Source organism: Apus apus, chromosome 13 (assembly GCF_020740795.1).
Source record: "Apus apus isolate bApuApu2 chromosome 13, bApuApu2.pri.cur, whole genome shotgun sequence".
NCBI classification, from domain to species: domain Eukaryota; kingdom Metazoa; phylum Chordata; class Aves; order Apodiformes; family Apodidae; genus Apus; species Apus apus.
This window is the reverse complement of record NC_067294.1, coordinates 3,057,470-3,129,558: the sequence shown is the minus strand read 5'-3', so window position 1 is coordinate 3,129,558 and position 72,089 is coordinate 3,057,470.

Here is a 72,089-nt window from a genome sequence, read left to right as displayed (position 1 = left end):
AATGCTTCTGAGAAGGACATTTTTTCATCTTAAAAAAAAAAAAATCTAAATTAAAAATGTAGATGAGTTGCAGATGCAAGAAAGTAACCAGATGGGAGATGACAGCAGCCAAAGCCAGAACGACTCCTTTCCCTGCTCCAGCCTGGTCCTCTAGAGGCCTCAGACTGAAGCGGTCAGCTGCCCTCACAAAACTGCCATCATTCTCACTTTTACTACCCAGAAAACATGGATATTGCTGCTAAGGCTTGGTGGGACACCAAGGCTGGGCTGCAGGGCTGGACCTAATCCAGACAGGCACCCCCAAACCTCTTTTGTGGGTGCTTGCAGAAGATGGTCAGGCTTTCCCCTGCACACAGGTCTGGTTAGCTTTCCCTCTGCTTTTTAAAGGATCATGTATAATAATGAATACAATGCTTAGCAACCCACAAGACCTCCTGCTAAGCAGGAGTCTACAGGCTGGGCTATTAAAATAAATGAGAAATCACTGTTGGTCTCCACATGAGCAGGATTTGCCCAGATCTGAATGACAGGAAGAAAAAAAGAAGAGAAAATACAGACATGTATATTAAAGTGAGGCTGCTTAAACAGTGATTTTCCTGGTGATGCTTATTCAGTCTTCTGCCTTCCAACACACTTTTTTCTTTTCTCAGAGGATGAGTAGAGACCAAGGCAATTTACATCAAACTCCTTCCCCAAACCTGACACTAGTAATTATTCCAAATTACAAGATTTGACAGGAGCCTGAAGAAGTGGCACTTAACTACACTATAACATTATGTCTTTTTTTCTTTCTTAATCCCCTTCCTAAAAGCAGAAAAATGATATGGCACTCTAGGTTGAAATGAGTGACTGAAAATATAATGCTAAATATATATATATAGCTGCAAATATCATTTTATTCTGTTTGAAAATTTTCTAGTGGTCCCTTCAGTCCTCAGCACTCAGGTCCCTGGCTTCTCTGCTTCATCCCTGCCTGTGGACCATAGAGAGGATGAAGATGCTGAGACCTGCAGGCAGCCTAAACTGCCTGGGAAATTTGAAGATGGAACCAAGTCGTTCATCTTTACACCTACAGTCCCAGGTTGCCTGCTCAGGAATGGTTTTTTGCCACTTGTTCTTTGTTATGGTCCTTGAGGGCAACTGAAAGATGGTGCAAGTGTAAGTGAACTTAATTCCTTCCCGTAACGCCGCAGGCTTGGGCTGTTCTGGCCAGCTCAGCCACTTGCTCCTTAAATATTCTTTAATGTTATATGTAGATATTCCTTAAGAATTCCTCCAGCCTGTGGGCTGTTTAGCTCAGCTGGTACCTTGCAGAGCTTGACAAGAGATTTCATACCTGGGCAGTGTCCATTTATCAGCTCTCTCCATCTCTGGTCTGAATGAGAACAGACAAATGTTCAAAACATCCTTGTACAGCCCTGGGGGGGAGACACCAGGAGAGGCTCCAGGTTGGTCCTGCAGGCACAGCTTCTGGTGTCCCCTCCTTTCTTGATGGGACTTTCTATGGCAGCTCTGGGGACAGGCTGCTGTCCCCAGGTGGATGCCCTTCAGCTTGAACCCAGCTAGGATGCCCCAGCTGGCAGCAAGGCCCCCTCCACCCCTTGGTGGGGTCTCCTGGGGTGGGTGGGATTGCTCAGCCACTTCCAGGCCCTTCAAGGCTCATTCCAGCACCCCGGGCTTTTCTCCTGGAGCACCACAATACTGGGGTACTATTACAGCAGCAAATTGGCCCTTTAAGCCTTAGGAATAATGATTGCTCTTGGTAATTACCCCTAATCCACTAATGAGTTATTGTTTGCTTCGAGCATTAAGTGTAAGCTTAATGATGTGAAAACAAAAAAGCAAAATAGACTTGCCCCCAAACTGCTAAACCAGCTTAATTGAACAGATGCTTGCTTAGCACCTGCATTGTCATGCTGATTCATAGAGAATTGTTTTAATTGCAAGATGATCCTCAGAGGATCGTCTTTCCTCCACCTTAGGGTAGGTTCACAAGTCAGAGGGTAGGAATGGATTCATTTGGTGGCATTAGTATGAAGGTTTAGCCCATGAAATGTGGCTTTTCATCAACACACTGATGATCTGGACAACTAGCAGTGAAAAAAAAAAACGCTGTAGCAATAACAGGAGAGCATTAAAACCCCCTAATAGGAGCTGCCAAATTGAAACCAAGTGTTGTACCATTTAATTTCTGTCCTGCACGAATGACACACTTACTGAGTAAAAGAGATTTTAAATGAAATGTATCAATTATTATAAAGGCACTCGTGTAAAACAAAGTTTTGCTTTGTAAACTTCTGAATGCCAAGATTGATGGTTTCCAAGGCTTTCCCAGGATCCTGCAGGTTTGGCTGGGGTTGCTATTTTTTGCAGAATTTTGTCAGGGAATTTATTACTTACACAGCAAAATCAATGCAGTTCATTACCAACGTAAGAACTGCAAACATGTTATGAATTAGGTGAAAACAGTTTTTCCTAGAAAGATGAGGCATTTACACTGCTTAACTTGACCTTTTCTTGTGGAAAACCACAACAAGTTCAAGGTCAAACTTCAGTATTCCTTGTTGTAAAAATTACTTTATTAACACAGGAAAGAGGATACTTTGCTCTCCCTCTCCTACCTCATACACATCAAAAGTGAACACAACTTTACTTAAAATACTCTGTTATTGAAGATATTTAATAAAATGTCATTATTTTATCTGCAGTAAATCCTTAACTTCTGGCTTTAGAATGACAGCAGCTGTGAAAGACAGTGAAATGCAAAGAGGAACAGAAATTCTGGAGAAGAAAACAGGATTACCTCTAAGGAGTACCAAAGAAAATCCAGACAGAGCCAAGGTGTCCCCTGAAGTCACCTTTGCACCCTCTCTCTCCTCTGTACCTGCAGCAGCCTTTGGATATCCAGTCCCACACTGGCACAATATTATTAATATTATTAATATTATTAATATTATTATTGTTATTATTATTGTTGTTGTTGTTGTTGTTATTCAGTGTTTTTCTCTTAACATTAAAAAACAAGCAAATTCTCTGTGTGAGATCACCCAAATGACTGCTGGGGTTGAGCTTATATTTTGGGGGACACTGTGTGCCCATGTCCCCAGTCCCAAGACAGCTTCTTAAGAAGCATTCATTAAATAATTTATGTGCAGGCTTTCCTCTTCACCATGGGTTTGGAAGCACCAAATGACTGTTACAATCTTTCTGAACATCCTAGAGAGAATACTAAAGTTAAATGCCCAAGTAAGATTAATTCATAGCAGCTTTGGCTGCTAAACACCTGCGATTTCCAGCTTTCCTTTTCCTCATGCCTGGAAGAGTGGGAATGTTTCTTCAGGAATATTTTTCCTTGAATAAAAAGTCAGGTCCTGAGCAGGTGCTCAGGGCATCCCACCAGCAGAGTCAGATGATCACCAGGATAGAGATCCCAGGACAGAATTTGGGAGCTGAAGGGTAATGACTCCTCTGGGATCTTCAGGCAGAATGGGCAATCCCTGTGGAAATCATCATGCTGCTTCTGCCACAGCTGTCCCTCAAACTTCCCAGAGGTGGAAAAAGTGATTCAGAGCCTGAAGATGTGCTTTCTGGTCTGAAATACCCAGCCCTTGGTCCCAGCCAGAGAGTCCCCAGTGCCAGCACTCAGCATCCCCTTCTGTGGTTGTGCCTGGTGGGAAAACCAACTCTAGCCCATAAATCCACAGTTCATTTACATTTATTCAAATAAGTTATACAAAATACCCATTCTCACCAGTGTTAAAATCTGAGGAGTTAAACCCCGAATTCAGATCCCTAGCTATTCTATTATATTTATGATTCCCCAGTGAATGGCCAATCAGAATGCCATCACACCATAATTCTTTCTTTTTTTTCCCCCATTATTTCCTATCCATGTGGATTTCACCACATCAAACCAGGAGGAAGAGTTTTGGGGGTTGCTGTTGTCATCTTTGAAGCACAAGTTAACAAGAAAACCAGAAGTTGTTCCTGGCAGAAGTGCAGGCAAGAACTAAGATGTTCTCAGCTGAGAACCCAGCTCATGACTTTGGCCTGTTCTTACAGGGGATGGTAAAGCTCACTGCCTGTAGACATAGCAAATAGGAAAAATCTGACTCTTAGCCTTTTGGGAATCACTTTTTGATGATGCTCTCCAAACCACCATATATCCAGGGGCTGAGTTATCAGCTTTGACTTGTATCTCCTTTTCCAGATGTGGTTCGGGAGCCTGGAATCAATTCCCACACGACGAACAACCACCGTGCCAGCAAACACACCCTCAGGAGCAAGGGACACAGGGGGCTTTGGGGCAGCAGGGGCTGAAAGAGAAACAATCTTTCTGAACCTGATCCCCAGAACCAGGGGTAGAAAGGGCTTTGCGTGAAGGAGGGTGAGAGGGAGAGCTGCCCTACACAAACACCCCCTCTGTCAACCTTGCAGACCTGAGCTCTCCCCACCCCGGCCCCCCGGCGGGAATCCCGGCGCGGCTCCCGTGCGTAAACCTGACGTCAGACCCCGGAGCTCTCAGAATTTCACTGAAAAACCAACTTACACATCCCTCGTCCTTAAATTCCTTCCGAATCCCCAGTTAAGTGCTAAATATTGTGGGGTTAGAAGTTTTGCCCAAATGATTTTTATATGTCAAATATTTGGATGCAAAACGCATCCCGTGATTGTGGAACCTCCTCTTCCTGTGCTGCAATAAATCTGTCTCCTAGGGGCTAAATTATATATAAGCAAATTATTTTCCCTATTTTATTAGAATCTGAATGTTTAGTTTGCAACATTCTCTCCTCTCTGGAGATTCTATATCTACATTCAGGAGAGCAGAGATCTCACTCACACATTTTCAGGTATACTGCTCTCACTGTACCCTGCTCTCCAGGCCAGTGAGCTCCTCAGTCCTTGGTGAACACCTTCTGGATCATGCCTATATCCTATGCCAGACTGACATCAGAAACAAAGGTTACATTTAGGGAGTTTGCAAAGGAAAGGAACAAGTTTTGCTCAGCTGCCTGGAATTGTGGCCTTTCATGGAAATGGGGAGAAGGAAAGAAAGAAAGAAGGGGGGGGGCAGGGTTTTAGAGGAAAAAAACATATTTTCTGCAAAAAAGCTCCTGCAGTCTCTTGATGCTGAAGGCTGTGACTTCGGGCCATAGCAAAGCACACTAGATTGAGTTTAGATGTGGACTAATATGGCAACACTGGATCCCAAGACAGAGCTGATATTCTTTGTGGGTTGATGTAAAATCTCTCAATATGACTGTTGATGTACCAAGAGGCAGTTTTCTCATGCATATTCACTGCCACAGTCACTCTTGTTCAGTTCCATGTCTCCCAACCAATAGGTCTCTTCTGGACCCCATCATATGCAGTTACTGCTACTTTCCCTACAAGGAGACAGCAGCTGCTTTTCCATGCATCCAACCACCCATCCCAGCACACGACTCTTCTGATACTAACAAAGAGGTTATTTTCTCAGACAACAGATCACAGCCTCATTTTCCCTTCCTAAGGAGGTTGCCCAACTAATAACACTTCACTACGAACAGAAAATGGTGGGGGATTATCAAGGGTTTTTCATTCATTAATTTGGATACATTTTATGTGCAGAATCACCATGTGTTCAAGCCAAGGCTGAGCTAGAACCACACAAATATTACACACTGCCTTGTTAATGCCAGCAAAGCCCTTTTTATTGCATAATTCTGCAGCCTGTCTGTAGTTTTTATTTCATTAATTTTCATCCTGATAATTGGAAGCAGCTTCTCTCCTTGCTTTTTCAAGATTTAATGAGCTACATAACTTTATGCCTCCCACTGAGGGGCTGTAGGTCACTTTGCACTCTGGAGAACTACACCACCTTTCCCTACTTCTCCTTTACTATCCAGCAACAGCACACAATCCTTGTTGTCTTCCAGCAGAGGTGCATGTGCATTCATGTATGTGTCAGACACCTGGATGTATAATCACAGGATGGTTTGTGTTGGAAGTGACCTTAAGATCATCTAGTTCCAACCCCCCTGCATGGGCAGGGACACCTCCCACCAGCCCAGGTTGCTCCAAGCCCCATCCAACCTGTCCCTGAAAACCTCCAGGGATGGGGCTGCCACAGCTTCTCTGGACAACCTGTGCCAGAATCTCACCACCCGCAGAGGAAATAATTTCTTCCTCATATCTCATTTCAATCTCCCCTCTTCCTGTTTGAAATCATTCTTTCTCGTCCTATCACTCCACGCTCTTGTACAAAGTCCCTTCCCAGCTTTGCTGGAGCCCCTTCAGACACTTGGAAGGTGCTCTAAGTTCTCCCCAGAACCTTTTCTTCTCCAGGCTGAACAGCCCCAACCTTTCTCCACGATATTTTTTCCTAACAACCCCAAAACTCATGAGATGAATGGAGATACTAACAAAATAAACTACACTAGCCCTCATATTCAGGTATGTAAAAAGGCATCCTAAGTTGTCCTGGTTTGTTCAGCTCCTCTTTAATGTGTTTACAATGCAAATTAAAAAGCAATCATAGCTTTTTTAGCTTTTAGGGGTGAGTTACTCTGTACAAGGGAAGACCATTCACACCAGGAGTCTCCCTCCGAAAAAGCACGTTTATGAAGCAAAGTGCTAAGTGACCTAGAAAAGCACACAACAAACAAGAGTCTTGTCTATACAGGAGCTTTGCATTGTCCTGTGGCCCACAGCTACATATGGACCCCGTTGAATAGGAAGCTATTTACTTATTTCAGTACATAATTCCACCTAAGATGAGTCAACAGCCAGTGTAAATAGGAGCTTTCTTCCCATTTGTCACCTGAAAGAACTGCCTCAAAAGCTGTCAGTTGAATTTGGAAGGCAAAAGGTGCCCTCGCAGGGGAAAATGAAAGCCCCTGTGTTTTCTGCCTGCTCGGCTCGTATGTAGTTGTCATCTTTTTCCACCAGGCTTAAAACTGATCTGCCCTCGGGGCGGTCTCTGCTCCACGGTGTGGGGGGTCTCCTTGCACAAGCCTGTGGGAGCAGCCAGTGCTGCCCCAGGTGGTGAGGAGACACTTGCCTCCGACCTGCTGGGCTTGGGAATGCTTTCAAAGTACATCCTCCCCATCCACACACCTCCCTCCCACTTCCCTCCTCACTACAAGAGGGACACTGAGGGGCTGGAGTGTGTCCAGAGAAGAGCAACAGAGCTGGGGAAGGTCTGGAGCACAATTCTGATGGGGATGGCTGAAGGTGTTTGGAAGGGGTGTTTATCCTGGAGAAAAGGAGGCTGAGGGGAGAGCTTCTCGCTCTCTGCAGCTGCCTGAAAGGAGGCTGAAGTGAGCAGGGTCAGTCTCTTCTCCCAGGTAACAAGCAATAGAACAAGAAGAAATGGCCTCAAGTTGTGCCAGGGGAAGTTTTGGTTGGGTATTGGGAACAGTTTCCTCCCCAAAAGGGTTGTCAGGCCCTGGCTCAGGCTGCCTAGGGCAGTGGTGGAGTCCTCACCCCTGGAGGGATTTAGAAGCTGTGTAGATGTGGTGCTGAGGGACATGGGGCAGTGGTGGCAGTGCTGAGTTAACAGTTGGACTTGATGATCTTAAAGGTTTTTTCCAACCAGAACAACTCTATGATTCTATGAGCTGTTTGTGGAGATAGGATGGGGATGGTCCTGGCTGTGGACAGTGCTGCGGGGACCTCTGCAGTGAGTTAGGGGGCTGCTCCCTGCTCCAGGCAGCAAAACATCCCTGGCTCTACTCTGGAGTCCTGAGCACAACCCCAAAAGCCATGGAGGCTGTGAGGAAGCGTCCTGTCAAAAATAGATCAAGCAGACCCCTTAGGGGATGTGTGACATCCCTGGTGGGTCACATGGGTGTTGAATTCAGGGGTTCTTAGCTGGTGAGGAGCAGCTGCCACCCTGTTGTCACCATGTGGTCCCAGGGAGCCACGTGACGCAGCAAGACGTGTGGAAGGAAGTGCTGCCACAGGTTTATCCCCCTTGCTTTGCTTTAAAATTCCAGTCTTCAGTGAACATGATCATTGGAAGAGGACAGTCAGTGAAGCTTTTGTCATTTCTGTGGGAAGATAGAAGTGACAGAGCAACAAAATTACTTAAATAAGTCCCTTAAATTGGAGGAGCTGCTTATTTACAACTGCATCACGGAAGGAACAGTAGCTACATTTGAGGAATCTCCACACCCTTGTTTAATTTAGTTTTTATATTTCTTAAAACCAATAAAATCCCAACCCACAAGCTCGGTGCTTTTGGATTAATAACAAATACTTGTCAGCAAACAGTACATTAGCTGGCTCTTGGCAGTTCATCAGAACACATCATGGAATCGAGCTGCTGGTGTTTACAAAGAAAGGGAAGGGCAGGACATGCTGTATAACGGGTAGCAACTCATTCTCCAGCCCGTACAATTGGGCTAAAAGGCTGAGAGAAAATACTGCATGAATAAGAAAGAGGAAATATTTTTTCAGTTGGTCAAAACGGGTTGGTGTATGGGCTGTGATTAATGAAACATCCACCCGCTTGTTTGCAGTAGCAACAGCAGGACCTGTCAAGCAATGGGCAGGTTTCTAGTCCAGGCTACTGGGGCAGGCACTGCTGGAAAGCCACCTCCTCCCCTCAAAACAAAGGAATGTCACAAGGGAGGGACCCAGCCTGTGTTTGCAAATGAGAAAGTAGGTTAAAAGCATTCTCACAGACACAAGCACAGGCTGTTCCCAAGGGCAGCTGGTCCATAGGACTTCTGTGGGGAAGTTCCTGCGAGGGTTACCACCTGCCTGCAGGGCAGGAGTGTGGCTGTGCCTGAGGCAGGTCTGGGCAAGCAGGGTCTGCCCACAGCATTGTCCCACCCAGCCCCATCTGGGGAATGACACTGTCCCAAGCAATGTCACCAGGGCAGGGGCACCTTGGCAGGCTCACAGCATCCACCACAGTCAGGAGCTCCCAGGGGTCAGAGGAGACCAGTTTTGTGGGGTGGTGGCATTCAGTCCCAGCACCTACATTTCGCTTCCATCTGCTTGGGATATAGACCTCACACAGCTTTTAAAGTTAATGGCTGCCCAGAGGTTTGGGCATATGAGAGAGAGTCAGGACCCCAGCCCTGACACCAGCTCCAGCCTTGGGCAAGCTCTGCAACCCCTCCTTGTCCATTTTCCATCTTAATTGCATTTGTTCACTCATCTCATAAGTACGGAGAGAGTTCATCTACATTGTAGAGCCCTTTGAAGTTGTAAATCTTTGTGAAAATGTCAAGTGTCACTATTATTTTATACTTGGTTGGTATTTCAGCTTGAATGAGAGCCTTAGTGCATGTAAATTGAATGCATATTAGGAGATTTCCATTTAAAACATCGGCCAGTTATTGTAGCCTGAAACATCTTGCTCAACTTAAGATAACTATATACTTAAAGCAGAAAAGATGGCCAAAAGCCAAAGATGAAAGAGGTTAGAATAACATCATCCAATGCAAAGGTGAGGAGGCAAAGGCTGGTAACCCTGAAGATCAGGCGTGTGGTGAGATGGGAAAGCTTCCTGACAGGGAGTCAAATGTTTTATTAGCTTTATCCAGCAATAACATCCCGGCTCACGGGGCTGTGTCATTCCCCTGCACACATGCCAACCAGGGAGCAGCAGGAGGAGAGGTGCTGGGGGTGTTGCCCTGAGGCAGGGAGGGCAGTTTTGCAGGAAACCAGCATTCCTGGAAAGGCAGGCTGGGCTGGGACATGCCCGTGCCGTTGCTGTCATTGCTTCCTTGGACCCCAAACATTTGTTAAACATCTTTTCTTTGGTAAGTGCTGAGGGGATCTTTGCTTTTTAAATATTTGGTCGTACTGTGCACATGTAGTGGTGATGGGAAATGGAAATACTGCAGGAAAACTGGATGTGGCCGTAATTCCACTGCCAAAACAAGGAGAAGCTGTGGAAGGGCTTGCAGCTTTTCAACTTGCTTTTGAAATCTTAATTGGTTGTGGATAATGCTCCTCCAAAGCGGTCTCTGGATATTATTGTAACTTGTCCTTCCCTGAAGTAGCATCTCAAAGAGCCTTCTTGGTTTTAAATTTATGCTATGATTGAGAATGGGGTATCTGTGCTGCCCTGGAAGGTTCAGTGGCCTTTGGAGGACGGGAGACCTGCATCTGCTGTTGCACCTAATCTAGGGCAAACCTTCTCTCAGGAAGTTTGGTGGCGTCAATAAAGATGCTGTTGTCACCTGGATGACCCAATAAATTACCTGGTGCTAGTATTTCCCTTTAAAGAGCCTGAAAACCAGACTGACCTTAGGTAACAGCTGCTGCCTCCCTCCTCCCTGTTGTTGCACTGAACTATTCATTGCAGCTTATTTCTGCTCCTCCCCAAAACCACGTCTAGCACCCCTCCTGCACAAAAAGGCTTCAAATCACAGGACCTGGGTGGCCTGAAGAGCCATACCTATCCCCTGACCAGCCTTTTTGGGTACGGGCCAGTTTCTCTGCTAGGCAGCACTGTCCTGTTTGCAAGCAGTGGAGCTGTTGCAGGAGCAAGCCAAGGCTGGAGCATCCCTGCAGCGAGGTCTCCCCAGCCCTTGGCTCATCATCCCAGCCACATGCTCTCCCACCCTGTGCTCTGCATGGGAGGCAACACCCCTCGCCACACATCCAGTCTGTTTGGCAGCTGCAGGATGTCAAATCCCATCCTCTGGAATGGATTTGCAAGCAGTAGCTTTTATTCCATTCCCTCCCTGCTCCTACTTGTGTCTCAAAGTGTTTTCTCTCCAATCAGCTGGGGAGCAGGGCTGTGGTGCTGCCTGCAGCTCTCGGGTGCACAGCCTCTGGTTTGAGGTAAAATTCAAGGCCAGACACTTTTCTGGGGGGCATTTTTGCTGTGAAGAGCAAAGGCAAATAGCTGAACCCTCTTTATTTTGAACCAGATGGTCTGGAATGCAAGTATCGTCCCTGTCATTTGATGCACCTCTCCAGGCTGAGTTGGCTGCAAAGAAATCATAGAATCATTGAATGCCAGGTGGGAAGGGACCTCCAGGATCATCTGGTCCAACCTTTCTAGTTAATAATGTCGTTTAACTGAGTTGGCCCAGCACTCTGTCAACCTGAGTCTTAAAACTGTCCAATGTGGGGGAGTTGTGGGTTTTGGTGGAAATTGGGGCTTGACTTTTGGTCCCAGTCCAGAGCAAGGCCAAGCCTGGTTGGCACTTTTCAAGGAAAAATAGAGGGAGAAGGAGATTCTGAAACCTAAGTCCCCTTATCTCTGGAAAATGACATTGCTGGGTAGGTTGGATGGGTTGTTGTTTAGGATGAGTGACAGTTCTTGCTTTTTTCTAGTTTTGGCAGGAAACTACATCCTGGATTTGGAAAACCTTCCTAGCAAAGTTGTTTGGGGTTTTTTTTTAAATGAACATGTTCATGCAAAAACAATTGCCATTTGATGAAACAGAATTTTCCACCCAAACCCCCCCCCCCAAGCCCTATTTTATTGGACAGTTTCCACCTGTGCTTTGTGTTTGGGATTAAGCAGGGTTTCTCCACTCTGCCTCTGTTTTTGTAATCCAGGGAATCTGTCAACAGCTGAAGACAAATTAACAGAACAATTCCCAGCTGACCCACCAGAATTTTTTTGTTTCAAATTCCCCCACCCCCTTGCAAGGTTCCTCTGCCCAGCCAGAAAAACCAGGACATTTTGGAGCAGCAGTTCAGCAGGTAGGCAGCAGCAAGGCTGCAAAGGAACTATTCCCTGTTTTCTTTAGTGGAAGATTTGGGCTTGACTCTTCTGAATTGAGGTAGGAGGAGGCACCCTCACAGCTCTTTGGGAACACTGGCATTTAGAGGGAAAGGAATCAACAGCTGTCATCAACAAAACAAGAATCACCAAAAGGAGACACAGAGTTTTTATCTAACAGCTACAAAAATTAATGGTTACAAACCATGTCTTTTAGTAGCTTTTTGTTCTGTTGTGGCATTTAGCACTTGACTCTGCTATCAAGACTGTGCCAAGTGTTTCCAAATTATCTCCCAAGTGAAACTTCTCTAAAATATACAGAAAAAAGGGAGGAGGGGGCAAAAAGAAAGAGGTTTTATTCTCATTCTGGTCATTGAAAAAAAGTTATCTTGTTGGACTAGAATTAGGAATTTTAATCCTTTGAAGTAAGTAACATTCAACAGGAAGTTAGATGCAAATGAAAATGTCTAATTAAGGTGGAAATTATATCACCTTCTGTTTGCAGAAGGGCTGTCATGAATTTCTAATTGGGTATATTTTTGCTGAGATCAGAAAGATGGAGAAACAAAAGTTTTCCTGTGTTTTTAAATAATAAATAATAATCTGTTGCAAAGCCAGGCAGGGAGATAATTTTTAGCCAGGCCACTTAAAATAATATTCACTAAAACCCTGTTTCTCACTGATGCAACCTGGTGTGGCCTCTCTGAAGTGCTAATAACAATTCTGACCCCAGCACTTGTCCTGATGATAAATTGTTGCTTTAATTGTATTGAAATTGGGGCTCCATCCCTGGGGGTGTTCAAGGGCAGGTTGGATGGGTCTCTGAGCACCCTGTTCTAGTGGGAGGTGTCCCAGCCCATGCAGGGGGGTTGGAACTCAATGATTGTTAAGGTCCCTTCCAACTCCAAAAATCCTGTGATTCTGTGAAATTTCTGCATATACTTTTCATCCAGACATTCCAGCTTTTTTTCTTTAAGTGATGTGACATCTCACATCTCCTCCAAAGACAGGAATGAGACAGGATGCCCACACTCCAGCCATACAGAATCTAAACAGTTCTGCTCATTTTCATAAAAATATGAATTGACCCTTTCCTGCTCATTTAGTGTTCTATATTTAAAGAAGTATTCTCAATTACAGGATTTGGCTGTCAGCCCTTTTCTGTAAAAAGAGACAAATATGCTTTTATCACTGTTGAAGTGTTAAGTTGTTAAGTTCTGTAATATTTCCTCTGAGAAGCAAGACTTGCTTGATGAGATTTCATCTGATATGTCACAGTATTTGCAACTCATAAGTACTTTCCAAACGCAGGCCTGTAGTAGGATGGCCAGGAAGCTAAGAAGGGTCCAGCTCAATGGTTGGGGCAGAGGAGCAGCATTCACAGCCTCTCCTGAGCTGTGAGTCTGGATTTGGCCTGATTTCCTTTAACCAAAAAAATCACTTCAACTCTGCTTCCTTTTTGTAGCCTGTAACACCCAGAATATACTTGCACCAACCTCACAACACAAGAGGTGGAAAGAAGAAATAAAGTGACAGGAGGGATATAAACACCTCAAATATTTTGAGGGAAACTGGTCCACAATGAGGAGGACACCATCAAATTTGTTGGAGAAGCCAGACCAAAGCTGTACATAACCTTATGGTTTGGGACACAATTCTAATTGAAATCAGGATGCCATCCAAGATAGCAGGATTGTGAAATGCATGATGGCAGTGGCTTGGCCAAGGCTCACCAGGGACAGATCAGGAACACCCATCTGAGTGAGCAGATTCAAAATATCCCACTCTCTAATCACTTAATGAGATTAGATACATTTGAGAATTAATTTTGCCCAGCCCCTGTGCAGCCATGTAAACCAAATGCTTCAAGACTCATAGAGCAAAGTATAAACTCTCCTGAAAATGCTTTTGTGTGAAATTCCACATGAAAGTTGGGAGGTGTCCTCTCAAATAAGTGTCCCAGGCTATGATGCAATGTGAGGAAGATATAAGGTTCCTGATTGTGGTTACAAAATGACTTTATTTTCATATCCAGGCTGATAATTGTTTTGCTTTTTGCACTCCATGTGGCCATCACCTCCACCAACTTTTTTCCCCTCTTCCCTGAAGTCGTGCCCCTGACTTTGCCTCTTAGGGACTTTTGTTCAGCCCCATAATAAAATGGCATCTTTTTATGTCACATAGCTGGGATATTTTGAGGGAGAGGAAGATTTGGGACCAGCAGTTCGTTATCATTTTAGCAGAACATGGCACTAACAACAAAGCAGGACAGCTGATACAAATCATCCATTTTATAAGTTCTAATGCAGATAATGCAGGGAAAAGCAACATAACAGAAACCAGATACTGCAGTGGGGCTGCTCCACGCCATCCTCAGCTGGGCCATTTCAGCTCCTTCAGACGTTTCCTATATTCCTAGTTAGGTCTTTAGGGAGGGTCTGGGCAGAAGTAGAGCTTCATATCCGGTGTTTGAAGGGCAGTTGGTTTCAAATGCTTGAGATTTTGCTAGCAGGCCAGTTTGGGGGAGAGAATTAGGTATGTGCTGGTTGGGAGCCAGGGAGAGACTTGGTGTTTTGTGGGGAATTCAGTCCCAGGCAGCAGAAGAGGCAGTTCAAGGAGTTGAAAATCAGCCACTGCTCCTGAGCTGTGTTGTGCAACAGCCTCTTGTGGTCACTGTGTTCCCATGAGACAACAAGCTGACCTCCAAGTGGACTGCAAACGTGGGACTTAACTTGCCTGGGGTTTCAACTGCATCTGAAGATTGACCTGTGTTATGTACCTGCAACTGCTGCTTTCATGTGAGCAGAGAATAATCAGAGGAGACTGACAGCCACCTCTTGGTTAGCAATGCCCCTGCATTGTCCCAGGAAAAAGGTGGAGCAGCTTTGCTGGACTGGAGGCATCAGGAGCTGATGGGTCCCCTTGTATAGGCAGGTGGGACATCTGTGGTCAGCCTAGGCCCCCAAGTGTGTCCTGTCACCACAAAGCTCCAGGCAGACAAAGAGTTCCCACACTCAGAGGAAAAATGTCCTTACACACCCTCAGTTCAACAGAGCTGTTTAAAACACCACTGAGAAATATTTGTTTTCTTTTAAACTTGTTTTTCTTCCTTCCAAAGGTCACCTGAAGTGGGTCCCAGGTTCATTTCCCCAGGTTGTTTTTAAGCTAGTATTGACTGATTGCCAAATCTCAGCCCTGCTGATCGCTGCTTTATAACACGCTGATAAAACCAGCTTAAGCTGCTTGTGCTCTCCCACCCCAAAAATGTTCCCTGTCATTCCTGACCCTGTCCCTCTGCCCCCTCCCATGTCCCATCCCAGCTCACTGCCCTCATCCCTCCATTCCCAGCTCCCTGAGCAGCCACGTCCCCAGCTCCAAGGATGAAGGTGGCTCTTGTCCCCAGTGTAGGTGCTGTCACCTCTGCAGCCACTCAGCTGACACCAGGGCCAGCCTGGAGGTGGCCAGGCACCTCCTGCTGCCCCAGAGCAAAGTCTTCCTACAGCTTTCACAGCAAATATGTTACCAAACAAAAATTTCCAAAGGGGGGAAATATTAATTAATGAGGCTGAGGAATACCTACAGTCTCTATTTCTGCATTTTTTTAGATGAAATTTATTCCTCTTTCATTTTTTAATTAATTTTACAAGCTGGATTTTTTTTTTATAACTGTTACAGAAAGTTTTAAGAAGTCTGAGATGAACCGAAAAATTTTGTTTAATGTCAGTTTGGGCAAGTGATTCTGAGTCAGTGAAAACTGAATCTTGGAGGGAAGGAGCTTGTTTCCCTAGAAAATTAAAAGCTTTCCATTTCTGGACACTCTCAGTTATACAGGGTTTGCCACTGAAGAAAATAAAAGCAATCTGTTTCTTTTCCAAATTAAACATATTATTTTCCTCGTTCTAGAGTAAAAATATTTTTAATTTGCACTTTTTTTTTCCCCTTTTTTAGAAAAACAGGGCTCTGGGTGGCTAAATTGAATGTCCTGGGGAAGAAACATTACTGCCTCAAACCGTCTGGGATATTATGAAGACGTCGACTTTCAAGTGAGACATAAAATCACAGTGCAAGCTGAGCAGAGGCAGAGGGGTTTTGTGGGAGGATTTTTGCAGCAGTTGGGGTGTCAGTTAGAGGGTTGTAGCCACATTTCAGGCTCCAGGCTGTGTACCTAGAGCCATTATTAATTTTCTGCAGTGTTGCTTCAGGCTGCCCCGTGTTGTCGCCGGCACTGGCTGCAGCAGCTGCTGGCTGTGGTTCTTGTCCACGCTCTATATTTTTGTTGAGTTTATGAAAATATATAGTGCAAAATCCTGACCCAAGTCAAATGGCTGCGAACGTTTCCAGGGACTTCACTAAAGGTAGGATTTCTCTCAGAGGATTAAAGCAGAAGGATGTAAAACTGTTACTAGTGGGAGAAAACCCAGAACGATGAATTTCCTCTCCGGCTGCGACTGAATCGCTCTGCTCTGAAATGTGCCCTGAGCACGTTGCAGTTTTCTTGCTATTTATTCATGATTTGAAGCTGCTTCATAGCTCAGTTTGGGTACTACTTCTTGCAGGGATTAGAGAGTAAAAGCCATTTTGGTTCATTTCATTAAGCACCTCAATTCGGGGATTTACTTCTAATCCTCGAACGAAAATATCTCGCGGAACTGAGCTGAATGTTTGTGTTCATAAGTTAGGAAAAAAAAAAAACACACCAAAAACAACCCTTCCCTGCAACATCCAACATCCATTATTATTTACTTAATTTTTTCTGTTTCCACAGGCTTTTTACCAGTAGCCTGCCTGTGACTGGCCACAGGAGGGATTCAAACTGCACATTTGCTAACAAGTCAGAAAGCAGTTGCTCAAAACCTAAATAAAAGAAAGAATTTGTCCCCAGATTAGGGGGGGAATGTTATTTTCTTGTTAAGATTATTATAGAAATTGAGTTTTATTGAACAGCTTTTACTCACAATTAAAAAGCAGTATTATGCTTAAATATCAGCTATGGGTAATAAACAGACGTTTGATTGGTGCTGGGGTGGTTTGGGGTTTACCCCAGGGTAGGTGATGTGGCAGGACCGCATTTCTCATCCCACCAAATTGAAATCGGGTGATGCTCGGCCAGGTTCCCCGCCGAAAATGAGCTTTCCCAGGAGCTCCTTCCTCTGCTGTAAAGTAAAAAAGGGGAAATGTCCCCTTTGTCCACCAGGTGGCGCAAAGGGAATCGCTGCTGGGAGCTCTCAAATGTTAATGCCGCTAATAATTGTCGCAGTGGATGAGAAGGGTCAGAGGGTCCCACCAGCGGCCACACAACTCCCTGCCTGAAAACTGCCTGTCCTGGGAGAGGTGATATAAAACCCCAAGAGCCATTGTTTTCTGTACAGATCAATTAAATGTTAGTACACAAAGGGAACACTTTCTGCTCTCCACTGTAGATGTAACCAGTCCCCTCAGAGACCAGAAACAAGCATGGAAGTAGAAACCCTTTGGTTCTGGGCAGCTGACAGTGGCCTCAACAGACCTCTCTGCCTCTCTGATACATCTTTGCTACCTGCCTGCTCTTTCCTTTAGCCTCAGAGCAGTTTTTGGGCACTGGGACCAGGGGTGCCCACAGCCATCCCTTCCCACCCCACCCACCACGGCCTGGCACTGCCCGGGGCAGCCAGATTGTCATCCACAATCAGTGCTCCAGCAAGTGCCCTGGCAGGTGTTCATGGGCAAGAGCTTGAGAACAGTATTTTGAGAGCCTGTAGGGTCTTCTGGAGACATACCATGAAGCAGAGAAGGCATCTGGGGCAAGAGGAGAGCTTAGAGAGCAAAGGAGCAGTGTGAGAGCAGCAGCAGCCCTGGCACAGGCAGCAGGAGCATGGGAGAGAAAATACATTTCAGGGTGAAAGTGAATCTAGAGTGCTCAGAAGCAAATGACCTGTCACATCATTCCAGGAAACATCTGCCCTGCATTTATTGTCACCTTTTTGGGTGCAACTGAGTTCCAGGTTGGTGTCCCTCCCCGCTGCACACAGGATGCAGAAGGGAAACGTCGGGGAGGTGGATGGAGTGAACCAGTAGGAACCCGGTGATTTCAAAGCCTCTTCTGCCATTGTATTCAAATATGTTTATATCTCAACTCTTTACTGAATATAAGCAGTTTTCTTCTTGTGTACATTTGCACATCTTCGGGGCAATCTGCTTCCCATCAGGCACTGATATATGGGCAGAGCCCCTGAAATGTTAGCGCTGGGGTAAAATAAATAGCAGACTGATATTAAAGCTGCCTTCAAAAATAGTTACACTGCAATAAATTTGAAGGGTTTGAAGGTTTTTAATCACCTCTACTTAGTTATTGAGGGATAGGCCAAAAAAGCAATCATTTCACTGAAAGAAGCAAAAGAGGCACAACAGAAAATTCTTACTCACAATAATTGCTTTCTCTACAAATATTTACACTACAGCTAAGAAAATATTTTGGGATTTTACAAATATCTTTCTCTCTTCATTTTTCCAGCACTTTAAATATTGATCCAAAGAAATATTATCGAGTCTTTCTGCTTTCTTTTATTTTTATCCATTTCAAGGAATCCTAAAGGATAGAGCTGTGGGGGAGATCACTGCCGGGGATGAGGGAGCTGCAGCTCATAGTGCTGTGCTGGACCCCAGCCACCGGCAGCAGCTCCCTCTGTTGCTTTTGCCAGTATTGCAATTTTATAACAGCTATTTTGGCTGTGGAGGGGCAGTGGAAGCAGCTCCTTCTTTGCTTCTTTTTGTTTGTTTGTTTTACTCCCAGTAAAGCATTGAAAAATTGAATTCAAGCGAACACAGATGGGCTGGAGAGATGTGAAGGGCTGTGGGGGGGGAGGCAAGGGAGGGAGTGACAGGAGGAGGCAGGATGCTCTCCAGAGGGGCCATGTCTGCAAGAGGAACGAGGCAAAATTCTGTACAAGCCACAAAATTAGGAGTGGGAAAGCAGCAGGCTCTGACAAGGATGGTTTTGTGGCGGCAGCAAAAGGCGAGGGCAGACTTCTTAAATAACCCCCTCCAAGTTGCCTTAGGCCCCGCAAAGATTTAATATATTATTGAACTTAACTCCCTTAATAGCCACGTTGGACTCAATGGAGCTATTCATGTGAGTAAAGCGTCAGTCTTAGCAGATCTGCTTCCTAATCTCCAAGGCAGGGAGAGCCCTGCCCAGGAGAGGGCTGAGGCCCTAATTACTGCTGAGCCCCAGTGCTGCTAACGCACCTCTCCCCAGGCACAGTGCCACTGGTACCACAGCCATCCTCACCCCCCTCAGCCAGGACCTCCATCTTATCATTTTAACCATTAAATTATGTCTTTTGGCTGGTCTGAAATAAGAAAATATGCCTTAAAAATGCAGCATGTTTCAGCAACAGAAACCTAAAATTGGGCAGTGTCATAAATTCTGTCGCTGTCCTTTTTCAACTGCCTAAATTTAAAAGAATGCAACAGCAGATGGAAAAGGTTGCAGAACAGGCAAGAAGCTCACTCCAAAGTACACTCAAAGTGCTATTTTTTCTTTTTTGAAGTATAAACCCTAACAAAATACAAGTGAGGCAGATAAAAATCATCTGCAAACACAGATCCCAGGTTCCCATTTATGGTAATTGGTTATATTTTGAGTCAATTAATAAAAAGCTTTGGTTTTAATTAAATTACGTACAAGTCCATCTATATTTCCCAAGATGATTAAAGCCTTGAAAAATACCAAACATAGCTGCACACAAATTGCCTTTTCCCAAAGAGAGCTTCAGCATCTTAAAACGTGTCCTGGATGAGAGCAGTTGTATCCAGACTGGGCACAGTTAATTGGTACCCTGGAGGGTTTTTACTCTCAGCATTTGAGAAATAATGAGAATCAAAACCATTAGTAGGCAGGGAAAAAGGGTGATAGAAATGCTAGCCTGCTCCTTTCTGTCATCTTCATATTATGTTATCTCTGAGCAAGAATTGCCAGTAATTTTCTTCCTGAAGTCCAGTAACTTTATCTTAAATCACACATGCTTGACAAATACAGTACTTCATTGAATAAGGTTTGTAAAAATTACTCAGGCAAATAATTAATGTATGTGATGATAAAAGAAAGAATTTGAGCTGCTCTGGTTTTGATAGATCCCATCCTATTTACTAGAATACAGGCACGCAGACATTACCCTACATGGAGGAAAAAGAAATGTGGGGTTTTTTCCTTTTTTTTAATTTTTTGTTTTTGTGACAAGCATTTTACATGTTTTTGCATTTTCATAAGAAGCAAAAAATCAAACACACGTGTGAATTTCTTCAGCCTTGGAGGTGGGTGGCTGCTTCCTGTCACGCCGGAAGACAATCTGGAAGTCAGAATTGTACTACTGTGGTTATCATCAAAACTAATCAAACGCCACTACCCCGAAGTGTGAAACCCTTTCAGCAGGCAAATCAAGAAATGGCAGCATTTCCCCCAGCTGAGGCAGACCCAACATGGAATTGCAAACACATGTCTGGAAACGACTCCGGCTCCAACTCTGCGCATCTTGGAGAGAAAACAACGGTGTCCCCAGAACATGGGGCACCATTGTCCCCACCCTGCCTGCACAGCCATCCCTCAGGCTTAAACAGCCTTTCCTCCAAGACCACAAAAGTGGGTCGTACTGATCCTAACAGAAAAAAAAAAGCAACACTCAGCAAAGGTCTTGGAGAGAAACATCAGGGCAAGCACCCCTGCTGACCGAAGCAGCCATCCCCTTTGCTCTCTCTTTAGAGACTGAAATTTTCAGAAGGGTTTTGGGGTTTGGTATTTTTCTAGGAATGTGTCTTTTAACAAAGAAAGAAAAAAACAATGGCCCTGGACCTAGGAAATTGTAAGGCTGAGAGTAGGTAAGAAAATATCGTTTCATGATTTTTCTTAGGGAGAAATGCACTGTTGAGTTACTCGAGTAGGTTTTACTGATGTGAAGCTTTACAGCCCATTCTGGGACCAGGCAACAGAGCCATGTGTGCACAAAGCAAGGGATGAAAAATTTCCAGGATCTATTCTCAGAAATTCAGTCATTCTCAGCAGTGCTGCTGGCCTTGTCTTTCTCACCATCACCACGAAGGAGAACAACCTTATGTATGTTTTCTGCCTAGGTAATAAATCACCTCAGCAAGACAAACAAGAGAAATACTTCACATTACTGCAGCTTCACCGAACACCATGGGATCCTGTATGGAAACCAGCAAGTTTCAACTCTTTACCTGTCCTCTACAGAATGGCTTCGTCAGTTTTTCAAACCTAAGAATGAAAAGCACTGGGTGACCCAGACCTGAGGAGAAGGATGTTCTGAGTGAGGGGAATCCTCTGTCAAACCCATCTTGCCCCATGTAAGCAGGTTGTTCTTTATTTCTATATCTAGAGGCAAGCTCAGGAGGAGATTCTGGATTATTTGTTCTATGACAATCCATGGATAACTATCAAACACAGGGGTAAGTAAGAGGTGGATGGAGGAGACACTGGCCCAGGTTGCCTAGTGAAATTGTGGAAGCTCCATCCCTGGAAGTCTTTAAGGCCAGGTTGGATGGGAATCTGAGCTACCTAACGTAATGGAAGGTGTCCCTGCCCATGCAGAGCGGCTGGAACTAGATGATCTTTAAGGTCCCTTCCAACCTAAACCATTCTATGAGAGGGCTCTGGATGCTTAGCTGTAAACCATATGCCTCATCTCATGGGAATTAGTGTTTTATTTCATGAGTAGGAAAAGACTAATGGTCGCAAGCAATAACAGCAATGAGCAGCACCACTGCCTCCACAAAAAAACTGTCCTTGGCTCCAGCAGAAGCCTGGGCCTGGGCAAATAAGTTTTACTTCAGGTAGGAGAGTCCATTCTGCTCATCACCAAGTGATTATTATTTGCAAACCCTATGAGAGATGCAGAGGGCAAATTCATAGATTAGTGATTAATAGAAAGTGATGGAGCTGAGGGAAACTGCATCATTGGCAATTTGGGGTGTCCCTGGGTAAGCCAGACTGTGATGCAAGGAAATGTTATGAAGGAAAACACCATCACAAACCATTGGTCACCTGCCTACACCCCTTCCTCAGGCCAAGCAAACAGCAGCTGTGGGCACCTTGCACGGTGCTGGCATTGGAATTTGAAGTAATTTCCCTGTTTGCACTCCTGGGAAGAGCAGAGGCAGCCTGGCACCCTCTTGGAAATCCAAACTGGAGGACAAGGCAGAGCCGTGAGGGAGAGGTCATGGTCTGGGGTGCCAGGCAGCCCCCACGAACCCCAGCACAGTGTCACATGAAGCAGCCACATCTGCTTGCATTTCATCACCAAAAAGGTGAAGTTTGACTTTGGTTTGACCTTGTAATTCACCAGCTCCAGCAAATAAGGGAAGAAAAAGAAATGTAACAGAAAGCAGCTAATAAGCAAAAGGGAACTAAAACAGGCTGTCACCTCCTGGTACGGGATGAATTCAACCCAAATGAGGTACTTTTCAGTATAAGCTACGTATGGTGGGATTTTGCTGAGGATGCTGCAATATTTGAGCAATTTCTCTCCATAACACAAAATCGCCCCATCAATCTGATGACACCAATGCTGTCTGAACATTTCACAACTCATACCTGGAAGAAAAAGTGTTAAAAATCCCCTCTGTTGACAAGATGTGGCTTTTCAAAAGCAAGATGGAGACATACTTGTTTTTCAAACTTCCCCCAGGAAACAGTTGTCTAATGCTAACTAGCAGTTATTCCCCAGGACTCGTGACTCAGCTCCTCACTGAAACACACTGGGTTTGTTCCAGAGGACCTGGCCCACTGGGTGTCTCAGACGACTTAGACCAGCAGCTTTTGGGACAAGATCTGATCAACATTTAATTGCTGCTGCCAGTCCCTGTTCTCCTCCTTCACCAGGGACTTATCTCATTGCCCCACATTTTTGGAACATGCTCTGCTGAAGCCAGGCTGCACCAAGAGGGCTGGATTTACCAAATAATTCCAGAACTATTAACACATTCACCTCCCTGCCACCCCCCAGGGGATTCAAGTCTGTTTTCCAGAGCATCGCTATTTAGACAAGAGATCATTAAGTGTCATCACGTGTGGTTGTGGCAAAGAGAAGAAGCTTCTGGCTCTGCTCCAGTCCCAGTGACATATACATTTCTCACTATGTGTGAGCTACAGTTTGGCCCCAGAAAATGCCTTGCAGATTCAAAACATGTAGGAAAATGAGGCAATGTTTTCACTTCTGTCAGAAAATGCTCCTCAGCTGGTGAACATGTACTGGGAATGTGTATTCACAAAACCAGAAGGGAAAAGCTGTGTCTGACAGCCCCTCTGCCCTGTTCTCTGCAATATTCCAAGGGAGCAGGAAGATATTTTTTTTTGCCATCTCCACTTTGTTAGACTTTGGTGGTAACGTTTCATTTCTGGCTCAGAGAGTGTCTGCTGTAGAAAGCCTATCAGTGCTACAAATGTGCTTTTAGGATCTTCTCTCCATCCCTGGATATACTCTACAATCACACAGTGCCATCTCTGACTGCTTTCCTTCAGATGGCAGTGAAATGTTCCCTAAAGCCACTGGCAGGGACACCAGACCCCCTCTTCCACAAGTCCAATATTTAAACACCGGTGAACTGCTGGTGCTGGAAAAGGGCACAAGAAAGTTCCCCAGGATTTCAACAGGACCAGGATGCCACCTACTGCTCTTTATCTTCACTTGAGTGTTCCCACATTAAAAACCAGGCTTAGGAATCACTATTTCACACCTTTGAGAAGAGGAGCCTACATCTGGATGTAAGGACACATGTCTAGGTTGTTAATTAGGGACAGGGCAGAAGTTCAGATCAAGAGGAAACACCAAACCATTGCTGGGCACCCTTTCACGTGCAGATCCCAGTGCTCCTTTTCTTCTCTACCCAAATATTTATGTGACCCTTTAAAGACATTTTCTTAGGGTGATCTGATTTTTATTAGAGATGCAGAAGCCCGTGGCCACTTCTCCTGGCAGGTCATTGCTTAGAGGCACAGGGCAGGCACGATGCTCCAGCACAGCGACCCGACCAGCCCGAGCTGTGACCTCCGGCCAGACACAGTTGATTCTCTCCCCTCCTGCCCTGACTTGCACTGCCTGAACTTTTGCTCTGTCCTGCTGAGTCACTTATATTCAGCTGATGATCTATGTCATCCTTTATGCAAACAAGCGTAAATTGACTAATTAATCCCTGGGGTAACCCCATTGATTTGAGTGGAGCCGCAGCCAAAGTGAAACAAGACTAACGTCTTTAATCTGCCCTTTGTTCCTCCAGCACAGCCTTTGCCTTGTCCATGAGGCAAAGTAGACCTCTAATTATATGGATTTGGCTCTTAATCTTTTCTGGTCTCAGAAGATTCCAGTTGCTGAAAATTATGGATTTCACTTGGAAACTGCTGAGGGCTTATACAACATCACCAAAACGACTTGCTGGAAAAGCAGTGATGGTTTGGACCTGTGCACCAAAACCAGTGCTGGGGACTGAGTGGGGCTCAGGATTAATCACCATGCTGCTGGAAAACCTGGATTCCTGCAGCTTGGCTCCCATTTCTAGCCCTCAGCCACAGCTTGGTTGTGCAAAGTGCCACGTTTGGACCTTTCTGCATCATTTCAAAATTTACTTCTTGCCCCAAACACTCTTCCAGGGCAAGAGAGAGAGTGCTTTCCACAGCACAGAAGCAGACAGGTGAAAATGGGAAGTGTCACCATGTGTTTAAGAGGCTTCATGTGAAAATACAAGCCTTTTAAATCAGTCAGAGCCTTCTCTTCTCCATCACAAGCTTTTTTCTTCTCCTATGCCATAACTTTCTTTGCAGCTACGAGCAGCTGAAGGGCTTGTGACAGTTATTGTCAAAGACTAAACAATAGAGCAGAGTGACAGCCAGAAATCTGAAGGTTTCCCTTTTTTTCAGAGTGAAAAAGATGGTTTGCAGCTGACAGCTGTCCATAAAAATTGTAACATACACACTGTATAATATAAACTAAAGAGAGACCAAAAGTACCACTGAAAAAAAAAGAAAAATGAGCTTGTTAGAACAATCTGTATTACAGCTGTTTCCCTTGACAGTTTTCTGTACCCTAATACGCTCAACAAATTGGCAACCTGTCCTTATATATTTGCATCAGGATTCCCTTAAGGGAAATGTCTATATTATTCTGTTTTGGATAAAGGAAGCAGTTTGATATGACAGGTAGGTCAAGTGTTTCTTTAATAAAGCATATGGGTAGGAAGAAAGAAATAGGCTATTGTCAATGACTTGACAAATAGGTAGATATGCCCCCCTTGAGTATAGCCAGGGAAAGCTACTAGATATATCACCCTTGTTATTTTGATTTAACCACTTGGTTGCTGAATACATTTTTTTTTTCCCAGAGAGCTGAGTCCTTAATAAAGGTCATACCAAAGATTTCTTTATAAACTCTGTAGCGTGGCTTTAACTCGGTGTGGATTTTAGCTGCGTGGAGCAAGTCTGGACCAAAGGTGCAAAATAGCTTCTGTATCATGCAAACACCTATAAGACTTCTGTGTGACACATTGTCACTTCAGCAAAGTTTGTCATCTCAGTTCAAGTAACATCTGCCCCACATGATGGTGCCCATCCCCTTCCTTTCCACTCAAAGAGACTGTGGCTGACAACAAGGAGCCTTCTTGTCCCAGGGTGGACACGGTGCTAAATTCACCCCTATCCCCAGACTTTGCACCCTTTGTACCCACACAAACAGGCTGAAAAAGCCAGTCCTGCTGGGCCATCTTGTCTAGACCATGTTTTTACCACAAAATGTTGGACCAGGTGATCCTTGAGGTCCCTTCCAACCTGGTATTCTATGATTCCATGATCTGACAGCTGTCATCTAAATCCAACCAATAAGGGTTACTTGGGACACTTTGGAGTAAAAACCAGCCCTGAACAGGAAATTACCCAAGTTGTCCTTAAAGATGCTGAGATTTAAGGACTTTAAAAGTATCTTCTTCTATGCTGTTATTTTATTCTTGCCTTCATGTTACACTCGAAGTGATTTTCTAGCTGCAGACTTTTCTGCATGGAGGAAAAAAAAAAAAAGCCATTATTCCCCCAAATCAGGGTAAACTGCTGCTTTCCTTATCTGCCCAAAAGCAGATTTTCTCCTGTTTATGACTGGACATTCCCGTGCTGCTGACCCGAGCAAGGAGAGGGCTGGAGCTTCATATTATCTTTTTTACTCTGCTTAGATGCAGAAAGCAGAATTGCTGCCTCTGCTTTGGGGAAGTCACTCCTTTTCACCATACATGGTAGCACCCAGAACTTGGCAGCCCCTGGTGTCTTTTCCATATTAAGCCACACAGGAGGGTGGCAAACAGGGAGTTGTTGACTGTGGCCATTACAAAAATCAGGGGCAGATGAAAAGCCACGGAGGGGCTAGACTGACATCTTGCCTTTTGTCTTTTCACAGCAGCCCAGAAGGAAGACTTGGCTGGTGTTGAAGCCACTGGAAAAACAGTGGCACTATGCAGAGAAGAAGCAACCCTCTGCCTGTTTTTATTAATACTGCCTGAATTGTACTATTCCATTGTTGCTAGAAATAAAGGAAAAATCATATGAGGAGCAGCCACAGAAAAGGGCATCATGGTGTCCTGGGAGGCTTTGCATCCTGGAGTCAGGGGCTTATTAAGTATCAAGGCTTCTAGATGTCTTCTTGGAGGCTTTGTGCCATTATAATGTAATTAACTTTGTTCTTTCTTCTACCACAACTGCCTGATATTATTAGAAATAGAAAATATGTGGGCTTTCATGCAGGAATTTCCTGACAGAGGAGAAATCCACAGTGAAGTACATGGGTCTGCTCTGAGCATTGCATGAGCACTCGGTGATGTGAAACCAAGAAGGACAATCCTAGGCACAACCACCTAAGGACAACAACCTGCCCTGAGAGCTGAGAGGCTCCCAAGGTCTCCCATCCCTCATGGACCTTATTCTCCATCGAGTTGGTCACAGTGTCCAGCCCAGGCTTGGAACTTTGTTCCAGTTAGATGTTTCTATTTAAACTCGCAGGTGCTTCTGGTGATATTCCGACCATTTCTGCATTTAGTATTCCTGGTTTTTTTGTTTTCCAAAATGAAGGAGTTTTGTTCCACATTACCTGGAGCAATTTGGATTCTAGTCACTTAGTTTTCCTCATTCGTGAGCACAAAGTTAATGTGTCAGAGTTGCCCCATCTATCCATTAAAGAAAAATGAGAAAGGAATTTATTTTGGAATAACAGATTTTATTTCTTTTTCCCTTTAATGAAAACACTCCTGCTTCATTTGTATTTTGCACAATTCTTTTTTTTTTTTAACTGCTTTCCTTTTCCTTTCCCAATGTAACTTTCAGCCTAAACCGAGTTGACATATTCCTTTTAATGTGTTTTTAAAATATGCTTAATGGTGCTGAAAGCTAAGGAAGCTCAAATAGAATTCCAAAAGCCTGAGCCCACCAGAAGCCTAATGCAAACATTATTATAAAAACTCTGCAATGGTTAGAGGCTTCAGGGAAACCTGGGTATTCGTTAACAGAACCAGAAATGTTATCTGCACAAGGAAAATATGTTCTGTCATTTGGCATCTTGATGGGCCTTCAATTTTTCTTTTTTCTGCACCCAGAAAATCTGTTTCCAATGTTTCTGCCACAGAGAATATGGAACAGCAGGAGCAGAAGTTGATGCAGGAGGGGGACTGAGCGATTGTTATTCAGCTCACATCCCTGGCAGGCACACTCCCTCTCCCCAGATTTCTCCCGAGAAATTGGCTGAATAAAGAGCTGCTCTGACAAGGAGGAAGAATATTTCTCCAATCCACGTGGGACAGGCATGTGAATTGTCCAGCAATCCTCCATCAATAGTCCACACATTTCCCCAGCAGTTAACCTTTGCAGAAGGGAGGAGGAGGATAAGGATGTCTTGCAGGCTGGGGAAGGGTAGAGGGTACAAGTGCCCATGCCCTTGGTGCCAGAGCCCCTCTCCTGTCTGCACTGGTGAGGAAGGGCTCTTTTAGAGAGTTTTTCACTTGGGCATATTCTCCCAAAGGACTTGTGTCCCAACATTGGCCTGCACCTGACACAGGTGCCTCTCCGAGCTGAGCATCCAGCAGAGCCCTGAAAAGCCTGTTCAGAAACCACTTCAGATTGCTTCAGCCCCCGGTTGAAGAGCACCCATGAAGAGCTGTATCCATGGAGGTTTGGTGTCTGGAATTCTGCTCCAGGCAAGAACACATCTCAATAGTTTCCTCAAACTGTTTGCCATTTTCTGGGAAGCTGCTGTTGTGACTTCCAAAAGAGGCAAAAGCAGAGATTTATCTGGATATTTTTTTATTCCCACCTCAACGGGGCAGAAGCATGCTTCATTTCATTATCTCCAACCAAAACCTCCCTGGTCACTAATGGACTTGGTCTTTTCATGTCACACCATTCCTGTAAGGAGAGGAGACCCAAAACCAAAATAACCTTCCATCACAGAAATGGCACAGGACTTCTCTCCCCACCAGCCACCAAGGGGGGATTTCACTCAATGTCAGTGGGCTCCCTTCTGCATGTCTTGTGGCAAGGAGCATGTGGAAAACCCAACTGTAGGAGTTCTGCTCTTCTTCCAGGAGGGGAGACACCACACTGAGGTTTCACTGCAGACACGGGACACGGCCATGTCTCATTTTCAGCTGTGTCACTCCCGGAGATGAACCTGAGCAGAAGTCTGTCTGTTGGGCTGTCCCGCTCCAAGGGGTTTTCCTGAGGAGGAATAGTGTCACACCACTTCTCCTCTCCCTCCATGTGTGAGAGCTACAAAACACTCTGATGGTGCCCTTAATCCTTGCAATGAATCCCAAATATCCAAAGGAAATGTAGCTTGGGTTGCAATGGGAGCAGTGCATTTCGGGGCAGACCTGGCTATGAGATGGGGACCTCAAATTTCAGGACTATTATTTGAAGCAGCCTGTGGGTGCAAAGCAGAAACTGCCTGTCCTGCAACCATCCCAATCCTTCCTCAACCTCCTTGGCTGCTTCCACCACCAGTTCTCAATAGCTGCATCCAGGCTGGCACAAAATCCCAAATTGTATTTGGAATTTCACATTCAGTCATTTCAGGCTGACTTTCCTATTTTGTTGGTTTTTTTAAACTCAGAACTAAAAATTGCATAAAAACAACTTTTGTTGTTTGTTTGTTTTTGTCTGCACTCCAAATAGGTCATTATCTTTGCTAGAAAAGGCAACCTTCCCCTCAAAAAAATGTGCTTAGCAGAATTCATTCACAAGAAGATTCGCTGCTGCTGAATTAGCAGTGAAATAAGAAAGGAAAGAAAACCTGAACTCAGTGAACCATGATCAAGTAATCCGAGGAAATCAGCATGTTTCTCTCTAGACAGTTCAGAATAGCAAATGCTAAGACACAAGAATCCCACTAAATAGACCCCTTCTCCTTATCTCTGTAAATGTCAAACAGCATTTTCAATTCTCACCAGTTTATCGTTGAGTCGTCTGCATCTACCGGTGATTTAGAGCTCGGATCAGTTTCTAACCTAACAATTTACACTTTCATTTTTTCTTTAAGGCCTTTCCAGCCTGAAAGCCACAGGAGTGCAAAACGTTCAACCTTCAGAGAGCGAATAAAAGAACCTGATGTGAAACATTTCTCAGCTGTAATTTTAAGCCACGCTCATCATTTCTGAAAGCTTGGATTAAGCAATGCAGCTGCATGAAAACAAAGAGGCTTGAAGCGGCGCAGAGCGGAGCAGGCAGAGTATTTGACACGCAGCTGATTTTACTTCTACCAATTATTTTTCCATTGCAGCTTGTCCAACAATCTCTTTTAAAAGCACTCTGGGCTTCACAGCTTAGTTAACATCATCCCACTACTCTTCATCTTTCCACCTCCAACTCTGAATTCACCTTGGGTGGGTTTGGGAGGACCAAACGGGCAGCAGGTCCTGTGCTGCGGCTCAACTTCAGCCCATGGAACCCTCCGTGGGGGGGAATGATGCAGATTCTGATCTAAGACCCTTTCCCAGTGGTGCAGGAGGCTGCATGCTGCAGACCAAATAATTAGTGAAAGCCTGATTTAATGCATATATTTGCTTTATTCCTTTATTATAACAGAATAAGAAAGGGAGCGGGGGAATTCGGCCGGCAGCCAATGCAACCATCACCCAGGAGCGCTGTCAGGGCAAGCCCTGGCCGTGCTGTGGAGGAGACATTGCAGCCAGCAGCACACAGCCCTGTTGGGTCATGCCACATGGATGGGGTTGATGCTGCTAAAGCCCATGGAAACCCTCCATTCAGTCATGCTCCAGGCTGGGAAAACACCCCAGGGAGGGGCTGGATGATGCCCGGCCACCTCCAGAGCCACCACAGCAGCAGCAGCTCCCGTCAGCTCTTGATGTGCCAGTGGCCCTGGCTGCAGGAGGGGTGGGGGATCACAGGTAGTCCCCGTTTGGGAAAAGAAGATAAACACCATAAATCATATTTAGTCTGCTGAAAACCCCAAGTGACAAAACAGTTGAAAATACTACTTTCTTTATAAAGCACACATGGAGACCTTAATCAAGCCAGGAATTAGGTATTTTTTGCCAATTATGTCTCACTCAATCTGCAGTTGGAAGCAATCAAAACAAAGGCAGAACTATCAATGGCATGTCTATGTGCTCTGGCCTCAGAAAATACCCGTTGTGCTGGGACTGCAGTAAATCACCTCTCACCATGTGCTGGAGAGGCTGGTGTCCTCAGCTGTCCTGGACTTGGGGGGAAAGGAGGGCTTAGCTTTTATCCCTAATTAATGGGTAGTATTTTGGACACATCCTATCTAAGTCATTTAAAAACAAAAGGCTCTTTTGTAACTAAATGGCAAAGGGACGGCGTTAACTCTAAGCTCCCATTTGGAGCCAGTTTATGTCTGTCCCCACTCCAGTCCCTTCTCTACTCAATGAAACTGTTGGAGGGTCTTTCTCATCTGGTGCAATTTATCCAGGTCAAGGATCTGAAATGTATTTTAAATACTTTTTAAAATATCCCCATTATATGTTCTTTGTCCTAGTGGTGAGAACTGCTCTCACACAAAATAAATAAGAGAAGCATTATGGCTAGAAGCACAATCTGGTTTATTTCATATTAGACAGAGAATACCTGCCAGTCAACATTTCAAAAGAGCATGAATTAACTGGATGAATGTAATGAGGGATAAACTGACCGGAGCAGCACTTTGAACTCCTCTTCAGCTTCACACATAACTCTGAGACTTTGGCTCCCAACACCTCGATCATTATTAATATGTTAATTTTAATTGAGAGGAAAGTGACACACAGAGATATTTGTTCCATGTGGAAGCAGCAATCCTGAGCAGTTTCTATGCTGCTTTAATTCACATCCTTCCTCTGCCATTGCAGATGCCAACGGTGGAGCCAAGGAATCTGCAAAAGGACTTAGATGACCAAGCATGAAATTATGATCTTCAGAGCTCCCTGACCTTGAAGCAAACATCCATAAACATCTGTGTTTTCTACATCAAAGTTCTCCAGATGTCTAAAATTCCCAGAAGGTCCCTGCTCCTCTGTGTGCAGTGCAGCTCAGGGCTTATCTCACACGTAAACTGTGTCGGCATCTGCAGAGGAGGCTTCTCCTCCACCCATCACCCCCACAGCGCCGGCCTGGCAGGCACCTTCACATGTGCACCCTGAGCTCCATCCCCAAGCCCAGCTGAAGTTCAGGAGCTGTACACAGAGAGCCCCTCCTCCAAATGCAGAAGAGCCCCCTCCTTCTCATGCACCATGTGGGTGCACCATCACCAGGGGGGATATCTCATGGTTGGAGGTGGGTGGCACCAGAGTTGGGTACCAGAGCAGCTCTCACAGGACCTGAGGAAGGTACAGGGGAGCACCCACACAGCACACAGCCTGTGACCCTCCTCCAGCAGCACAAGGCACCACCATGGGCATGAGAAGACCTGAGTGGGACCATGCCCTGTGTACTACCGTGGTGGCAGGGGTGCGGGTGGCTCCACCCCAGCCCTGGTCTTTCCTTCACCTCTGGAGGCTGCAGACACGTCCCAGCAGGTCGATGTTTTTAACTCTTGGGGAAACACTGGGGCTGGGTGTTGAAATCTGTTCCTGCAAGGAAGAGCCATGACCCGAGGACAACACACGATTCCCACTCCCTGTGTGCAGGTGAAAGGCCACCGAGGAGAATATGTCCTTCCTTCACCTGAGCTTCCCTCCTGCCTGGCCCCAGCATGCTCTCACCAGGCTCAGGATAACACCTGATCCCAGACCTATCCTTGCTGCAATCCAGCATTTCCCCTTGGCTCCCTCAATCACTGACACTTGTAGCTCCTGCACTGCTCCACAGCTCCAGCAGCAGCAGGATTGATGTTCCATCGTGCTTCACACCAGTGAGAACACAGACACAAAGCCAGGGCACTCAGAGGGGGAAGGTCCATAGCAGAGACTGTGCTGTAGCTGTATCAGATGTGCTCCTTCAGTTCTACAGCATGGATACAGAGTGGAGAGTCTGACACAAACGGGTGAGCACATGGAGAGACACGGAGAGGTGAGCAGCTCAACCTTCCTTTCTCCAAAGGCAAGTTTCTATCCAAGCCAGCTGCAGAAACAGCTACCCTACTTCCAAAGGCTCAGGAATGAAAAGACAAGGTGTAAATACCTTCTTCCCACTGCTGGTGGAGGAGCTCCAGACCTTCAAGCCAAATTCCCAGTTTTCTGAGGCCTGATTCAAATGTTTTTGCTATTTCTAGAGTTGGCAATAATTTTAATGGCCCGTTTGAAGAGACAGAGAGGGTGATACACTGCAGTCTTGCAAGTGGTGGATGCTTGCAGCCTCAAAAGTGACTCCTGATTTATTAAGAAAAAAGGGTTTCAGCTCAGCCAAAGTCAATGTCATTCACTGTCACCAGGATCACAGAGAACTGCCAGAACAAAGTCAAGGGGGGTGGAAAATCAGAAATGGAAGGAGGTGTTGCTCAGCCCAACCCTTGAACTCTTGATCTCAGAACACCTTTTCCTTCTGCCTACCTGGCAAAACCTCCTGCTGCCTGCTCATACCCTCCCAGAATGGATTGATAGAAATTCTGCTGCTAGGCAAAGGAGAGGAGAGTTGGAAAGTCACTCCCATTTATCTTAAATGTTTGAACCAGGTGCACCTACAAAAAGAACCCCAAAAGGTTGCTATTCAATACTGTATTACTGCAATTGTTTGTTCTGTAATTAGTGATGATAGGTAAGCAAGCTGGAAGTAAAGCAAATACGAAGTTAGTAAATGGAGCAGCATTCCAAGTGGACAGAAAAGCAACAAAATGAGACCTGGAAGAGACTCGGCGAGACTACGCTAATCTCTGCTCAATTTTGATTTCATTAGCACCTGACTTTCAGAAGAAGGGCTTTCTGGAGCTCCCAGCCCAGCTCCAGGCTCAGGTGTGCAGCTGAAGGCTCCAGGGCAGTTGCAGGGCATCCATCAGCACGTTTGGGGTTGAGGGATTCAAACGACAGGGAGGACTTACCCCAAGGCACGTGGCCAACGGAAAGCAGAGCGGTTGCCACCAACTGTCGTGCCCAGAGACAGCACTGGCACTGCTGAGGCTTTTGGAACAGGTTTGCTGTTTAAAGAGGGGGAAGGGTTTCCCGGGGGCACTTTTTGCTGAGAGAACTGAAGGTTTTTCAAGCAAACAGATCTGTGTAAAAGCTCATTTCCATCGCAGATTGCGTAATGCTTGAAAGCAGAAAACTTTCGTGCTCTCTGACATTTTACGGGGCAAAAGAGTAACCAAAGGGGAAAATACAGCCTGTCTGCTTTGGGGAAAATATTACCTAGCAGAGGGAACCGTGTTTGAAGCCTGTACTCCTGCCTCCACCTGCGTGGTGGCTCCTTCTGATCTTACCTGAGGCTGAAGATCAACCATCCCCACCTCTCAGCACCCCACCACGCCAGCACCTGCCTCTGTGTTACTGAGGACACTGTTCACATCACTCTCAGTCACATTGCCCATTATTTGGGGAGCACATGCAGGTTAGTTGTCAAAATTATTGAGGCACTGAAAGAGGCAGAGAGTTGCTTGGGTGATTTGAAGACGGGCTAGAGGAGGGACTTCTACAAGCACTGGTTTCCTGTCCACTGTAGCTCCATCCCAAGCATACATACCCCATTACCTAGAATGCACTTCAATAGGTGGCAGGTTTCTAATAGTGTTGTTTTTCTTTTAAATCTCCATATCTTATCTTCATCTTGAAGTACTCAAACAACTTCACACCTAGTCAACTCAGGCCCCGAGGCTTCTCAAGGGCTGCACCCTGATACCTCATCCTCGCTTGGAGCTGAACAATGGAGAGGTTCAACCCATGGAGAAACCTACATTGGGCAACCGTCCCACCCCATGGAGGTCATGGCAGCCTCAGGCCTCCACCAGGCATGGATGCCAGAAGGAGTCACAGTGCTCTGAGCAGTGTGGGACACAGGAAAGCTCACTGGGAATGGGGGTTTTCAGAGGATTTCTCTGTCTTTCTTTTTTAGTGTTGCCCCCAGCAAGTGGACTCCAGCACCCAGCTTGGTGGTGACAGCTATTCTGGGGTTCAACCACTTGTTTTGTTAGGGCTTGAAGAGGAGTTTCTTCTTGGTAATTACTCATAGGAAAAACAATCTCTGCAGAGTCAGCTTTGTCAGTGACGGTCCTGAAGGGTTGTCAGCCCCTCCTAGGTCACCTGGTGCACAAAGCATCATAACACTTGATATAATATGCCATTTAAAAATCATCCAAGGCCCTGGCTCTATTGTGGGGGCCTTGTAATTAAATAACTTCAAATGCACAGCCTAGGAATATCACACAAAGACCTTAAAAAAGCCCAACAAAGTGATAAGATCACTTATTAGTGCCAAACTTTTGATTTAATTATATATTCCTGGAGCCTTATTCTCAAGGGAACTGCTTACACAACCACATGGTGAAACAAAAGAAGGGATTAAAACCTGTGGGAGAGAAGCTGGAGAATTCGCTCTTGATTCACAAAGAAAAGTCTCTGCACATTTGATCAAGGGGGACTCCGAGACTAAAGAACCAAGGAGGTTAAAAGAAAAGGATTTTCCTCTTTTTTTAGTGATAGGGAGGTAATAAAATAGTCTACCTGAAATGGATACTCTGACACAGCATCTCTCTCATTAAGAGTTAATATTCACACGGGGACAGGGTGAGCCAGAAGGGCAGTGTCCCCCTGATTCACCATCTCTCAGCTGTGCTTTTTGAGGTGAGGCTCTTCAAACTTTATCTGTCTCCACACTTTGCTTTATCCCAAATCCCAAGGTGGCTGGACGTGGAAGACTGGGCTAGAACTTGCTCAGCTCAAGGGGGAGATGATACGAGGAAGAAAAATGCTTAACTGGGTATTTTGGGACCAGACCTCTGGGCTGTTGGCAGTGTCCAAGGAGAGGTGTCCCCACCTCAGCTGCCACCTCAGTCCTGCAGAGCGGATCCACCTCCGCTCCATCTGCCCTGACAAAGCCTGTAATCGACCAGTTAACTGTCATTAACATCTCACTCATACCCACACACTGAGGCTGTTTCAAAACCTTTTTGTTTTGCCCTGCTGACATTTCTCCCATTCTTTTCTCCCTCTGTTAGCATAGCCCAAAGTCCTGTTCAGGCCATATCTTGCCATCTTCCTGATGGTAAACCCAGGTTCTTTGGCTTTCTCTCAGACCCACTTCTTCCTGCCTGATCTGCTTAACCAAAGCCAGCTCCCACTGATGCCATTGTCCCTGCAGTGGTGCCATCTTGGGTGAATGCTGGTTTCCCATCCTGCTCTTCACAGGTCTAGTTTCCTACAAGCCCCACAGAGAAGTTTTAAAGTGGACCCTTAAAAATCACCAACTCCAAACTCATGTATCTACACAGATCCAGCAAAACCTTGTGCACCCTTTTCCAACAAGCTGCAGCAGGCTCTCACCCTGCTGTGTGGCTGGAACCCACAGCCAAGGTGGAGACAGATCCGGAAAGGTCTTTCTCTTCCTTTTCCCTCTGCTTTGCCCAGATCCGGCATGATGGCAACACAAAACCTTGTCCCCTTGTTGGACAACTGCCCTGTAGAAACTGCCAGCTCTGAGCACTTTGGGAAGATTGTGGGAGCACTCTCTAAGGGTGCCAGTCACAAACTGGCACAACCAGTAACAACCTCCAGCAAGTCGGCCAGCCTCTACATGGGGTGTGTGACACGAATGCCCCAAGTGCTCAGCAAGTCCCTCTGGCACCATCAGAAGTGAATGGACAGTGCCAAAGATACAACAGTGAGGAGCTCAGCAGAGTTACGTTTGTTGGAGCCCAACTGCCTTTGCCTTTCCTCAGCAGCCTGCAGCACTGAAGCTCCCAATTTGCAGAGGGATTGGCTCAGACAGTGTCTGCTGCCCCCAGAAGCTGGTCCTCACCATGGCTGCACCTCCATGCCTGCAGCAGCCCAACAGGAGCCAGCAGGCAGGTTTCAGACCAGTAAAGCTGCAATCCTGTGCTGTAGTAGAATGTTGTGCACTTAAAAGCTGAGGATTTTTTACCTCCAGGCTCCTGAGTCACTAGGCAGCAAGACATACAACAGGTTTTCTCCCAAACTTTCGTAGGTCCTAAAGGTAAAGAGGCTCATTACAAGGAGGTTTAGCTGGTAATCAATCATTCTTAAGGACCAAGGACTTAATAGCACTTAAAGATGGGATCACAGCTCCAGAGTCGGAAGACACTGTCTGAAGGAGACACTCACTGGCCAGGCCAGCCCAGCATCTCCCAGCACAGTCTGGTCACCCCCTCCTCCCAGGGCGAAGGTGGCCCTGGCGCTGGGGAGATGATTCTCTGCCTGTCCAAGATAGTCCTATTCAAAGCAATCATCTGTTAAACAACTGGAGAGGGGCCAGCCCACACACTGCAGATCTGAACCTGAATGTTCCCACAACCTGAGGAAGGAGCTGAGGATCAGGAAATGCTTTGAAAAAAAAAAAAAAAGATCACATGAGAAGTGAGAAAAGGCTGAGCTGCTCTCCAAAGGCAGTGGCCAAGCTACTGTTCATTCCAGAGACTCATCCAGGCTTTACAAAAATACCATTTGTGTGCAGGGCAGACCCCCCTCCCTGCAGAGCAGGCAGGAGAGGTCCATAGTGCCCAGGACGATGTCTTGGATGGACACTGTGCTCCCATCCCTCCTCTGCCAGGGTGGAGGCAACGTGTGCCAGCCCAGCTGGGTATCACGAGGCCAGGGAAAGCTGTCGTGCTCCAGAGGGAGCTCAGCACATCCTCACGCCCCACCCTGAGCTCTCCACCCTTCTGTGCTCACTGCAGCCAGGACGTGGGACAAAGGCTCCCAGCAAGAACCCCAGTGCAGACTGACCCTGGAAATATCCCTCCAACACACCCATCTACAAGTAACCTTTTGGGCAGTTGTTTGGATATTTTAAGGAAAAATTCTGTGTTATGACAAACGGACAGTTTCCCCCATTTTTTTAAATGCTCATAATTTGTTTTAATGGTTTCTCTAAACAAGTAGACTTTTTTCTCAACTCTTTGAGCTTTTAAATGACACAACTGTTATGTTAAAAGGGAAAAGGGTGATGATTTACATTTGGAGCTGGGCGGGGGCGGGCGGGAGGCAGAGGGACAGCTGCAACCCATCGGACGTGGCTCTCCTCCACACAGCTAGTTTGTTTGCACCATTTCATCAGCTCCAGTCTGTCGGTGCCCTCAACACCTCCTGCGGGTGGTGGGTGCTCCTCTGTGCCCAGCAGGGTGGGCTGGGATGGATCTTGGCCTCCCTTTTGCTTCCCTCTTCATGAAACCCATGGAAGATGGGAAATGCCCCCTAAAACCCAAGTGAGCTTCTGGGGACCATAACCAAGGCAGCATCCTTGGCTGATGCCAACGTCTACTTGCAGCTGGGGTGATTCAGCATGAAAATCAGACACACTCTATTTTTTTCAACTCACAGTTAATTTCAAAAAGTAATTGGCATGCTCATCTCCCTGCATAGGTAGGATGGCCAATGGAGAACATATGGAAATCAATTAATTATGTAAAATAGCATTAACTGTACTTATGATGGACTTTGCAGATACTGCTAGATCAGCCACAAGTGGCAAACCAGCTGAACGAGCTCCACTTGCTTTTCCTTTGATGTATAAAATTCATCTTTTCACGAGAGGGCTCTCAGCCCCTGGTGCCAGCTGGAGAGCATTTTTCACCTGCCTACCTCCCTCCTCTTAACCTCTCCTCCTTGTGTCTCTGGAGATCACTCCTGTCTCTGCAGCAAAAGCTACAAGAGGAGATGAAACAAGTCTGGGTGTGCAAACCCCAGAAATCTTATTTTTCAGGAAACATCTTTGGATGGCAAACACCTGACTCAGGATTTTTTAAAGCCGTAGAGCAGGTTGGGTTATCTGATCACCCACAGGTATTTGGGTGGCATGTGCTGTGATTATTTCCTTCATATGTACATAATCTGCAGGAAGCACGGAGCTATGCAGCCAGGGGATGGATTGCAAAGAATACATGTGAAGGAAACAACACATCATCCTCATCTATCAAGCTATAAAAATTGATGCCAGCTTGAAGCTCCAGACGACAAAGCAAAGGATGCACAGACCCATTGAGAGCTGATCGCCCTGCTCCTTGTTTTTCTCCCTCTGCTTCTGCTTGTTGTTTCTCAAAACTTTAAAATGTTTGTACAAACTTCCATCTTGGAAGCCCAGCAGAATAAACAAGAATATACATGAGCCACAAGAAAAGCCAGCAGACGGGAAAGAGGTAATTTTTTTCAGCTTATGGGTGTAACCATCAGGGCTGCTGCAAATAGGCACAAAAATAGCTATGAACCACACACAGCAGTCATTAAAAACTTCCACCTATCCAGACCAGGAACTCAGGTACCCATTCAACATAATCCCAAGAAAAATTAGCACAAAAATTTCATAAAATACTCAGGAAGATGGTAAGCTTGGATTCAGAAGGGTGAGCATTTTTTGCAGCCAAAGGCCGTTCTCAGAATCTGTCAGGGATTGGAACTAACTGGGGAGTGATCCCAAAAATCCTATCTGAACTCAGCACCTTCCTTGGAGTACAATGGAGAAGGTGTTCCCTAGAGAAGAGCACCTAGATGCTAAAAGGCAAGCTGCAAAAAAAATATATTGAATATATATTTATTTAAAATATAAATAAAATAAAAATAAATTTAACAAAATAAACAAATCCAACAAAAAAAAAATTCCCAGTTCAACTCACTGCTGTGTTCCAAATCTTAAAAACATCCTCATCAAAACCCATTCCCAGCCAGCTGTGGAGGTTTTGCAGACCATATGCAGAAATACAACCTCTGCAAGCTGCTTCTGGATTTGGACCTTCAGCCCCACCGGATCTGCTGAGCCTCCTCAGTCCTGATCTGCTCACCAAAGTGCTTGAATGCTTCTGCAGGAGCAGTTTCTCCTGCCTCACTTGCCCTTGGTGGTCTCTGGGAGGAGCTGCACAGATGGCTGGATTGCAATGATACACCCTGGAGTAGCCATAGGCATGCACTACGGTGGCAAGATCTCCATGCTGGAGACCAGGTTGTAACCTCATTCTTTGAGGCAGTGGCCAGATCTTCCTCTGCAAAAGAAATAAGACATTTTCTCCAAGAGAGTTCCCTGTCCACAATCCAATGGGTCTGGTTGTATCCACAGGAGCTAACGAATCCTCCTGTCTGTAGATACGGTGCTTAGGGACATGACTTAGTGATGGGCAGTGTTAAGTTTACAGTTGAACTTGTTGATCTTAAGCATCTTTTCCAACCTAAATGATTCCATGATTCAATGATTTCCAGCATGTACCTCTGGAGTTCTAGCTGTGCAGAGACCATATGCCCATGAATTCCATCTCCTATTGACACAGGAGAACATCACCAGGCTTCTGCTCTTACCCCCTCCTTGGCCTTCCTACCAACACAACATGGAGAGAGCCTTCACGTGACTGAGATACACAACCAAACCCAATAATTAGCTCCCTTGCCAGCATCTGTTTGGACAATGCAAATGCCACTAGCCCAATCCAAAATAGCCTGGGTAATCTTGGCCCTACGGAAGTCAGTGGAAATGTCACCCTTGGTTTCAGCAGGGCCAGGTTTTTACTCATCTTGCACAATCCAGTTGCTTCATACCCAATCTTCCACCCACTCGCAGAATCCAGATGGCCCTGAATGTCTCTGCTGAAGAAAATTCACCTCTTTCCCCAGCAGATTTACAGCTGGCAGCCTGAGATCCACCGAGTGAGGAAACAAGTCCCTGCTGCTCTGAGAGCACTCTTCTCCAGCCAGATTAAACCCACTTCACAGCAGGCAGGAGAAAAATCTTTGTTAGACCAATTTTCAGTAGCTTATAAACAAACCAAAGCAAAGATGCTCAGAAGAGAAAGAGTCCTTTATAATACTACAGGCGCCTATCAGTAGTTAAACTGGAATCAGAGCTAATCCCTGGATTTCTAGCCTCCCATGGTTATTAGGGTAGACATTAAAGTTTAATAGAGCAGGCTGTATATGTTACAGCTGGAGTGACAGGCCAGGGATTAGCATTTCAAATTATGAGTTGTGATTGCATCCAGTTTTGAATTTCCTGCAAATCATGAGATGGCAGAAGAGATAGCAGCCTTGCAGTGGGAAAGCCCAAATCAACATGTGGACAAGAAAATGGTCTTTTAGCCAGCAGCCAAAGTAGGGACATACAGATTTCCAGTGTCTTGGAAGTTAAATCAAGTGTACTTTGCAGTAAAATGGTTTGTGGAGGCATATTCACAGAATAGCCAGTTTTTTCTCCAAAAATAAGAGACACTATTTCAAGAAAACCAGCTTGGGTTATGGGATACTATTAGTCCTAGCTCTGCTGCTGTCTCAGATGGACTTAGAGGAATGTCATTTTAGGATGCAGGTTCCCAAGGGACCCCCTGAAACACAGGTTTTCTTGGGCCATTGAGTGTAACTCTCCAAAACCGTCTGAAAACCCAAAACTTCAAAGAGGCACCTAAGAAAATGAGAAGAGTATTTCCATGTTGCCTATATACAGTGTATGGCTTGTGCTACAGCTGGTACCTGGGCTTGTTATGTCTCAATTGAGAACATTTCCCTTCTAAAGCAAATAACAGTGTTTAATAATAAACCAGTAATTGCACAGACAAATAAAGATTAATCAATACTGCAGACCTGCAGTCAAGGATTGTTCCTTCCTCTGTGTTTGGACAATGCCCAGCACAATGGGATTCCAGACCTAATTGTGGCCTTGGGGCACAATAGCAAGGGCAGTAAAACCAGCCATGTTTTCTTGCAGCCACATCCCATTCCAAGCCCCACATTTCCTCCCAGCATTTTAGAAAGGAAAATAATAATAATAATGCAAGAACCTAAATTTATTTCCTGCTGAGAAAATGTTGTGTGACTTTTGGCTGGCTCTTGCCTCCCCTTTGAGTAGCCTTGCAGAGAAACTGTTCTGGTCACAGGCAGACACAAAAAAATCCAGCAGTGGAAGAGTGAGGCTGAAAGCCCACATTAATCTGTAGTTAAATTGTCTTGTTTCCCTGAGGTTTCAGCTTGTACCTCCTCAATGGGATGCAGATCTCTGGGTTGCCCAGAGAAGCTGTGGCTGCCCCATCCCTGGAAGTGTTCAAGGCCAGGTTGGATGGGGCTTGGAGTAACCTGGTCTGGTGAGAGGTGTCCTTGCCCACTGCAGGTTAGAACTAGATGATCTTAATCTCCCTTCCAACCCAAACCATTTGGTGCTATTCTATGATTTTGTGATTCTGGATGCTTTTATCTTTTTACCTCTCTTCACTCAGTTCTTGAACTGGATTTTACAAATGGCATTGGGCTGGTGTTGCCATTAATGGTCTTTGTGATGATGGCACCTCTCCAATGCTTCTTGGCTAATGATCTAATCCTGACAAGGGGTCAGCTCAGTAAGCAGGCAGGGAAAAGGCAGAGGCTTCTCCTAGCAGAAACCAGTTTCATCTCCACTCCCTCTCCCCAAGCACAGGCTTAGCATTTCAAAGTGGTAAAAGCTGGGTCTAAAACCCTGTGTGAGCAGAAGTCGTTGTTCATGCAGAATTATGAAGGCAGCTTTTAGAGTCAGTCTGAAAAAAAATATTCACAGCAGTTCCAGATGCCAGAGCCTAAAAACCAAGAATCATAGATTTGTTTTGAAGCAAGTGAAGGTCCATTGGCTGCTGCAGCTAACACCTCCAGCTTCTTTTAGGTCAAGCACATCTACATTCATTCCACACTTTGGAAAACCACTCAGTTTGCAAAGCTGACTCAGTATTTATTAGGATAACCCGGGTGAGACAGCCAAATTTAGCATTTTTGAACCAATTTGTTTGCTCTGTGATCAAAGATGTTTAGATGTCATTATGACTTTGGAACATTATTATCTTTGGGACAAGAAGATAAATGCTGCAGATGCCAAGTTGCTGGATGATTTAATGGTTAAATTCATATTTTTTTTCATCTCCACCCATTCCACAAGATTTTTGGATTACCTCCAAGCTGAGTTGATTCCAAAGTGTTTCCTCATTTTAGCTCTGTCCTTCTGCACAGGACTGCACATCCCAAAACCATAACAGAGGATTTGGCAAATATCACCCTCCTTGTTTAACATACTTCCAGAAACTATAGGCTAGTTCTGACTACACACAGTGTGTTTATGCAAAAATATTTTATAGAGGAACTTGAAAACACTCATATATTTTCCCTTTGTCCATCCCATATTTTCCAGTGCCTTTCTGGATACATCTCATGTTTTTTAAAACAGGGGGGAAAAAAAAAAATTGTTTTCTCTCTTTTCCCCAGGAAAAAAAAAAAAAATTAGTTGTGTTTGGCCTAATCTGCTCTCATGAAATTCAGTGACTGTGAGAGTTACCCACTACCTGACAAATTAGGTGACTGGAAAGCAGCCCTGCCTGTCCCCTGCCACCACAGCAGAACAGAGGGGTTTCTCTTATCCCATCTGCAATCAGCAGGTTCAGGATGATCCCACACAGTATTTTGTAAAAGAGAAAAAAAAATCACACTATATAAAGTTATTTCTGCTTTGGAACTTTTATTGGCCTGTAAAATATTTTTACATTTATTACGCTTTTAATGAGAACTCCTAGAATCAAGGCTGGTGTAAATAATGAAAACAACACTAGTAAATGTCCCCATAAACCTCGCACCAACCCTTTGATGCTAATTTGCAGGCCTGGTGTCCCTTCCCTCCTCCCCACCACCTTCTGCAGCAGGGGCAATGGCCTGACTCAAAATCCAAGAAATCTGACAGGAAAGGCATCCCACAGGATTGCTGCTCCAGGAGGAAAGAGCCCCAGCTCCAGGGGACCAAGGCTGTCACCTCAGCATCCCTTGGCCACAGCATCCCTCCATCCCAGGTGGCTTGGGGGGACACAGGATTCATTCTTGGTGTTCTGCAAAGTTGTGTGTCACTCACTGAGTCATTTAATTAAGAGTCTTAGACAAGTCTGGAAAACTTGGAAGCATCTTTACAATTCCCAGAGGCTCAGCAGCATCTGATGGACTTCACAAATCCTGTTTTTTTTGGCTTAGATGAACTTCACCATGGAGTGAAGTCTCCCCATTCCCAAACACAGCACAGGTAGGGGATGCTGTGGGATTGGTCCCCAATTCCCACCATCCCTTGGACACTCCAGTGTCTTCATGCAGGTGGGACCTGGAGACACCACCGTGCACCCGTTCAAGGATCCATTTGGGCAGCAAAAGTCAAGCTCAGAGTTAGTGCACATGCAAAATAAAAAGATGACAGTTCTGCAGCACTTTCTACAGGCATTCCTCCAAATGCCATGAGCTCCAGGGTACCACCACACTCCAGGATCAATAATGGCACAGGGACTGAACCCAGAAAACCTCTGGAAATACCAGGATACAGGACCAGACCCTGGCCCGTTTTTCAGTCTTATGCTCAAAGCCCCAGGCCATGTTGCCTCCTTTACTCTCCTGGAAGCCCGACCCCAACATTGCTGGATTTTGATTTAATTCCAATAGCAAAAAAAAAAGCTCAAGAAGTGTCTCAGACCCTGCTGATGAATCCCAGAGCAGTGTTACATGGCAGCACATGATCCACAGCGTGCTGCTGCACTCGGAGCAGCAGCGTGGGCTGCAGGGCTGCAGAGAGCTTCTCATTATTTGTTTTCCTGTCTTCTGCATTTTCCATCTGGGTTTGACACGGCACATGGACCTTCCCTTTGGCACCTCCAATTCAGTACACATGGATTAGTTTTACCACATGGACTAAATTTTGCCACACAGACTGAATTTTGCCACATGGAATCATGGCTGCAAGAAAACTCCAAGGGCTGTGTCCCCTTTTCCCACCGTGGGACATCCTTCCTGAAGCCACGAAGAAACTCACAGCTGATTCCTTCAGCCCTGAATCCCAGACCTCTGCTCACAGATGGTTGGAAATGGCTGGCTACAGGCAACTGGGACTCAAATTCCAGTTGCTACCAGAACTATCATTTCTGTGCACTATCAGTTATGAATAGCACATTGCATTTTCCTTTGCTATTTAATCCTCTCAATTCCAGGGCCAGATCCCATAAAAATTCCTTCCAGTATCTACATCACAGAAACTCACCCAAACCTTAACAAATCACTTTTTGCAGGGCTTACCAGCCCTGCCTGCTGTGAAGGCTGCTCTCACTCCAGGTTGGGGCAGCACATTTTGCCTTCCCCACTTTCCTGTGACATTTCAATCAAAGTTGTCTCTCCTCAGTTCCTGTTCCAAAATACCTTGTGCCAGTACAAACCTTTTTTCATGAAAATCAGTGCATCTCACACAGGGTCAGCTGGATTTCACTGGGAAATGAGGATAAAAAGTGCTGGATTAGATTCATTTAATATTTCAGTTTTTCTTTTGGAGCCTCCTAGGCAGGAACAATCCCTTCAACAATCCAGTCTCTTAGCTGGAACTATTGGCTTTTCATTCATTAACTGTGCAAAACGTCACTTAATAAAGGAAACAGTGTCATAAAACTATGATAATGCATCGTGTTATGTCATATCATGTGATGTTAATGACATAGATTGGAAAAGAACCCAAACACAAAGAGGAGTTTTGCATATGTATCATTTGAATATGGTATTTTATACCCTCTGTGAAAGGAAGGAAAAGAAGAAAAACCATCAGTGTCCTTAGGGATGACCCAGGACACAAGGTAAGTAACATGCTGCATTGTTATATGCCCTACATGCTCACTAACCACCCCAGGAGCTCTGCCCTCACAAAGCATATCATGGAGGCTCCTCTCCATCCTGTGGACAGCAAACCTGATGCCTCCACCCTCACAACAGGAGACAGAAACTTTCCTCTACTAAGTTAAAAATCCCTGCTCTGGTTTGTTGGGGGTTTTTTGGTGGTGCAAAACTACCCCTCGGTATCATTTTCCTGCACTTGGACCGTCAGGAGGGCCGCGTTCCCGCAAGCCCAGCCATGGGCATTGCAAAATGCAAACGGGTTTCACGTGGCCTGGCCCCAACCCAGCCAGAGTGGGCCAGGGGTGAGGGGAGAGACAGATGTGTCCAATAAGGGGCAACGTAAAACGCAGCCTTGGTGGGATCCAGCTTTACCCTTGAGCGGTGGCGACGTGAACCATCGCGCTCGACGGCTGCCACGGGAACGCCGCTGCTCCTGCCGCCCAAACCAAACCCGGCTGAGAGACCCAGAGCTTCACCAGAACCAGATGGCTCCATATGGGGCAGATAATGCACGTTCTAACTGTGCATGCAGCTCTTCTGCCTCTCTTCCAGGAGCAGAGATGGGAGCAAGACCTGCAGCCTCCCCCGGCTTGTGCTGTCTGCAGGGGCGGGGAGGCGGCCACAGGCTAAAAATTGCAATTCAGCAGGTAAAATTTTGTGGTACAAGTACAGAAGGGTGCACATTGCACACTCAGGACCTGCACAACTGGCCCAGGATGTTCTTTGCTTGCATGTTTCCAGCACAGAAAATACTCAAGGCAAGCACTGGCAGGGATGCCACAGCACCTTTCTTCCCATGGTGCTTTTAAGTCTCTGGCTAATCCTCCAAGTTATGTGAGACTGGGCAAAAGCTGGTACTTTCAAGAACATCCATATTTCTAATTGCCAGGATTGGTGCCAACCTCCTGGAGTCTGGGCATCTGCCCTGCTCATGTCTGAGACAACAGCTGTGACATTGTGGGCTGTGGAAAACTAAGTCATAAAAAAAGCTATAAATAGCAACAAGAGACAGGCAGGTAACCTGAGCGTGCAAAGCAGCAGGTAACTTCTAGATAGGGAACGGGTTGAATGACATTTCCTCTACCTGGCAAGGGCCTTAGGGTGCCAGTGGTACCCAGTGGCACCAGGGAAGGTGTAATCAGCTTGAGAGACCTGTCTCTTCTCCTTGCCCAGTGTGCAGGGACAAGGGTGGCCCAGCACCAGGCACATCACGGGTCACACACCCTGAAAGAAAACCCACGTTTGAGAGTGTAACACCAAGACACATAGATCTGTTCTTTCTTTTGCTTCTAATCCACGAAAAGGAGCAAGTGGGGGCTTGCTGCTGACAGGGTGATGGATGGCTCCAGGCAGAAGCTGCTGCGAGGAATGAGTGACAAGCTCCCAGGACAGAGAACTGGTGGCACACTGCCCAGTTTGCCAAGCTCTGCTGCTAAAGAGGTGGAGCTGCAAGGCACAGCATGGACCACTCACAGGCAGTTGGATTTCAGCTCTCTCAGGTCATGGGAAAAGTATTTTCTGGGAAATGTGTGACCTGTGGAGAGCTTCTCCACCCACATCTCTGCTCAGAGCAGCAACCAGCAATGACACGGGTGCATTGTGAGGGAGGCAAGGAGCAGGCTGGCTTAAGCAGTGGTTGTTCTCTCAAAGATGGGTTGCAGGAGCTCACACTCCTCTGTGATGACTTTAAAGTCCTGTTAGTGTCTAATTCACTGTGTACCAAGCACTGCCCAGCCTTTTTTAAAATAAGTATGAGCATCATCTGTAAGGAGCAGGCGAGTATTCACGGAGAGTTTGGGGATGGCATTGATTTACCAACAGCTGAAATTCCAGTTCAGATCAATTTCCATTAAATATGCCAAGGGTTGGGGTTTTTTACTACTTTTTTTTCTGAAAAAAAGATCTCCTCTCTGCCATGCAAGCTCGAAGAAATTCACCACTAAAACCAAGAAGAAAGAATAACTACACTTCAGAGTTATTTACTTCACGTTTCATTGCAGAGCTATTGAATTGGTTATACTCAGGAAATGGCTTCAAACCTTATTTCTCTTGTACCACTTTCTGCAGAAGACTTGAAGTCACATTAACAAAGCAAAAAACTCTTTCAGAATGAGGGGTCTTCTCTAACACTTAGATGATACTAACAAAAAAAATATATAACCAAAATAAATTGACCCATATTCTTTCCCTGACCCCTCAAGTGTGGGCAAAGAAACCTAGAGGAGCTGGCCTTCCTGGAAGAGCATCTCACTTGTTTGCCTCTTTTCTATCCCCCAAACACAGCCAAACAAAACCAGGATTTCAGCATAAATAATTTTTTGTGGTTCTGGAGAGCTGGTGCCAGCTCTGTAAAATAACATAACATAATTTTTGCTAAGCACAACCTGAAACTGCCATTTCCAGATCTCTTTGGTCTTGGTAAGTTATTCCCACATTGCAACGCCAGGTGTGACAAGCTGTAAAGATCAGGACAGGACCTGGGGAGGCAAAAACCAACAGCAGTTTCACCAAATACAGCTGAGTACTAAGCCTGAGGGGTAAATTTTTGCCTTAGGGCCACCTCGGCCCGTTTCTGGACACTGATGGGTTTTTTCTGTCTGGAAAAGAACACTTTTGGGTTTGTTCTTGATTTCAGATCAAGGAGCACAGGTACTTTCCCACACCTCATCAAAGGCAAGCCTGGAACAGGGAACAGCCATGGTGCTTACCTCACTATTCAACAAAGATTTCTGATTTGTGCTTAATTTGATTCTCTGGTGGTCCCCACGTTCTCTTCAGGTCACACTCCTCAGTGCCCTGCTGCAGTCTGAACACTCCAAGCCCTGCCCCAGCAGCTTTCCTTCTCACTTGCTTTGCAAACATTTGCCATATATCATCCATAATGCTCACAACAAATGTGTATGCTCCTTTCTTAAACTGCTGCCAAAGTCCTCTGCAGGGAACTCCAGGTAGGGGACTATGAAGCTTCCTGCTTGTGTGGAGTTTCTTCACTGCCTTTCCTCTACAAAGTCTCATCCATCACATCTTGCCTTGAATTTTCAGGAATTGCTCCAAGTCACGTCACATGTCCATACGGTACAAGGACACCCAGTGGAAAACAGTAACACATCTTAATTATCGTTGCCATCACAAGGACACAACCAACCTTACAGCAAGATCCCCTGACAATAAACACAGACAGCTCCTGTACAGCAGGAGAGGAAGAGAAAACAGGTAGAACCAGAGTCATTTAATTGAAAATGCATTATCTGATTGAAAAAATATGTTTCTGCAGCAGGTTAAGTTAATGAAAAGAAGGTTCCTGGAGTACATGTGTGACTCCTTAGGCGACAGTAATCAAGCCAGGGTGAGTTTCCTGGGGATTGGGAGCCAGCTGAGAGGAGCTGCCTCAGGTCATTAAGCCTGCCAGTTATCAGCTGCACCCGTGTTGTTCCTGCTAATATCCCCAGGCTGAAAAAAAGACCTTGTCAAGCTCAAAGTGGGAGAGTCTTGGGGGTTTTGCCCTCATGTGCCATTTATGGAGCTCATGGGAATGTCAGGAACCTGCACACAGACCTGGTGGGGAGGGCTGGTGCATGCTTCACCTGGTGACAACAGGATTACAGAGCTGGGTGCTGCACCAAGATGAGCAGTTTGCCAAACTGAGGAGTCCCTGGACACCATTTTTCTTTCCTTGTGACCACTGAATCAGGGTGTTTGCTTTTACTGTCCCACAACCAGGATGATGAGGTTTGTTCCTCCCTGAGTTTGTTTCCTTCAAGAAGTGCTGTAAGAGCCTTCAGAAATGGCTCAGGAGAGGCAACGATTGCTAATTTCACTCTGCTTTTTTAGTAAATACCAGAGTAAATAGACATAAATGTGCAGTGTTTAAATAGCAACAGCCCTAAGGCATAAGTAAATCATCTTCATCTTCTTTTAACTACATGGCTTCTGAGGGGTGGGGAGGGGTTTGCACATAAATATGCATCTCAACAAATATTCAGCAGAACCCTTTGAATTTATGTCCTGCTTATGCAAAGAGAAAAAGGAGTCTTCCCTTTCCCAAGGCGTTCAGAGATGGGAAGAAGGGTGAGCAGGAAGGCTGCATAGTAAGACAGCTGCATTTTGCACAGAGATAAATTGGCCTGGCTGGTCCTAACTTGGCTCCCACAAGACCATGGAGCAGGGATGAACCTCAATGGGATGCCTTGGGATGCCTCCTCAGCACAGGGAGCAACCCCATGGGGCTGCTGCTGAACTGTGCCCAATCTGCAAATGGTATCAGCACATGTTCTCCTCATCTATCAGTGTGAAATCTGACATGATTCACAGCCAAAACAACACTCCTCAGGCTATAATTAAGCAGAAGTCTTGTTGCTTGTTTGGAATCTGATTTTGGGAAGAGTAATGATGAGACTGGGGCTGGACTCTCAAAGTGGCTTTGATGGGAGCATACTGGCACCATGGAATCACATCCAAAAACTGCAGGACCAGTTTCTTGAGCATGCAAGGCCACTTACACTGAGTCTTATTCTCCTTTTACCACCTTCTTTTATTCTCCTTTTTATCTTTAACAAAGCAAAATGATGATTCACAAACCAAATTATAATGACTAGTTCTTAAGCAACCCTGCAATCTCCCCAAGCGTTTTCCTCACTCCTACCACTCCCAGCCCAAACTCCCCATGTATGAAGAGGTGCAGGCACCTATTGCCATGATCCACTGATCCCAGTTTTGGGCATCTCTACTGGAAGGATCTTTACACAACTGCAGAAGGTTTTTATCAGTTCTTCAAAGTGGGTCTCCTTTGTTAGAGAAGCCTGTTGGGGAGAGGGTGAGGTTTTGAAGGAAGTTCACAGGGATTTTAGGAAGAGGACCCAGGTCCTCTAGCACTGAGCCTCCTCTGTCCTTTGGAGGAGTAGTTGCCACCATTCTGTGGTTTCTAAGAAGGTGCACCATGGCTCACTGCTGCCAAAGGAAGGCCGTTTCTGAAGGCTCTCTCTGCAGGCAATGGGCAGAGACCTCTCCAGAGAGCCAACACACTCTTACAGGATGCTCCATCAGTCTTCAGCTGGAGGGGAACAGTCAGGACTAAGTGTCATGAGCTGGAAGCTCACCCTTCCATGCATCCCAAGTCTAAGGACACTGGCTTCTCCCTGATTAAATTAACGGGCAGCACTAATGGCCAGGGGTTAGGGTGGGGGGTTGCTAAAGAGGGGCTGATCCCCTAGGGAACAGTGCAAGGCCCTCAGCTGCACATGGTGCAGAAGAATACGCCTCAACAGGAAGAGTGACATTACCTGGAGCCTCATCAAGTCTAAAACTCTTCAGAAATGTGACGGGCAGGCAGAGATTATTTTAAAATCTGTGTGTAGGCAAAAAGAAAGAGAGGTGGAAGGGAACTTTGGCTGGGACAGTCCCTGGCTCCAGGGCACTGGATCTTTCTCAGGGCTTCTGGATGCAGCCTCTGGCTTTGTACCTCAAAATCTGAGGGCAGCCCTGTGGCCCCTCGGAACTCCCGGTGTGAATTATCTGTCCTACAGGGAAAACTGCTGATAAATCAGTCACTGAAACCCATTTTCTTTCTGGTGTTCAGTAATTGTTACAGTTTTTCACTGTGCCCACGAGGGCTGGGTTTCTCATTAGCATCTCGGAGAGCCAAAAGATGTGTCAACAGGTGTAGCTACAGAATTTCCTACTGGGTACACATCTGAGGAGGCTCCAAAGCATAAATTACTCTTTCCAAAGTCAGTTTTAAATCATACTCACTAACAGCCATCTCCTGCCCTTGATCATTGCTCCTAGGATGGCAGTTGGAGTTTCACATATGGTTTGAGTGAAGCGTGAGGCCTTCAATGGCTCCACATCCACCTGTTTCAGATTGTGTCATAGGTATGTGCTTAAGCATTTCATTAACATTTCCCTTCAGTAATGTTAACCCAAGCCATGCTAACTCTAGAAGGCTGCAGCAGAAATGCAACATGCCCCCCAAGCCTGCTGCATTTCAGTGGCAGCAGGGGGTGAAGCACCTCCAAAATATTTCTGCTGGGAACTGGATAATTTGTCCTATTTCAATGAAACAGGAACTCTGTGGAAGTGTGACCTGGGCAGATCCAGAGACCCAACTCTAAGCCCTGGGGTGGGATGGCAACTCCCCTTGAAGCACAAGCTCTGCTTGGGGATCTCAGCTGCTTTCAGACTCCATTTCTCCTTGGGCAAACCTGCATTACTGTTTCTTCCTCATCACAGCAGAGCTGCACCCTGTCTCCTTTATTTTGTGTGGTGGGAGGGTCCTTGTTATTTTGCAGTTGCTTTAGGAAAACCAATACGGTTTCTACGACTGGAAGAGCCACCCATGGCTCTGCCTTTGTTTTACAAGCAGCAACGTTATCCAGCAGCACCGCTCCAAAGCCCGACTGGGAGCAGAACAGGTTTTAGCATGTTTTTTCATCTCATTCTTTCTCTCTCCTTTCAGTTGGAAGCTCAACTGTCAAGATTAAACCATCCACCTGTGTGGCATATTCCAGCGTGGCTGAACTTGATAGATCTGCACAGTTGGGTTCTGCAGAGAAGATCATAGATCTAAGACGTACACATTGAGAACAGTCTACTAATCTTTCCCCCCACCCCCAGCAAAAAAACCCAAACATGTGGTTTTCCTTACAGTGCTTTCTTTTTAAGGTATCTCCTGTCAGCAATGTCATGATGGGAATTCTCAGTGGAAGTCTTTGCAAAACTTTATTTCTGTCATTACCTCGTGGCTTGTGCACAGCGGATCACAGCAGTCGAGGACTGAAATGTGTAAAAAATGATTTGCAAGGAAGAGGAAAAAAAGAAAGAAAAAAAAGAAAATAAAAAGGAGAAAAGTCAGTTACGCAAGACACGTGGTGTTCTTGGCCTAAAACATCTTGGCACATCTTGGAGAGAGTGAACTCCTATGCAGAAAAGGAAAGGGAAACACATGAAGGGTGCAGGGCAAAGTGGGGAAGCTGGGAGGTGACCACAACTGCACAGAGGTTTTGGTGCTTCTGTGTTGTAGAGCAAGACAAACATCTGCACACTGCTGCCCTCCTTCCTCAAACCTTTCTCCAGAGAAACCTTGACTCAGTCTCCTCAGGTCTGGGCTTGGAGCAGCACTTATTTCTCAGCCACTTCCTCCACGAGGTGTTTTTTCCGTGTTGTTTTCCAGTGTTGCTACCACAGCACCTGTTATTTTATTTTAGTTGCAAAATCTAGTGTGTTCAAGTCCACTTGCAAACTTATGTTACAATGCTCTGTGGCATCCAGCTGATCTTTCCATTCCTCAAATCAGGCTGTTGCCCCTTTATCTTTTATTCTTATCTCGTCTGTTGAACAAATGTCACAGCCACAGTTATTAGAAATATTTGAACCTGACAGCTGCAAATACTCAAAGGCAACTATACGTGCACAGAACTATAATTAGGTGGAGCATTTAATTTTGTTTTTAAATCACTGAGATCCAGTATTGGAATCTGTGCAGACACAGACAATCAATACAGACAGTGTGACTTAGTAAGCTTTACGGTCATTTATTTTCCATGTATGTAAGGATAACTAATACGCTCTGCCTACAGTGACATATATTATGTTGCACAAGGAGGGATTTTGCCTCACTAAAGCTCAGACCATGATATATCCACTCATGCCAACTTCAGAACTCTGCCTGCAGCAGTCAAAAACTGCCCCTTAGTGAGCAGGCACTGCAGGCTCGGACTGAAAAAAAAGTAGTGCATAATAATTACTTAGTGTTTGCTGCAGGGTGCATTAAAAACATCAGCTGGAATCTCTAATGTAGCTTGAAGTATCTATCTCTCATCACTGCTCTTAAGGAGGGAGTGTCAAGACACAGAAGATACCCAGTTTGCTCAAAGGCAACATCAGAGACAAGGTTGGAGCCTACAAGCCCCAGCTTCCAATCTCATTCAAAGCAGTTTGGTTTCCCTTGGTATTTGCAGTAAATAACAATTACTGATTTGTTGCACCTTCTGCAGTTTGATTCTCTGATTGGATGCGACTTTCTCCAGAGCTTCTGAACTCCAACCTGTCACCCTCTCTATGCACAGTAAATCTGGGGAATATTTTACCTTCCCTTCTCCTATGGCCAAAGAAGAGCAGAGGATCTCAGAGCAGAACATCTCCAAACTGCCCATCCTCAAACCATCCAGATCAAACACACCAGAATTCCCCAGTTTACTCTCCAAATTTCACACGTTCTTCTCTTTGCTGTTTTCCAAGGAATCCTTTTGGAGTTGGGACATCATGAGTAAATATTTGGTCATCCCTGCTTCTACATTCCTGACTGCTGTAGCTGCACATGTTGTGTAACATTACTTTGGGTTTCTAATTGTCAGATTAATTAGCTTATTTGAAGACAATCCGTTTTAAGTAATACAAGAAAGAAGATGAAGAAGCAGCAGCCTATAAAATCATTATACCCAAGTAGTTTTATTGATACGGATTAGGAGAAATAGCTGGAAGACAAAGAAAGAATCATATTTAGCTCAGGTAATAAAATTATATGAGCTGCCATTTTCATAATGTTAAACAAGACCTGAGGGAAGCTTAACTTAAAAGATTACAGAGGTGGATTCTTTTCCATAGGAGAACAAGAAAGATTATTGTAAATGTCTTTTTCTGCAGTCTGGCCCTTGTGTTTGCTTCCCAAAGTGCCACTGTCCTGCTTCCCATGGCTCCAGCAGGCAGAGCCTGGATCCTGGCTGGCATTCCCAGCCGCCGGGATGGCGTGCTGACAGGCAGAGTCAGGGGATAAGTAAGGACATTAAGGACATAAATAAGGACATTTTATAAGGACGTTAAGGTACACAATGTGCCTGCTGGTCTGGGAACAGGCACATGGGTCCCAGAGCCAGGTAATACCTGCGGGCAGGGATCTTCCCTCTCCCTAAATCTGTAGCACCCGTGAGCAAGGCACGAATGAGGAGAAGGAGAAAGCAGCACCCTGTGTTCTCCCAGCACATGCTGCTGGCCCTGGCCACCAGTGGTTCTAATTCCTTGAACAAAACTGGAAGAAAATCTCGAGTAAAATGCATCTAAGCTGGGTGGAAATCAGTGGTTTGTCCTCCAGGGACTTCATTGCCCAGTAGTCCACTTGTTTTGGGCCATATTAGGTTAAAATGCCCCAGTCAAGCTCTTGGCTTGGGTAGCTTAGTCCTTGGTTTAGCAAAAGTTCAGCTGTATATCAAGCAAGTCTCACCTAATCTAAGAGGTGAAGTTTACAATGAAAAAAAAATTAAAATATGGAGAAAAATAGCAACCCTTCTATTCCCCAAAGAGTCAGCGTCCTGGGCTTGGGAATTTGTTTTGGTTTTTACCTTGATGTTCACTAGCTGAAAGCACGAAGATCCAAAGCCTATGATGAGAGCAATAACCATTCCGAGACGTTTATAAATGACCCTCTTAACTGTTTATGAGACATTATCTGAGGTAAAGCAGAGTAGGAGAAATAAACTTGAAGTAGGAAGAGCTGGCTCGCCTCCCAGATGGAGGATGATAAAGCACCAGTGTCAGTGTTTCTTCTCAGTTTTATGGCAGCCTTTAACTGCTTGGTGTTTAGGATTTTTTATCAGAAAACGGAAAGGAGAAGGAATGGATCCAAAGCAAAGAGGTTTTCACAAACAATATTCTCCAAATGACTTTATGTGAGCAGATACTGTCTTATCTGGCTATCAAGATAACACCATTTATTTTTTTACTTGCCACAACAGCCTGCTACTCAGATACCCAGTCCTGGTATGTACAAGGAATTCCTGAGCCCAGCAATAAATTTTCAAAGGGATCTGGGTGACCCTACTGCTTCTTTCCTATTAGAAAATATCCTGAACAAAGTCAATCTCTGGACAGATTTATCTCATTAAATTGATATCTATTGTCTGTCTTAAAAAGGGTGTTAGTTTTTGTTTCCCACATTTAGCAAAGCTCTCTGAATTTTGTTCATATCCCACAAAACAGTAAGGAATGGCCCTTCTTAGAATCATGGGAATGAGATCCATTGGTGACAAAAAAAGCTCACCTAGAAGCTGAAATAACTTTAAAATTACTTTGTTTCTTACTTTTCTTTAGCCTAAAGCATAAAGCATCTTAAAACACAGTTACTTGTTGCCCCTTCAAATCATTTTCAACACTACTTTGAGAAAAATTGTTAAAACTCAGTTCTTGCAGTTTGTTCAAATTTTAAGGAGCAAGGTGTAAATCAAAGTATTCCCATGCTGGACCTGAGGACAGGAAAACAGAAAGGGAGGGCTTTCAGCAGAGATTTCTGTTTTTAACCACCTGCTTTAGTTAAACAGCTTTCCTCAACAAGGAAGTGACTGAAATGTGCAACAAGGCTCCAAAAATTAGTGATATCAATGCATTGGAGGCATTCAGCTCTGAGAGCATGAATTAGTTTGATATTAAAACACAAGACAATGAGCCATTGCATTTATAAAGCTAATGGTTGGATTTTGACTGGTTTCTATTGTTTGAAGATTCTGCCTGACTCCTTGGTTACGAATTAGTAAAGCCATCAAGTTTACTCAGCACCATTCTCCACAGAAAAATCAGGTCTAGGAGAAAGAAAAATCAATAGTCCTTATTGCTTTTTAACCAGTACAACCTATAAGGAAAATTTGCTCATTTTATTAGACATATTTATACTGGATGAAAAGCTTCATATTTCCTCTATTCCACTTTCCAAAATATTATGAAATCTTTATTGAAACGGTTGTCAAATTCACAGAGTGAATAGAGTTTTGATAAACTGAAATGTCTAGATCCTTTTAAAAAACTTTTTTCTCATGCTTTTGCAAGAACATGGAAATGTGTCAAACAAAATTCATGAAAGAAATCTGGTAAACGGGGAAATTTCTTTTTAAATACTTTGGGATTAGAAGGTTTCAGATTGTCCTTTGCACAGAGAGATGGTTGGACATTTTCAGCCCACCAGTGCTCATGGCAGCCTTTCTGTCACATGCCATGAAATGCCAGCAGGACCAAGAGACGGAGACAAGGGAGGCTCTGGGAATGCTCTGTGTCTTTGAGGACTGAAATTGGCAAATGAGGACAGAGCCAAAAAGCCAAGGAAGCTCCACATCTCAGCACCCACTGAGCCAATTTTTGGTTGGATCCAAAATCACAGGCTCCTGCCAAGTCCATTGTAACTTTATCATCATTCTTTTGAAATCAGTTTTCCTCTTATCCCTAACTGATTGCTTCAGTTTAGCTCCCTCAGACCAAGCTACTGTTGACAGTTGAAAAAGGAAACCATTTCTCTTTGAGAATTTACCTGAGGATAGAGCTGTTACAACAAATTATGAGCTTTGGCAATAAAAGTCCCAACCCAGCCATTCCCATCTCGTTCATGTCTCAGTCCCTCCCCTGCACGAGGCAGCACCATGACTGATGCTCCTCTTACTTTCCCACGGGTAAAGTACATCCCTGGAGCAGCATCACTCCTGATTTTCACCAGGACAGCTGAGCTCAAGCTGGCATCTAATGTCAACGTGTCTGCTGCATGTCTGTGGGGCTGCCCAAAATGAACTGTGTGCTCTGCAGCACGTGCTCCTGGCAAGAGCAGGTCAAGCCCACCAGCTGCAGTGGTTGGGCACCCACCTGGTCCAGCCATGCCAGGGGGATCGGGATGCCTTGGGGAATCCATGTCAGGGCTGCTGCTCCAACCAGGCACCAGATGCTGGAAATCCCAGATAAATATCTAAAATCCCCTAATTCCACTGGTATAAAATTTCCAGGCAGAAAAAGAAGACGTGTCCAGGGAAACCATGCAGCAGCCTGAACTCCAAGCTTTCTGTTCCAGGGATTTCAGAAAGCCCTGAATCAAAATTTCCACTAACGCAATTTAAAAATATACCCTCCCCAGCCAGCAGGAGCCCAAATGGAGAGCCACGCATTGCTCAAGTCCACAGCAAGAGAAAAAAACCATAGCCAGGCCCTGGAGGACCACAATAGTTCTGGGTATCAGGGAGAGGAAAGTGATCCCATCTCTGGGGTGGTGGGATTTCCCTGCAGTCCAGCAGGACTCCACGTCTTTCTCTCCTGCACAACCTTGCTGGCACATCACACATTTTAACTCACTCCAACTTCTCTCACCTTGACCCAGAGCTGCTCTAAGTCATATTACAGCACTACCCTGGCTTATACTTGCAGCATGTTTGACCCGTTTTTTTTCTTTGTTTTCTCCTTCTAGTTGGGTTTTTCTCAAGGTGACAATAAGGTTCATGGAAAAGTTTACGTGTGCTAGCTCTTCAAACACTAGAAATGTTCATTCATTGCACACTTTTGAGCTGTCTAAGCAAGGGAATAAGTTGTTCTTCTGAGACCAGCCATCCAGTAAGAGGTTAAGAACCAAATTTTTCAAAGAATTTAAATTGCAGTTCTGCTGCCCTCATTATTTACTTGCAGAATAAAATGTAACATCCAAGGGCAAAGCAGGCAATAAATCCTTACACTTTGCACAACCCCCTGCCAAGTAAACCCCCAAGATCTGCCCCCCTTTTGAGGACATTGGCTGCAAACATTATTTTAGGCATATCATAGAATCATAGAATGGTTTGAGTTGGAAGGGACACTAAAGATCATCTCGTTCCAGTTCCCCCCTTCATGGGCAGGGACACCTCCCACTAGATCAGGTTGCTCAGGTTCCCCATCTAACCTGGTCTCGAACACTTCCAGGGATACTTCCACAACCTCCCTGGGCAACCTGTTTCAATCTCTGTTCCAGTCCCTCACCATCTTAGCATGGTCTCCATTGTAAAAATGAGGTGCTTTGTTTGAGATCTGTGAGTTTTCTCTGAGCAGGCTGATGGCTCTTTAAAATATGTCACACCAGCCAAAGCCTGTGACTCGGGTACCAAAAGTGGTGGCCAGTGTTAATGCAGCACCAAGGCCAGGACAACTCATGTGGAGCAACGACATGTTGCCCATTGTTGCCTTCTGTAGGTCTTGCTTGAGGATGTCTGCACCACAGCTCCTTGCACAGACAAGACATCGTTCCCAATGCAGCAAAGTGACCTTCAGTAAAATGGAAAAAGAAAAAAACAAAAAGAAGAAGGTCTTAAAAACCTCTTCCACAGCATGGTGCAACTGTGTAATTCTTGACAAAAGGCATCCAGCACAAGCACAGGGAAGGGTTGTTGGATGCAAGAATGTTATTCCTCATTTGCCACTTGGAGGAAAAGGAAAAGAGATCCCCTGATGCAGCGTGTATTAATGTAGAGAAGAGTAACTTATAAAATAAAAATGGAGACTTAAAAATCAAGTAGTTGGACAAGGAAATACCTGAGCTGTCTGAAATAGATTTATTTAAACTTCTTAGCCAAAATTAGATTTTAATTTGGGTTATTATTCACATGAACCTGGAACTATATAATATTATCCAATAATACAGAGAATCTGACACCAAAACATGTCACAGCACACATTATATTTGTATTTGCCAGACATGGAATCCCATAAATTGTTATGTCTGATAATGGTCTGCAGTTCAATGGACAAGACTTTAAACAATTTTCAGGGGATTATGGATTTCAACATACAACATCCAGTGACAGTTATTCCTAATCAGATGGTCTAGTGGGAAAGGGAATTAAGTCTCCAAAGCAGAGCCTGGCCCGAGGCTCTGTTGAACTTGAGAACAGCACCTTTAAAACCTGGATCAGCTTCAGCAATTCAAACCTCCCAGGGAAGACAGAGCTGATCTCTATGTCTAGGAAGAGAAGGCACAACCCATCTTACAGCTTCAAAGATGCAAAATCTGGGATGGGCAATTTCCTGCATACACGATGTTATCCAGGGAAAAAGGAGACTGAGATTTCATGGCAGTTGTTCATGTTTCCTGTAAAGTTTGAAGCTCATACAGGGAGACTGTCAGGAGGAAGCAAGGGGCAATTGCAATCTTTCCTCAGGGAACAGGGACCTGAACTGGAAAAAGGCTTCAGCAGAGCCACTGCAGGAAAAAAAGAGCAGTAACAGGGCTGGAAATGCTTCTCAGGGCATGAGCTTGAATACACAGACCTCCTGAAAGATGTCCAGCCTTCCTGGAGCACTTTTTTCCAGGTCAAGTCCAAGTCCCCTGGGGAAAAACCACAGGGAACTCTCCATTTTTTGTCATCCTTCATTTGGTTTAACCCAACCTGGCTCTTGTGGACCTCGTGGCTCCCCAGGGCACCAAGAGGGTGGTCATGGGCAAGTGGGGAACAGCTTCACCTTGGAGAAGCACAAAGCCACTTCCTTGGCAGCCATTTCTACTTGGAATAGTTGTGAAATCACCGTTTTGGGCAGGAAGACCAGCTCTGGGGCTCAAGTTTTGAGTTCAGTTGTACTGAACTTCTGCTAACAGTCATAATTAAGGATTGCAGTCCCTTGCCAGGGACACGTGCAAAGAACCCAATAAAATCCAAGTGTGCAAAGGTTTGGAATCGTGGTCACGGGGCCTTTCAGGAAAGAATGCATCTGATGGAATGAAACGGCAGAAAAGGAGGAAAAGCAGGTGTTGCTTTTACAAAGATCTCTGCACACACTGAGAGCAATAAGCAAAATATCAATGACAAGATGGGCCTGGATGTGAAGGTACACTTGGAAAGGAGGACTTTAACTGCCTTAGGTTATGTCTGCTTTGGTCCATTGCCCTGGAGCAGAGCAAAGGAGCAGCAAAGCACACAGCCTTGAATGTCAGCCTGGACACCAAGGTTATGCTCAGTTCTTTCCAAAATCTCCACAGGATTATTATCCTTTCCCATTCCTTCTATTGAGAGGGCTGGAAACCACTTAAAAGAGCATGTGCTGAATGTGTGCGATCAGACCAAAGCTTTCCAAGTGAGCTGAGCTCTGGCAACACAACCCAGGTTGGGAGCACTGGGAATTGGTCTGCTCCATTTAGTAAGAGTAGGAGAGTGCCACATCAGTAGTACAAACAGCCCTGCATCCCACTGCCAGGAATCTCTGCAGGCTAAGGAAGGAAAAGAAAGAGAGGCTCAAAAGAAGCCGTGCACACGCATGCGCCCCGAGCTATGGCAACGGCTGCTTCAAACCCTTTTTCTCTGTTCTTAATTAATTAGAAAGGATGGTACTTACAAGCTGATCTTCTTTCTCTCCTTGGGGTTTTGTTCACTCTCTGTTTGGAAAGCAAAGGGACCTGTTGCCTTCAGAGGGACCTTGCAAGCTCCTGCACTGCACGGAGCAGTGCAAGTAGTTCCACAGAAGTCGGAAGGGAAAAAGGAACAGAGTTTGCAAGTCAAGGATGTTCCACCACGTTCCATGCTCCCAAACACTCAGCAAGTCATACTAACCAACCTTAATAATTTTCATAAATCTTCTGGCTTAAGCAAAAGCAAAGCTTGGCTTTGTGCTGCTCAGAGCAGCTCCAAAATGTGGAGAGTTATGCTGAGTAGCTTCAAATTCATACGGAAGGGGAGCTCCTGGTTTTGCAACGCGTGATGGAGAGACCAAAGCAAGTGCTAAACAAAAGCCAGTGACCTGCGTTTTCCTACCAACAGTAAAGTCATCTCACTTCCCTTCTGCTGTTCAGATTGCACCACATGTGTTTGAAAGCTCTGAGGTCAGAGCTGACACTGTTCTTTGGGACAGCACAGATTTGGGTCGTGGCAGGGTTTTAGATAAAGCCACGAGGAATTAAAGTATATCCTGAGAAATAAAATACTGTATACTTTTATCATCTGAAAATGAAATGAATCCAGCACAAGAGATGCCTGGGAATACTCTTGTAACACCAGCAACAGCTACTGCAGAGCATTTTGAAATGGGATACAGTGACATCCATTTCACTGATGGGCTCCCGAGGCAAAAAAGGCAAGAAGTGACAGTCCACACTCAGCCTGGACAGCAACCAAATCCGGGGGCTTTGCAGGTGTAAAACCACCCCAGAAGATTGACACATCCTCCTTGCCTTACCAGAGCTCCCTGGGAGATTTCTGGAGCTGAGCTTACACCCGGGTGATTGCTGTGGCATCTGTGATGGGAATGAAATTGTGTCAGTATGAAATTAGTATTAGTGACAAAAAAGTTAGGCCTTCTAGGTTAAGAACTTGAAATTCCTGCCTCTGTTCCACCTGCCAGCAAGAAAAAAAAAACAGTCAAAAAGTATGAAATCCAGCTTTTTAGCTACTTTTGGCTACAAGTGTGAATTTTGCATCAGGAAAACTATATGTATTCAATGTGTAGTGTAGGTCTTCCAAATAGTCATGGAGCTGGTGGCACTTGGGGTTTTTTTAATACCGCTGGAGATTTTTCACTAGGATTTTGAGTTTTCCTGGCAAATGACTGAAACAGTCATGAAATCCTTCCATTCCACTGAAATAGCACTAAGGAGGAGAGCACATTTCTCAGCCATCCATTTGCCTGGACGATGATGGGACCTGGACCAGGATGGTCCCTGAAGAAGGGTGCCCAGGAGCTTCTGCATCCCTGATGCTTCCAGCCACCACCCATGTCTTTACATGACACTCCCCATTTTGGGCACACATTCAGCCTGGGACACAGAGCCCATTTCCAAATTGGCTCCAATATCTTGTTTCCTCACTGGTGCCATAGCAGCCAGGGATTCCTCACTGTGCGCTATTCTTTTTTGTTGGGTTTGGTGTTTTTTTAAAAAAGTTATTAATTGTCCTCAGTGACAGTTCTAGAGGGTTGGTTGTTTTTTTTTCCCCCTCTGATAAGACAAACACGTTTGAATTGAACAAGCCTTGACAAATGCTGGAGATACACACTGCAGAGAAATAATGAGGGAGCTCTTTAATACAACACCACAATATGTATGGGCAAGTTGTTGCACTGGAGCAGTATGAGCTTGTCAGATCACAGTGAAATGGTATTTATTGAAAGAATAGGTACAAGGAAGAACAGCTGGAAGTATTCTGCTGTACAAACATGCAGCTGAGCAAAACCTTTGGAAAAAAAGGACACACAACACCAAACCATTTTCTGGACTAAAACTGCCCGATGGCAATAAAATTGCCCACAATAAATTGAAGTCATTTCTTGCAAAAAAGAAAACACAAATTAAGTCCCAAATTTAGCCAGGTCCAGATACAACAGAGAGAAACAACAGCTGCCAAAAGTTGTTGACTTATTTGACTGCAAACCATAAACCTGAAACAAGCAAACAAAAATATCACAGCACGACGGTTGTTAAAATACACAGGGTTACAGCAAATTTAGACAGAATTATACCAAGTTACACTTCTCACAATTCCCTTGTGTGCGTTCCTAATAATATTAATTTGCTAAGTCTGGGAAAAGGTAAGTGTGAGAGCAGCCCTGCACACCAGGAGCATGTTTGAGTGTGTGTGTGTGTACGTAACGTGGGCAACCACCTTCCCAGAGCACACGGCAGCCTGACTCACACTGTCAGTAGAGCTCCCCAACTTCAGAATTATGAGGAGGTGCCAGTTTTGTGCTACTCAAAGCATCTTTTGAAGGGGAAAATGCTTTCTGGCCCGACAGCCATCCTGCCTGCAGCACTGGGGGAGCTGTGAGGTGATGCCAAGTGTTTCTGCTGTGGGCTGACTGCTTTGTGAGAGGGAGCAATGCTCCACGTCCAGCTACACACTCCTCTTCCACCACCTGGACCAGCACAGGACCCGGCCAAGCTCTGCCCACCCCATGCCCCTGGTGCTGCTCTCCCTGAGCAGCAGTCACAGCCCCAGTGCAGCCCTCTGTGGGAGTTTTGGTGGGAACAGGGAGCTCCTTGCCCATGGTTGAGGATTTGATGATGGGAAGGGGTGAAATGGGGCTTTTTGAGGCCACAAGTCTGGGGTTCACTCAGATGGTTTAATGCAATGAGCTCCCACCTTTGTCACCACCACAGCTGCTGTGTTGGAAGGAGGGTTGGCCACTCCATTTCACAGCACCCTGACAAGGGAGCTACAGGTTTGTAGCCACCTGCCTCCAGAGGAGGTGCTGGCAGGAGGGATGGATCCTCCTGGAGGGAGGCTCTTCTCCAGCAGACTGACTGCAGACATCAGCCATCCCTTAGTGTTGTACGGGTGGTGGTCTGCAGTGAGTCCCCCCAGGCTGGTTTGGTTGAACCAGAGGACTCCAACACAGCCTGATCCTGCAGGGTTTCTGCCTCCAGGAGGAAGCTCAGTGCCCTGCAGTCATGACCAAAATGATGCTGGGTACGAGCTGGCCACCACTGCTCTGAGCCAGGGCTCCACCTCCTCTCCCAGCCCAGTTCCCCACTGGCTTCACACAAGACACAACATTCTCACCTCCAGAGACACTCTGGGTGCAGAGACCATGATCCATAGGTGACACAAGGTGTGACCTTGCCCTTAGGCCACTATTTGCTCCAGCACATCCTTCCTGTCACCAACAAGATGGGTTTAGATCCTCCTCGTGTGCTGAAGAAGGAGGAAAGCAAAAAAAAACACTGCCAAGACTTACACTCCCGTGTTGGTAGAGCAATCCTGTGGGAAAAGGGCTTGCACAGAGCCAGCTGCCCTGCTCCCACCACGCAGGGCTCCCAGTCACCTGCTTGCTCTTGCTCTTGTCATGGCTGCAGGTGCCGCGGGTCAGGGGAAGATGATCGCTGCAACCCAACACAGAAATAATTAACTGCAGCACTCCGAGGGGAAAATACCATGATGACTGCAATGAGCATCAAGAGCCCGCAGCCCCAGGCAGCCCAGGGTGTCAGGAGAAGGGAGCAGCATCCCTGGGAGAGCTGCCACTCACAGCACTAATTTGCGGCGGCTGGGCTGCCCTCTCTCTCGCAGCCTGCCCTCCGCCGCTGTCAGAACACAGCTCTGGGTGTGAAGTTACACCGGGAGGAATTAGCAGGAGCCTGCCCTGGGCTGGCAGGAGGCGGTTCGGGTTTCAGGGCTGCGCCGGAGCAGAGAGCTGGGAGGAGAGACCCCCGCAGCTCCCCGCAGCTCCCCGCGGCCACCGGGCCCGTGGGCAACCTGTGGGAGGGCTCCAGAGAGGGCTGCTGGGCAGGTGCTTCTCTAAATGCATCCTGGGGCGCTTCTCCAGCCACCAGCTTTGACACTAATAATCCTGCAAACAGCCTGCGGGGTTTAACTTCTCCCTCGGGTGAGAAAAAAGACTCGAGAAAATGAAGCGGTGGCAAGATGGGATCTCTGCTGCTGCAGGACCTCCCTGCTGGGAAAGAGGTGGCTTCTGGCTCCTTTTTCCCTGGGATGAAACAGAGGAGCTGAGAAATGGTCTAGAAGGAGAAAGACAGAGCAGACTGAAAACACAATTTGGTCCAAGCTTGGCTCCATCTTAAGAAGCTGCAGGAGATGGGAAAGGGGCATCATGAGGTGTGGGAGGGGAACAGCCTGGCTGGGCATGGGAACTGATGGGTGTCTGAAGGATCCTGTCTGGATCTGCAGGGAAGGCTGCATTCCAGGCAGAGCAGCAGTGAGGATGGGGCTGGAAAAGGCTTTGGAGGAAAGCAGGGGACCTTGGTGAGGTGGCTGGGATGGAGAGTGTGGGCTGAGCTCTAAGGAAAGGTTAAAGGAGCCAAATGCATATAGCTCAGTTAGAAGACAACTTAGGGTCATGATAACAGCCTGCAAGTACTTGGAATCTGTAAACATCCAGGAGGGAAAGGAATTATTTACAGTTATACATGGGGCATAACTAAGAGTAATGGGATGAGATTGAGAAAGGAAGGGTTTAGGCTGGATATCAGGAAATATTTCCCAATGATAAAGAGTGTTGGGCTGCAGCATGATCCTTCCAGGGGAGCCACGGGAGCACAGCGGTTTAGAAGGTTACTTTACCCATGACTAAAGCCTGGGCTATGTGCTGCCAGGCGTAATGGATAATGTCATTTCTCTCTCTGGCCTCCACGGTTATTTCCTTTCCATCTCTAGAAGGAATATCTTATCAAGCACTACATGCTTCTAACGTGATGCTCCTTTCCTCAGAGACAAAAGAGCCTCCCAGTTCCCAGCCCTGCCAGGAGAGTCACTGCAGTCAGTGGATTCAGGATGTACCCTGCTCTGCCAGTCACACCTCTTGCCTTTAGTGCACAGTCACTCCTCCCAAACTCCAACCAAAACAAATACAACCTGAATTTCAAAAACAAACAAACAAACAGAAGAGTGGAGCTGAATAATTTTGCACTGTTTTAAAATTTGCAGTTAGACAGCATGAAATGGAGAAATGTGACAGAAATCGATCCAAATTAAGTGCTGAGAATGAAAGCAGAATGGGAGCATTGTAAGCTCACAGCTAACATCCCTGTTCCTTTGCTTCCTCTTCTGTCATGAGGGGGACCTGGACTGGCCTCAGTCCAGCATACAGCTACTCTTTCAGTCAGATTTAGGAAGATTTTGTACCCCACAATTCACTGGTCCCCTCCAAAAAACAGGATTTTCAGTCATTTTCATAGGAGAGTTTCTACCCAGCCTTGACAAGGAAGAATCAGAGAGACTTGGAGATCCCCAGTTGATGAGGATGGCTGAAGAAGCAGCCAGGGAGAAGCAGCATTTCTGCATCTTTCGGAGCCCCAAGGCTGGGACATGGTGGGAGGAGGGGTAGGGAGCTATAATAAATAAACACTCTTTAACATTGGATCCCAGGGATAACAATCCACCAAATCCTAGAGGTTTGCCCTGAGCAACTCCCCAGTCTGTGTACAGTGGGCTGCTTCCTTTGTGCAAAACCTTTCATGCATCCTTATTTCCCATATAGTGTTTCACCTCATGTTATACCTTGTAATCTTGGCTTGTAACGCAGTTGAGAGTTATTATATGTCACATAAGGGTTGGAGTTTAAAAACACCAAACCACAGCTCAGCTCACAGGCACCGTGGCAGAGGGAGGAGCAGTTATAAAAGCTGAGACAAGCCTGGGGAATGCTTTTCCCACCTGCAGTCTTTAATACCAGCAATTTCTAGCTGCGTGAGCCGTGACCAAGGACCCCGGCACACCAGGGAGTAGCTACACAGGGACATGCTGGGATGCAAGAGCAGGAACCACAGGAAGTTTCTCACGGCAGAAAGCTGGGACTGCCACAACTTGGAAAAGGTGGAGCAGCAGCAGTTCTGCAGGTCCTACTGATGGAGGTGGTGAGGCTCTTTTGAAAAAGCATTGCTAACATTTTATGGTGTTTTAAAATGAATGAAGATGTGAAGATGAAAAACCAAAGGGTTTGCTGCCCAGGATGGGCAGGATTGGAGCTCACGGTGCCCAGCTGGTCCCTGCGTCCCAGCACACACATTCCAGCTCCACCACCACACTCCAGCACAGCAGCTTCTCCAACTATCAGATGTGAGTCACCAGCAGCAGCAGAACACCAGACCTGATGGACCAGAAGCCTTATCCGGTCTGGAGGATCCAAACTTCCAGTGTTTACTTAAGCATGAAGCAGAATAAACTCTGGTCCTTAAAACTAAACATCTAAATGCACTCGCTAATCCAGAGACGCTCAGTAAGCAACTCCACAAACACACCTTGTGTGTTTTTTGGCAATTCTTGCAGTTCACCCAAGAAGACGTGTCATCTTTCAAAACCTGGACATCCAACCACCCCAAGTCAATGAGGAAACGTCCTGCTCTTCTCCTCTGCACAGGTACCAAAAGGTGAAGCAAGAAAATCCCCAGCCAGGTACCTCTTCACACAAAACATCAACCACTGTGAACAGCACAGAGACAAAAACACTTCTGGGTGCAGGAAGTGCAGGTGGGTGATCTCTGCAGGCTGGGGGAGACAGGGGAGGATTAAAATACCTGACACCCTCCTGAACAGTGCTGGATTTTATGACCAGGAGCCTCCAGTTTTCCCTCAGAGCCATGTGTGATGCCTTTTTAAGAAGACTCCACTCCAGCCACACCACTGAAATACTGTTTAAATACATTCTGAAAGCTGCTGTTGGGGTTTTTTTTGTTGTTTTTTTTTTCCCCTGAAAACATGGGTAGTTGCTGAATTTAATGTTTTGTTGAGTAAAACCACAAGGTTTTGCTCAGTCCTCATTTATAATTGTGGTAGACACTAAAAAAATCCCTGGAGAGTCCCAGCACACAGAGCCAGACCAGTGCCTCCAAGTTCTCTCCACACACAAATCCTCCCAAATAACAAATATTAATATATAGTAAATAATAATTGTAATGCTTAGCACTTCCCACCCAGAGACCTCATGGCATTTTGTGGAGCTGGATGAATGCCTTTAACTCTCTTGCTCACAGGCAATTGAGGACTTCTCTTCTGCAAACACTTTCCATGCAGGTGTTTAATTTTAACCTTATACCTAGTTTTGGTGATTACATTGTGGTCAGCCCAGTCACTGGGAGAGCTCCAGGTTAGTCTTCTTCTGTAGATGTTCCCTTTGGGAGACCAGAAATGTTAAAGGTGTTTTTAATATACACACATGGACAACTCATTTGCTTTCTTAAACACCAAATATTTTCACCTATACTCACTCATTTTCTTGCTATTTCATTGCTATGACCATCTTTGGTTTAGTGCAGAGGTGTTTCAGGAGGAGAGAGCTCAGCCTTTTCATACCTTTGGAGAAACTGTATATACATCATGCTCCATATTTGCAGTGGACAGAAATGTCTTTCCTCTCCTGCTCCTGGGTGGGATTCCAACCTGGAATGGTACTTCCCAGGGGCCTGGTGCTGCTCCAGGAACCATCCAGCTTTGCCCTGTGCAAACAGAGAATAAAACTTTGCCTGTGCTCTGTGGCATGGACAAGCCAGTCTCTATAAAGGATCTCTAAAAATGTCTCTACCTTCCAGTGAAAGGCACTGCTGGTTTGGAAAGCAGGCAGAGGGATGATGGTGAAAATCCTTGCTCTGTGCTGCTTTGTCTTCAGAGGTACATGCCTCTGAACTTCTGCTGCTGATCATGGTGAGTCAGAGATGGAGACACCAGTGAGACATCTGGAGTGGGCCAGAGAGCTAGCAACCTGGCTTTGAAACTGTGACCTAATACAGAGAGGTCTCAGGAGAGCTGAAGTGGGAATCCCTGGCAGGATGTTGTCGCCTGGTCCGTAGGCACAGCCAGGGCAGGATGGCAGGAGGAACGAGGAGCACCACAGATGCACAGGGAGCAACTTGAGGAAGTTTGTGTGGTGCAAAGCTTTTGGGAATAACAAGATCCAACAGGTCTTTACATGAGGGACTACCAAATGCACCCGGAGCATCCTCAGCCCGGCGCCCAGCCCTGCTGTAAAACACACCAAGGCATAGAAAATGATGTTTTGGCACGTCAGCTCCACTGGCTGCTTTCAGGCTCCCTCTGGAAGCTGCACCTCCTCTCTGCCTCACTAAATTCAGCAGATCTCAGGGATAGGTTTAGCAATTAAAAGAGAGCAGCTAAATGCAGTTTGGTATGGTAGGTCCACGAGTCATGAGATGCACATTGAGAAATCAGAGCAGAGTGAGTTGCATCCTCCCATGTCCCTGGAATCACACAGAAAGTGCCAATTCTCTAGCAAATGTCACCATCCTGTGTCTAACCCCAGCTTCACCCACTGGTGGTGGGATGTGCTGGTGCCAAGCATGGCCAGGGCAGAAAGCAGAAACAAGAGGGGACAGGAGGGGACTCCCCCAGGTGACACCTCAAGGCTGACACATGGCAGCATCTCCCAGAATGAGCACACTCTCTTCAGTTTAACCCATCCCTGCAATTAAGAGGTAATAACTCTGGTGGGGGAAAATTTAACAAAATATTAAGCAATCAGTTTTCATTTGGACGAGCCCTGTGTACATGCCAGAAAGTGCTGGCTGACACACAGCTCCTGCCAAATAATGTGTGTTTACCTCATTTCCACTGGCGGGCCAGCATGGTCACTGAGAAATATTAACGCCTGGGACCTGTGCATGGAGTGGAGATGGGTTTCAGATGGATCACCAGGCACTTAAATAGTTTTAGAACAACTTTGGAAGTCATTAAGTGTAATAGATACAGCAATAATAATACAAGACAGAGAAGGTCCCCTGGGGCTGGAAAGGAGGCAGCCCTGGCTCTAAGAGAGTCTTGCTGCACAGCATTGTTTGACATCAGGAATTAAGAGTGGCCAGGACAAAGTCCCCTCTCCTGCCTCTCACCATGGCCCAAAGCCAGTCCCTGAGGAAATAGGACTAAAGCACATACCCAGTGACAGGTCCTCAGAACACCACACGTTTCTGCCTGCAGCCACCTCTTCATCAAGGAGCACAGATTTACCCTTGAATATATACTTTGTTCCTGTTAAGACCAAAGCTAAATGCTTCTCAGCAGAACATAGACTTGAGTATCTATATCTACATTATATCTATTTGGGATTTTTTTCACCAAGACCTAAGCAGCTGTTTTAAGTAGATGACCAGATTTAATAGTAAGATCCAGGGTGACGTTCAGACAACACGTAAGCTAAGATACTGCTGTGCTGTCAGAGTGCTGATTAATAGCACTAAGCACAGCAGAGTATTTGGAGTCAGATGTAACAACTACCTTGTGAGAACACAGCGGGCGTGTGTGTTAGCTTGAAGGTCCATGTGCCATTTATCACTTTCCCCCCAAATCCATAATGCATGGAAGAAACTGCAGCAGAGATACTTGGATCGACATCTAGACCTTAAGTAACTTTTCACTAATGCCCAAATCCCTGAGATCCTGTTCTTTGGCAGTCAGTCCTCAGGCAGAGCTCTAGAACTCTAGAAAGTCATTAAATGTGTGATGATTGAACTGGCAAGTAAACAGCTGACCACAAGCTGCAGAATCAAGTCCTGCTAGTGCTGAGATAAGAAATACATCACTATTTCATTGATTGAGGTCTACTCCTGTTAGTGTCTACATTGTATAAGGAAACATCTCCAAATGTCCTTCTTGAAGAATAACAAGCATTTTTATTGGAGTCACTGTGGCCTTTCCAGTTGTCACAAACAGGGCTATAATTATTTTTAAAGGCCTAAGAGAATTAAACTAAGTATTGCCACCCTCTACAAAGCAGTGTTTGTTTGTGTTTGTTTGTTGTGGGTGATCCTTGGTTTGCAGCTTGTTAGCAGCATGTCACCAGGGAATAAGCTCAACCACACACACACACAGGAAAAAAAAATATAATAATAAAAAAAAGCCCAACCCTCTTTCCCATCCTCTCTTTTCAAAGCATCCTGCACATTCTGCTCCCTGCTAATTGCTGGTGCACACAATTGCTGCAGCTTTCTCTGTTGTTGCGTAAATGTCACCATCCCCAGTTGGGAATGCATAAATATTGCGTTTGTTTATTGCTTAAAGATGACAATGATGTTATAAATTCAGTGCTTTAAAAGGAGTGAAGGGATTTCCTTGCCACAAGAAGTATTTTCTGTGTTTCCATCTAACCACTGAGGCAGCAAAGCCCCTCTCATCTTGTCCTCAAAGAAACCAGATCGAGCATTATTGAACCAGTGCAGCTAGAGCAGCCTTTCACAAGCACGATCAAAATGCCAATAAACTCTGCTCTTTTATAGTTTCTTCCATTTGCCTAACACCTTTTCATGCCTTAACCTGCCCACACCCTGGAGGGAGGTTGGAGTAGTTGGTTGCAGGCACATAAACCTCATACGACTTGCTGGAGTCACACCAGGAGGCTGGGCAGGGCTGGAAAGAGGACTTCTCCTAGTCCTCAATTTCCTTTTTCTTGCTCCAGAATGCTTTCTGCTTTTCTCAATCATCTGCACAAACTCCCCAATATGTTTTCTAAGTGACAGAGCTGTTCTGCCTTTGTTGCAGTTCATCTTCAGTGATGCCAGGCTGTGGACAGGCCAGGGAAGGGACGGGGACAGCTCTGGGTTCCATCCCATTGCTCTTAGCATAATCTGAGGGGGGGACCCCCACTTCTTTCCATGGGGAATAGGAGTGAAGCAGGGAGGGGACTGAAGTACTGGAAATATTACCCTGAATGGATGAACTTGCAGGTCTGACTCACACAAACCTCCCAGTGGAGTGAATGGGAGGGCTGCTGGACTGGAATATAAAGGGAAAATTTCAGTATTGACTCCCTTCCCCCATATAGTTGGGTCTGTTTTGGGAAGGACAAGATTTTCCAAACAATTTGTCTTCTTTTTTCTTTTTTTTCTTTTTTTTTCTTTTTATTTTTTTTTTCTGAGCTCTCCTTTCCATTTGGCTCCAAAACAAATGTGCATGCACAGAAAGAACCTTATTCCTTTACAATTTTTCTCTTCTGGGAAGTTTAGAAATGTTACAATCCAGTCATGTTCCAAACATCCCAGTTTCTCCCAGAGAAGCAGTGTGGCCTCTTAGACACTATTCCAAGGACACACTAACTGGGAAGGCTGCAAATAAAGGAAGGGGTGAGCTTGGAGAGTCATTTCTTCACTATATTAGGGAATAGAGAGAGACCTTTTATTAACAAATGTTTGTGATGATTAAAAAAGCCCAATTGAAAAGGATTCTTCTGGTTTGTGTATTAACTATTTGTGCCACCCTCATGCAGAAAGCAAGCTTGGCTGTGGAAAGCATCCCTTTGTCACCTGGTTTGGGTTGGAGATGATTTGATGCTGGTTTGGTTGACAGCAGGAGGGTCACCTGGTGATGAGGTGCCAGCAGTTGGTGGCTCATCCCTCCTGACCCCAACAACACTGTGAACTACTTGTGCCTTTTGAGCACAAGCCCCTGTGTTTTGCTGGCATCTGAATCCATCTGATGTCTTCTCTAGGGGAGAAGCTTTACAATGGCCACCTTTCAAAGTGGCAGCTGAAGCACAGACACTGTGCTAACCAACCCATCTTTGGATCAGGCACAAAGGAAATAACAGGACTTAGGCACCTACAGAAAGTTTTGCACTCACAGCTTCCATTTCCACCTTGGTTTAGGCATCACATCCAGAAGTTCACTCCTACATCTTGCCTCAAAAGTATATTTATTTTTCCAGTACCTGGAGCTTGCTGCTACTGCATGGCCAGAGGTGTCTCAGTCCTACTGACCTGCATGAGTGAAGAGCTCAGCAAGGCTACCAGCCCAGTATGTATGTTCCATGAGGACGGTCTCCTAGGCTAGGAGGGATGGGGTCTGTATGTAATCTGCTCTTGCATCTTCTGGGCCAGCCCCAGCCCTGCCACTCCTTTGCTGTGTGGTCTTTAACCAGTTGCTGGCCCCTCCAGAGCTCTTCTGATCCTCTGCTAAAAGGGAGATGCCTCAGAGCTTGTCCCTCCAGAAGGAGACTCCTGTACAGGGGGACTGATATTCCTGCATCTATCCCT